The 72,089-nt window shown below is 41.8% G+C and overlaps 2 protein-coding genes and 2 long non-coding RNA genes across 18 annotated transcripts in view; 3 read left to right on the forward strand and 1 right to left on the reverse strand.

Annotated features, from left to right (window-relative positions):
- The window catches only part of RFX8 (regulatory factor X8), a 258,871-nt gene extending 254,682 nt beyond the window's left edge, over positions 1–4,189 (forward strand). For all 15 annotated transcript variants that reach the window (XM_042931959.1, XM_042931951.1, XM_042931952.1 and 12 more), the window contains one exon: positions 3,823–4,189. In XM_042931959.1, coding sequence (XP_042787893.1) covers positions 3,823–3,999 — 177 coding nt within the window. In that variant the 3' untranslated portion in view covers positions 4,000–4,189. The remainder of the gene's footprint in view (positions 1–3,822) is intronic.
- A 14,129-nt stretch (positions 4,190–18,318) lies between these two features.
- Positions 18,319–51,806, forward strand: CREG2 (cellular repressor of E1A stimulated genes 2). Its single transcript, XM_042930202.1, has 4 exons — positions 18,319–18,735; positions 21,139–21,308; positions 46,957–47,070; positions 50,198–51,806. The coding sequence occupies exons 1-4, from the start codon at positions 18,319–18,321 to the stop codon at positions 50,343–50,345; spliced, it is 849 nt and encodes a 282-aa protein (XP_042786136.1). The 3' UTR covers positions 50,346–51,806.
- On the reverse strand, positions 26,169–46,240 carry LOC122215011. The gene is made up of 3 exons (XR_006200191.1): positions 46,153–46,240; positions 34,444–34,652; positions 26,169–26,348 (listed from the first exon to the last, which is right to left on the reverse strand). It is a non-coding gene; the product is annotated as an uncharacterized LOC122215011 (long non-coding RNA).
- Positions 51,807–57,276: 5,470 nt separating the features above from the next.
- The window catches only part of LOC122215012, a 15,215-nt gene continuing 402 nt past the window's right edge, over positions 57,277–72,089 (forward strand). The window contains exons 1-3 of the long non-coding RNA XR_006200192.1: positions 57,277–57,439; positions 57,852–57,912; positions 58,783–58,878. This is a non-coding gene — a long non-coding RNA (uncharacterized LOC122215012). The remainder of the gene's footprint in view (positions 57,440–57,851; positions 57,913–58,782; positions 58,879–72,089) is intronic.

Raw genomic sequence — 72,089 nt, forward strand, 5'->3', positions numbered from 1 at the left:
TAAACATTAATGCGCTAAGGCAGCCATGACTTCCTTGAGGAAGGTCACACTCCGCATGTTTCAGGTGTCTGTCCGTGGGCTGAAAGCTGTAAGCTTTAGTTTAAGCTACATTTCTCTTGACTTTGTTTTCCTCAGTAGTTAGGCTAACTGAGCTAACTAAACTAAGAGGTAAGCCCTGAAAACACCTCTGCCACTTCGGATTTTGAAAAGATGGAATTGGGGTACATCTTGAAAGATACAAAAATAAGAATTGCTATTTCCACCTACTATACAACTTTTCTATACATTATCTCCAAGCCATACAGCCCAGCAGAGTATCTGCCCTTATCATTTCTATGCCATGGCTGAGGGAACTGAGGCTCAGAGAAGCTAAGTGACTTGCAGGAAGTCACACAGCAAGCAAATAGTGGAATGGAGATTGGAACCCTGGCCTGCCTGATCTCTAGTCCATTCTTCTCCCACAACACAAGATCAGAGGAGGGTGGTCCATGCCCGAAGGAGAATAGGACACAGATTGCAGAGTTCAGAGAGGGGACCTTGAGTGCCAGAAAGAGGAGCCAGGCTGCTGGAGCAAGCAATTGAAACTCCTCCGTTGCCTGGGGAAGTGGAGGGTGCCTCGTGTAAAAAATTGTCTTAGTACTAATTTCTAAACCTTCTATACACATGTTTGGAAGTTTAGCCACTTTACACAGTATTTCTTTTGCACCCGCAAGTTCCCTCCCCTTTTGAGAAGATGAGGAGTTGAGCTGAGTAGGAGATCCAGGCAAGGCCATTGCCCTTCACCTGAGTTAACAGTGGTCTTGACCATGGGAATGAGTCACAGCCTGAAACTGTTCAATGCCCTATAGTCCTCACAATAACCAGAACCTCACAGGGACCTTTCCTTCCTGAATAAACCCTCATTCCAAGTACCCCAGAGTGCAGAGAACCCTGTTATTAAGCACTACTTGGACAGAACACCGTACTAGACAAAAATAATATGAGCCAGAGTGAAAGAAATGCATGTCGGGTTTACACATTCTCTGGTTTTGGTCTTTGTTTTCTTGTCTTGCAATAGTTATGTTCATATATCCAGCTGCCTTTGATGCTGTTGGTGGAGTAGGTTCAGTAGGTGGATATAGGTTCTTATCTATAAATAAGAAACTCACCTCCTCTGTGAGTGTGTATGTGAAGCAGACATGACAGATAGGTGTGAAATAGTGACATACTGGCCTCAAATCAGGGACCCAATGGTGGGGGCAAGGAGAGCTGGGCCCTGTTAGGAGAGGAGCAGCTGGAGACAGTTAGGGCATCACTCACGAGCTGGTATTTCAGGGCTGCTGGCAGAGAGGAGGCCCAGTTAGATCTGAAGAAGGGACCAGTTGGCCAGGCTGTGCCCAGGAAAATGTGTCTCCCTGCACCCTGACCCTCTGGACGAAATGTCCTGTCCTGGCAACAGGGCCCTGCAAGGGCTGGCCAGTGGGAAACTCACCTGAGTACACTCTGGAACATTGTATGGAGTCCTAACAGGACAAGGAATTGTGCTGGACATTCAGCTCCAAGTGTGCACGTCTCCACTCACTGGCTGGGGAGAGAGCTAGGACTGTAGACAATTTGACATGCCCCTTAGTCACCAAGGTAGCCAGGAGTAAACTTCGTGGTGGGCATGTAAATGCATCGTTTCAACAACACAATGAGATGTACCATCATTGTTCCCGGTTCACAGATAGCATAACTGAGGCTCATGAAGGGTTGAGTAATGTTCCCAAGGTCACCTCACTAGTAACTGACAGAGCAGAGATTCAAACCTTCGTAGATCTCCTTGCAAAACTGTCCCTTCCTAGCACCCTCTCTCTTCCCAGAAGGTGCTGCCATGTGCTCTAATTCCAAAAGCAGTGATGGGAATAAATTAGAAATACCTTCGAGTCTGAATTTGGGAACATAAGTGGGCAGTCTAGTACATAACTTCCTAGATGAGATTCAGATTCCCTGTCTTCCACTTCTTAGCTGAGAATCTTGGGCAAATTTCTTAATTTATCTGTACCTCAGTCTCTTTATCTACAAAATAGGAATAATACTATCTAATTCCATAGGGCAGTTATGAAGCTTAAATAAGTCAATCATTGTAAGATTCTTGGAACATAAGTTAAGTACCCATAACCATTAGTCATCATTATTAATTCTCCAATGAAACCTCCTAACCTGAGCACCTTTCACCACACCCCACCCAATCCCCTAGCAACTCTGAAGTTCATTGCAGTGGGGTTTGACCTATATTTAATTGGTGGAAACAATAGAGAAAGATATTAACTACTTAATTGAACTACATAATAAAGCAATACAGGCAGATGAATGTCAGATAATCCAAGGTAATATGCATTAGAGATTAATTAAACCTGCCTCTGTTTGTGCATGCTTGCTGAATTAGCTATAATGACTTAAACACTCTAACACCAAAAAGTTACGCTCATCTAATTTTTATTGCATTCATTATTCGGCATTTGCACTCATCATCAACAAAAAAGCACACCCTCTGTGTCCCATCTGCATTCATCTGCCACGAGTTAACACCCCATTCAGCTGCACATCTGTGGCAGCCTCGTTCTTGGAACAATTTAGTGCCGCCCTGCACCTATGATAACAACCGAAGTCAGCATTCTGGACTGCCATATCCATCTGCCACTCTTCCACATTCTAGCAATGTTCAAAATAGGAAGGTGCCAAGGAATGTTTAAGAATAAAGTGAAAAAATCACACTGATATTAAATAAGAAATATTCTTTTTAAAAACAGACTACACAGTTTTCACTTTAGGGCATGTACTCAAGGATTAAAACATGGCAAAAATATTTAAAAACAAGCAACTCTTTAGATCTAGGACAGAGGTAAAGACAATTTTTTTGAGAGAGAAGAAACACATCTTCTGGTTGAGTGGTGATGGTTGTTGTCAAATTTAGGGAGGAAGAGTATGAAATACTTTCACTAACCTTGCATTTGAAGTTGTCGTGTACCCATCTTTGTCAAAATATGTTGACTTATGGGGGGTGGGGGGTTATCGATAAAACAGGGCCAAGAAAATACATCTCTGTCAGTCTGAAAGTCATCATGTCCAAGGATTTGCTCATCTCCCAAGTACCATTGGAGCTAAGGGAAGGAAGGCATATTATCCTGTTTCTCTGATAGGAAGACGTGCTAAGTGAAGTTAGATGTGTTAGCTGAGAGCAGGTGCTTAAGCTAACATCAGAATCTGTGAATCTCCCAAATCTCTTACTACCCAGCTGAGTGTTAAATTAACCAATGACTATTTTCATGGTCCTCCCACCCCTACCTTCCTTATCTACTGGCATGCTTGATGGATGGTGGAGGAAGGGTCTGTGTGGGAATTTGAGCCAAGAATACAGGGATTGGTCTCCAACTGGAAGGCAGCCAAAGTGATGAGCATTATAGCCACATGGAGCCCCGCGGACATTTCATGCGTTTCTTCATGATTTTCACACCAGATCCACACTCTCCCATGTCCTTAATGGAAGTGTGCTGGCTTTATCTCAAGTGGTCACAAACAACCGCAGGCCCATTCCTTTTCCTAAAGACAGCCCACCTGCCTCACCCTCCATGACCCCTCTCTCTTGTACCATCCGAGGGTTGAGATTCTCTCCCTGCAGTCCTCAGGCCTTGAGCATTCCTCAGAGAAATTGGGATCTCCAGTAGTAGGAGTAAATAAATGCAGAAGCTTCTGGTTAGGTCTGTGAGGGCATGGTGGAAGAATTCAAATGGTGGGTCCTGCAACAGGAAATCATATAATTTCTCTTTTTATCTTTTCCTTGTGACTGTTTCCCCCTTGCAGCTCATCCAGATATTGTTGGAGGACAAGGCCACTGAAAACACCTTCAAACTCAGCCTTCCTGTGGGACAAGAGGCCCTGGTAACTCTAAAAGATGGACAAAAATTTGTAATTCATGTATCAGATGTACCCCAAAGCTCTGAAAATATTTTTTTCAGGGAAAGCAACGCTAATATATAAGATCATTTCTTAGAATAGGACATGAGAAAACATAGATTTTCACTCTTAAAAATATATTAAGTGCTAAAGCTTTTGTATTGATGAGAAAGAAGATTTTATGTACATAATAGAGGTAGCATTGTCTATTTTGGGTTTATATGTATTTCAAGCAGTTAGTTTAGGTGAATCATATAAACTGATTTGGAGAATATTTTTTGCTTCTGTTGCTTTTCTTCAGGGCTTTTCAAGTGTTTTTACCAGGGACTTAATAGAAGAGAAGTTTGAGAAATCTTGTGAGTAGAGAAATGGATAGATCTCTAGCGAGAGATAAAATTTGAATACAAACGGGTACAACCAGTAAAAGGCCAATGGTAACATTTTTCTTCCCCTTGGCAGGGCCCCGATTGAAATAGAATTTGTGGAAAGATCTCCTCAGGCAGTAAGAAACAGACAAAATGCAATTTGATACCAACCGTTAGTCTTACTTATTGGTCCATTAAGAACATTCTTGAAGTGAGGTTGAATTTTGAACCCAACAATGTCTGCAACAAATGGTGATGCCCTGCTTTGAGTCACTTTTTATTGCTCTTTGTTGCAAAATCCTGAGAAATGTTGAAACTAAGAATAGATCATTCACTGCTAAGCCAGATCAATTTTTATGTAACTGATTATAACATTTAAAAGGAATTTAGCAATTCATGCTTAACACGACTTCTGGTATAAGAGGAAATAATAGAGAATATTTTATTGATCTCATGTTATATAAGAAATGAATTAAATTTCCCTAAATGCTTGGAAATTTTAAAGAAACACGAACTGTGTCACTAGATTTGTTAAGAATTATGCATCTTTATAGTTAAAGAAGCAATCATTATTTCAGGGACCTTTACTACTACATTTATTATGTTATCTCATTAGTTAAGCTCTCTGGGAGTAATAGTTTATCAAAGAATTACTCAGGGATATTCCTTTACTCACTGTTCAGTGACCTTGCATATCATTCATTTGCTCACATATAAGTGGACAGATGGGAGACAAGAAACAAAGGTAGCAACAAGATGTACCAGATTGGGAATAGTGAATTTTATTTGCATATTTTGAGGTAAACTGATTAGCCGAGAGCTAGCAGAGGATGTTCAGTCCTTGAAAAAGCTAACCAGGTTCATCAAAGGCAACAATCCGAATTGCTTATCTCTGGGGTCAGAAGTTAGGTTAGGGGATGAGGGTGGGTAGTAAGAAACAGGAGAGGAAGAGGCTTCTGGGACCCCTGATAGTGTTCCAATCTGCCGTTCAAGTGTGTCCACCTTGTGAAAATGTGTCACAGAGATTATGACTTGATTTGATTAATTTTCTGCTTTATGCTATGTATGAAAGTGTATTTTTTTAAGTTTATTTTATTTTGAGAAAGAGAGAGAGCACGAGTGCGGAAGGGGCAGAGAGAGAGGGAGAGAGAGAATCCCAAGGTGACAGACCCTGCGTTGATAGCACAGAACCTGATGGGACTCAGTGTCACCAACCGTGAGCTCACGACCTGAGCTGAAACCAAGAGTCAGACACTTAACCGACTGAGCCACCCAGGCACCGTGAACATGTGTTTTTAAAATAGAAGGTATTGCATATACACTGGTATTGCATTAGAGGCTCCTGGTGGGGGAATGGCTAAGAAGCTCATGGAAGGATTTCAGGAGAAAGTGAGCCAGCTTGGAAAGCCACCAGGGTCAATGAACACTGATGTGAAAATGGAACCACACCTGCCGTGTACGTCTTTGTTTTCCCCTCTCAATCCACCTCGCTGACAACCTGAGGCAGGAGGCCAAGCAAGAAGAGAGAATCTCCCCACATCCACCTCCCTCACCCCAGGCCTCAAGACCCAATACAGTTCTCAGCCAGGACAGAGGAGAAGCTTTCATCCTTAATAAAGTTTGACATTTTGATTATTACACTGGATTAGACATTTTAATTACTCATCAGAGATGGTTCTTGTTTCGTTCACGGCAAATTATGCTCAGAGACTGAAATTGTCTTTGCCAGTAATTTATTTAACAAAATTTCACTGGGGGAATTATAATTTATAATAATAATATGTCACAAGCCAGTAGCATACAGGATAATGTCTCTTCATGAGCCAATAAGGAAATAATATAGTCCAAACCAGTGATAGATTAATTACACTACTGTTCTAGGCAAAGGGGAGATGAAAGAAAAAAAAGACCAAATTTAATTGAGGTGTACCTTTCTGCAAGTTGGTTCTCAGAAGAGTTGGCTTAGCCAACCAAGAGCTGACATCCAGCTGCCAGCACAGATTGCTAGAGCACAATGCTAGCAGAGCGAAGAGGCCCGTGTTTACGGGCAAGAAGATCTCTTTCGTGGGTCCGCTGCACGGTTTATACCACTGCCAGCAAGGAGTGTAGCCTTCATCGTGGCAGGAGCTAATGTCTCAAGGTCTTCAAAGAGCTATTGAGATCAGCCAAGAGTAGCCTTGCTCAGACGGAACACTCTTGGTGAGTCTTCACAAATTCTTGGTATTAAGGGTTTCCTCTCTGTAGGCACTCAGTAGCACAGCTTGGGTGACATCATTCTGACATGGCCTCCCCAAATGTAAATTACCCTCAGATCAAGACAACTTCACTTAAACCGTAAAGAAGTGGACTTGAAATCATAACAATACACAACGGTTGCTATGACTGAAAGCAGCTGGTGGTCTGTTATCTGAACGCGAACACGATTGTAAATAGCCACTGCCTCTAGCCCCTTCCCCAAACCTGGGTTTTTATCCAAGAGCCAGAAATAATTCATAGATCAAGTGACAAAAGTTGTTCTCTGCTTGTGCCATCTATCGCTTCACAATTTCGGCATGACAAACTAATCCTTAATGGCTTAAAACAGCCACAATGGATTTATTATTCCTTACCAGTCACCAGGTTGCTTGGACGGTTACGCTGATCTGGGCTGGACTTCATGAACCTCAGCTGGGCTCACTCAGCCATCGTGTTTTCTGAAACAGTAATTTGAAGTAGAAATAATAATGAGACCCTGTACAAACCAATCTTCCCAGGGCACATCGCTGTTGTCAATATGGTACTTACAGAGAGACAAGCACATCAAATAGCACATGGATCTTGGAACGTTAAGTTTGCACTCACGATGATGTTAAATCGGAAACCCACGAACAATCTGGTAGCAGACAGATCTTGCAAACACAGAAGTTTGATCTAAAATGTATAGCAATGTGTTCTCAAATATTTGTCATGTATATTCTTTTACCAGGAACTCTTTAAGCATTGGGGATCATCAGTGAACTAAACAGGCAAATCCCTGCTCCTCAGGAGTTTGTAATCCTGGTAGAAGACCCACACCGAACTAAGTAACAAATAAAAGCCCGGTATCTTAGGCAGTGATTCCTAAGTATAATAGTAAAAATAACACCCAATAAAGAAAATCATGATGGGGAGGCAGGTGTTACTTCATGCAGTGTTCTCAAGCAAGGTCTCTTTCACAAGGTGTAATCTGAAAAGAGATCTGAAGAAAGTAGGAAAAAAGAAATTGTGAGAGCCTTCCAGAAAGGTGGAAAGTTGAGTAGCACTACCAGGCAGCCCCAGCAGCCTCTTGAAGTGGATGGCCATGAATTTTAAATTATTAAGGGATTTAAAATCACTATTGGTTTCCAGAAATTTGGCAAGCCAGTTTATTTGAACTAATTCATCAGGTGAAAACAACTATATGTGTTGGAAAAATATAAAATGTCTTCTTAAAAGCATCAAAAAGATAGAAACAAATCTCTAGGTCCTAATCTAAGAGAATGTGGAATTTAGTGTGGTGAACTAAGCACTAAGGCTGCATTTTCCAATCCCCACAACTTTGAGCTTCAGATTTGAAGAGAGCAGTAGTAGTCAAATACCAGAAGCCAGCCAGGGTAGGAAGTCTAATAGCGACCTTATAAACTGGAACATCCAAAGGGCTATACACTCCAGGTAAGGGTGAGTAGGAAGTAAACGTGCCCCTCCTTCCCACCCCATCCTCACTCCCCACCCAAGATGTGACAAGTAAATTCACTGAAATGTATCAGGGTCAGGGGAAAGCTGTCGCCCTCTCTTCTCTCTTTCTCCCAGGCCCTAGCAACCACTCCTTTTATTGACAAATGATCATCAATTGTATGGATATACCACATTTCATTTATCCATTCATCATCGTTTGATGGGACATTTAGGTTGTTTTCCCGTAATGGAAACATGAATAATTTCATTTCCACTTGAATAATGCTTCTGTGAACACTGATGTACAAGTTTTTGTGTGGACATACATTTCATTTATCTTGGGTACATGTACCTAGGAATGAAATTGCTGGTTCATATGGTAACTCTATGTTTAGCCTTTTCAAGAGCAGCCAAACTATTTTCCAAATGGCTGCACCATTTTATATTTCCATCAGAAATGTGTAAAGGTTCCACATTTTCACCAATATCTATCACTTGCCTTTTTGATTATAGGCATCCTAGTGGGCGTGAGATGGTATCTCATTGTGGTTTTGACTTGCATTTCCCCAATGACTAATGATGTTGAGCATTTTTCCATGTGCTTATAGGCCATTTGCATGTCTTCTTTGGAAAAATGTCTGTTCAAATCCTTTGCACATTTTAAATAGGCTTATTTGTTTTGTTTTGCTTTGCTTTTTGTAATTGACTTATACATGTTCTTTGGATATTCTGGATACAAGTCCCTTGTCAGATACAGGATTCGCAAATATAACAGTAAATACTGTAGTATGTCTCTGTAACAGAATTTTTTACCTAGCCGAAACTCCCTTATCACACCTGATAAATAAAACAACGTTCTTTCATATCATCTGATACTTAGCCCACATTCAGATTTCTCTACTGACCTCAATAATGGCTTTTAACAGTTGACCCATCTCTTGCATTTCATCTTATGTCTCCTAAATATTTTCATATCTATAACCACACACCTATAATTTTTCATCCCATTTATTTGTTGAAGAAACTGGGTTATTTGTACTACGGAGCGTTCCACATTCTGAATTATATGACTCGTTCCATTGACTCTGTATTTGTGTTATCTAGCAGTTAAAATAGAAGCTTCAGCAGATTCAGGCCAAATTTTTTTCAAACACTTCATAGATAGCACTGTGTACCTCCTACCTGTGCACACTACTACATCACATCAAGCAATACTTGATGTCACTATAAAGGGCTAAATATTTGTGTTCCTTCAAAACTCCATATGTTGAAGCCCTATACCCCAGTATTAGAAAGTGGAGGCCTTTGGAAGGTAACTAGGATTAGATGAGGTTATGAGGGAGAAGCCCTCATCATGGTATTAGTGCCCTTAAAAAAAGAGAAAAACAGGAAAGGTCATGTGAGAACACAGTGAGGTGGCTGTCTACAAGGCAGGAAAAGAGTCCTCACCAGACATCGAATCTACCAGCACCTTGATCTTGGACCTCTCAGCCTCCAGAACTGTGAAAAATAAACGTCTGTTGTTTAAACCACCTAGTCTGTGATATTTTGTTATAGCAGCCTAAACAGACAAAGGTAGTCCTTTGTCCCACATTTGGTGAAATTAAGAATTAAGATTCAGGACATCTGGGTGGCTCAGTCAGTTAACTGCCTGACTCTTGGTTTCAGCTCAGGTCATGATCCCGGGGTCATGGGATCAACCTCATCAGGGTCCACGCTGAGTGTGGAGCCTGCTTAAGACTCTCTCTCTCTCTCTCTCTCTCTCTTACTCTCTCTTTTTCTTTCAAGGGGTACCTGGGTGCCTCAGTTGGTTGAGCATCCAACTCTGCTCAGGTCATGATCTCACAGTTCTTGGGATCGAGCCCCATGTTGGACTCAGCACTGACAACAGAGCCTGCTTGGGATTCTCTCTCTCCCTCTCTCTCTTTGCACCTTCCTTTCTCTCTCTCTCTTTTTCAAAATAAAAAGAATTTAAAACTTTAAAAGTTTCTCACTCTCTCCCTCTGCCCATCTCCCCTGTTCACACACTCTCGGTCTCTCTCTCAAATGAAGAAAGAAAGAAAGAAAGAAAGAAAGAAAGAAAGAAAGAAAGAAAGAAAGAAAAACAAAGAAAAGACTTAAGATTGATCATGGGGTTCAGGTGTTGCCAGGATGATCTATCTACTATAAGATTCCACTCAATATTTCATTTAGTATTTCACATATTGATTATTGTTGCCTATATAGATTGCTTCATTAGGGGTTGCAAAATGATTTCTTTTTCTAATGTTCTAATTCCTTCTAGATGTATTAGCTGGAATTTGTCTAGAAAGAAAATCTTTCCCATATCAACAATTTGGTTACCTTGAAATAGAATTGAAACATAAAAGGAAAGGCAGGATAAATGCTTGAATTATTTTTGCTTTAGAAAAAATAAATTATCAGAATAAATTAGATGCCTTGATAACTTCCAGTGATGACTATTGAAGGCTTGTCTTTTGTTTTTGTTTTTAATCATTATTAACTCAGGAGACCCATTACCAATACTTGTGTCTTACACAGTTATAGTGTGATGTCAAAAGCAGACATTGTACAACCAAAAACAGACATTGATGCCTTCTGTGTACAGTTCTATGACATTTTGTCACATATAGATTGTGTAACCACCACTGCAGTCAAGGTGCAGCACCCTTCCATCACCACAAAGAGCTCCCTCATGCTGCCCCTTTACGGTTACACACACCCCACACACCGTCACTAACCCTTTAGCAACCACTAATCTGTTCTCCACTCCTATAATTTTGTAATTTTGAGAATGAATAAATGAAATCATATAATGAATATAAATAAATGAATAAATGATGATATAATAAATGAATAAATGAATAAATAAATGAATAAATGAATAAATGTCATAATGAATAAATGAAATCATATAATGAATATATTCATAAATTCATAAATAAATAAATTCATTTATTCATAAATGATTCATAAATGAAATCATATAATGTATTACCTTTTAAGACTGGCTTTTTTTTTCACTCAATATAAGATCCACCCAAGTTGTTTCACATATCAATTTAGATTTCTTTTTATTTTTTAATTTTTTAATGTTTACTTTTGAGAGAGACAGACAGAGTGTGAGTGGGGAGGGGCATAGAGAGAGAGGGAGGCACAGAATCCAAGGCAGGTTCCGGGCTCCGAGCTGTTAGCACAGGAGCCTGACATGGGGCTTGAACCCACGAATCATGAGATCATGACCTGAGCCAAAGTCAGACACAACCAACTAAGCCATCCAGACACCCCTCAATTTTTATTTCTGAGCAATATTCCATGGTACGGATGTGCCCGTATGTAACCATTCACATATTGAGGGACATTTGGGTTGCTTCCAGTTTGGGGCTGTTACAAAAAAGTTGCTATGAACAATGATGTATTTGGTTTCTGTGGGAGACACACGTTTTTAGTTCTCTGGGATAAATGCCCAGGAGAGCAATTGCTGGGAGGACAGTAAATATATGTATGCTTAGTTTTTTAAATAACTGCCACCATTATTCTTTTTGATGCTTAAATTATTCCACCTTTTCCCAGTGGAAGTCTCTTCAAGTTGACTCCTGTGTTCTTTTGACATGACCCATTAATCTTTTCTAGCTTTGGGTTTTTGTTGTTTTTTTTTTTCTGACCAAGAAGACATCCCAGGATCCTCTTTACATTCCTAGCCCTAAACTTTAAACTGTGCTTTGTTACCTGTGACTACATGCCTCTCATTGTTCTTGGCAAACGTTTGTGAGTAGGAAGTAATGGATGAGCAGAAGTTCTGCAATGTGCTCCCTCCCATCACTAGTCAAATCTTTTTGTAAACATACCAAAGGCTAGTGTCCTGCAGCCAAACCTGAGAATGTTTGCTGGTGGAAGAGTCCTTTGCTATGAACTGCTTAAACAAGCCTAAAATTTCTGCAAAATGTTACTAAGCCAAGTAACTGAGTTCCAATTCAAAATAGCTCCTTCTGTATAAGTGCTATGACCACCTGCATCATTGATGACTAGCCCATGTGGTACTCATATACTCCTAGTAAGACTATGAAATGGTAAAAATCATAATGGAACACAGTTTGACAATGTTTCAGCCTGCTTGAGCTGCTATCACAAAATATCATAAACTGGGTGGCTAAAACCACAGACATTTATTGTCTCACAGTTCTAGAGGCTGGGAAGTCCAAGACCAAGGTTCCAGCAGACTCAGTTTCTGGTGAGAGCTCTCTTCCTGGCTTGCAGATGGCCACCTTCTCACTATATCATCACACAAGGCTTTTCCTTGGTGCACATTGCGAGAAAGAGTTCTCTGGTGTAATTTTTTTTTATTTTTTAATGTTTATTTTTTATTTTTGAGGAAGAGTGTGAGCAGGGGAGGGGCAGAGAGAGAGGGAGACATAGAATCTGAAGCAGGCTCCAGGTTCTGAGCTGTTAGCACAGAACCCGATGGCGGGCTCGAACCCACGAACTGTGAGATCATGACCTGAGCTGAAGTCGGACGCTTAACCAACTGAGTCACCCAGGCACTCCTGGTGTCTTTTTTTTTTTTTTTAATGTTTATTTCTTTGTTCTGAGAGAGAGAGAGAGAATGAGAAAGAGTGTGTGAGCAGGGAAGGGGCAGAGAGAAAGCAAGACAGAGAATCCCAAACAGGTTCCTGGCTGGCAGTGCAGAACCTGACACAGGGTTCAATCTCATGAACTGTGAGATTATGACCTGAGCCGAAACCAAGAGTCAGATGCTTAACCTGCACCCAGGTGCCCCTTTCTGGTATCCTTATTTGGCCACCAACTCTATCAGACCAGTGCCCCATCCTTACAACTTCATTTAGCTTTAATTATTTCATTCTAGGCCCTATCCCCAAATATAGCCACCCCAAACACATGAATTGGGGGTGGGGTGGACACAAACCTTCCATCCACTGTAATTATCTGAATGCTGCACAAAGACAAAGAGACAACAGATATGAAAGACAGGTTAGAGACCAGAGGGAAGGTCCAAAATGTTTCTAAGGAAAGGAGGAAGGAAGAAACCCACACCTAGTTGTATACCAAAGACATAGAGAAGAGTTTTAAAGCCACAGGAGAAATAAAGAACAGTCATCTTCAGAGGTGTGGCCATGAGACTGGAATCTGACTTCTCAGCAGCAGCACAGGAACCGAAGTAGAATGAAAGCCTCCATGTGTTGAAAACAGGCCTACTGCTAGAATTCTGTACTCAGCAGAAATATTTTCTGCGAGTGAAACAGAAGTAAACTTCAGACAAACAAAAGAGAGTGTGCCACTAGTAGATCCTTGTTAAAGGAAATTCTAAAGGATATACTTCAGTAGGAAAGAAAATGATCACAAATGGGTGATCTGAGATACAAGAAAAGATAAAGAGGGAGGAGACTGGAGAGTACATAGCTAAATCTAAATAAACGTAGGCTGCATAAAATAACAATGTCTCATTGTATTCAGAAAAATACAGCATTAAGACAAAAATAACGTGTAAGTCAGGAAAAGGGATAGTCTTTTGAACAAAGAGTGATGGATCAATTTGATCTCTGTAGGGACAAAATGAACCTCATTCATATACAGAAAATGTTTTTAATGGATTACAGACCTAAATGTAACAGATAAAACTATTAAGCTTCTAGAATAAAACATCAAAGATATTTTTCATGGGCTTAGATCAGACAAAGATTTCTTAGAAATGGTACAGAAAGCACAAACCATGAAAGAAAAAAAAAGATAAATTAGACGTTACCAAAATTTTAAATGTTTGCTCTTCAAAAGCCACTGGTAAGAAAATGGAAATGCAAGCCACAAACTGGGAGAAAACACTGGCAAAACGCCTGCCTGAAAAAGGACTGGTATGGAGAACATATAAAATAACTCTCATAACTCAACACTAAGAAGACACAACCAGATTTTTAAATGAGCAAATATTTACACAGACAATTCACCAAAGAAGAGAGACAAAAAGTAAGCACATAAAAAGCTGCTCAATATTGTTAGCCATTAGAAAAATGTAAATTAAAACTGCCATGAAATGCCACGACACACCTAGTAGAATAGCTAAAATTAAAAAGCCACTCAATAGCAAGTGTTGCCAAAGATGCAGAAAAACTGGGACTGTCATGCAGCGTCTGTGGGAATGCAAAATGGTATAGCCACTTTGGAGGGAAAAGAAAGCTCGACAATTTATTATAAAGGTAAACCTATGGTTACCATACAACTCAGCAATCTTGCTCTTAAATATTTACTCAAGAGAAATGAAAACGTGTCCCCACATAGACTTGTACGTGAATGCTATTAATAGCTTTATTCCTAATAGCAAGATAAATAAATAAATAAATAAATAAATAAATAAATACAACCCAAGTAGCCATCAACTGTTGAATGAATAAACAAAAATATGGCATGTCCATACAAGGGAATACTACTCACTAGTAAAAAGGAAAACACTACTGATACATAGAACAACACGGATTAGCTCATGTGATTATGGAGATAGAGGTCCCATGATCTGCCATCTGCAGGCTGCAGGCCCAGGAAAGCCAGTGGGGTAGTCCCAGTCCAAACACAAAGTTCTGTGAACCAGGGGTGCCAATGGCATAAAGGCCCAGCCTGAATCTGAAAACTGGAGAACCAAGAGTGCTGATGTCCAAGGTCAGGAGAAGGTGGATGTCTCAGCTCCATTCAGACCCACAAGGACTGGGTGATGCCCATCCCTATTGATGAGATTAATCTTCTTTATTCATTTACTGATTCAAATGCTAATCTCTTCCTCAAACACCCCCACAGACACACCCAGAAATGATATTTTACCAGCCATCTGGACATCCCTTAGCCCAGTTAGGTTGATGGATAGAAACATTAACATTAACAACTACCCCAAAACAATCTGTGGCACTTTTCAATACCAAAGCACTGGAATAAAGAAAATAAAATTAATTCTTACAAATCAATACAAAAACCCACAGGCAACCCAATAAAAATGGGCAAAAGACATTAACAGGCATTTCACAAAAGAGGATATCCAACTGGCCAATGAAAGTATGAAAAGGTGATCAATCAACCACATCAGTCATTAAAATAGAAATGAGACACCATTACTCATCCACCAGACTGGGTTGGGGGGGGGGGGGGGGAGGGGGAGAGAGAAAAGACAGAAAAATCTAACCATAATCTGTGTTGATGAGAATGTGGAGCAACAGGAAAGCTCATACACTGATAGTAGCAATGTAAATTGGTACCATCATCTTGGAAATCAGTTTGACATTATATAATATAATGAAGCATACTTCTACCCCACAACCAGCAACCCTACTACGAGGTATATACCCTAGAAAAACTCTTGAATGTGCACCAGTGCCTTAGTTTGGATTCCTCCAAAGGGCCTGAGACAAGGACTTAGCACACGGGTAGTTTACTTTGGGATGTAGTCCTAAAGAACAGGAGTGGGGGACTAGAGTGATTGGACCAGGGAGGAAGGAAAGCCATTCTAAGGCTGTGTCCCTTAGCTGTTACCACTGTGAGCAACCGGGGCTCAATCCTGCTGGATACCCTCTGAGGAAGGGTGTAAAGTGAACTGCCCACCCATGACCTGGAAATCCTTTGACTCCTGTCCCCATTGGCCAAAGATCCCTTTTCTTGGGATCTATGAGTAGAATAAATTACCTTTTCAATGGCAGACATCTCTTGATTACCTGGCCTCACCATACCTGAATAACAAAACCTATTAAAACACCTACCAACGGGGGCATCTGGGTGGCTCAGTTGGTTAAGCATCTGACTTCAGCTCAGCTCATGATCTCACGGTTCCTGAGTTCAAACCCCGCATTAGGCTCTGTACTCACAGTGCAGAGCTTGCTTCGGGTCGTCTGCCTCCCCCCCTCTGCCCCTTCCCCACTTCTCTCTCAAAATAACCACCACCAACAAAATAAATACAAATAAAAATAAATAAAACACATACTGACAATAGTTGAATAAATGATCATATAGCTACACTATGCAATACTATACAGCCATATATATCTACAAACAACAAAGTAAGTATGATTCTCAAACATAATTTTGACAACATAGACACAAAAAATTAAAGTATGATTTCATTTATATAAAGTTCAAAATAGGTAAGATGAATCTATAACACTGAGGATTGAATGTGTAGGAAATCCAACTATAAAGGAAAGCAAAGAAATGTGTATCACAAATGTCAAGACAGTGATTACCTCTAGGAGAGGAGGCAAGGGATTGTGATTTGGGGAGAGAGGCATATGGAGAGCTTCTGGGGAACTGGCAATATTCCCTCACTTCACCTGAATGATTTTAACAGGTTTTTTGTACATATATTTTTATCCATTTGCTGCATGCATTCTCTCAAGAGAAATATTTGTAAATTACTATCATGTACCTTGATGAATGAACAGAGGGATTAAAAGTGAGGATGAAAATAGATCAAAATGCTAATTGTATTAATCTATCTGGTGGATGTGTGGGTGTTCACTGACTGTAGAACCATAAAGACGCCAGATCGCTGCCGTGGAGTCTGGGAGGGTGATGCAGTGGGACAGACAGGGATAGACAGACAGGCAGGGACAGGTTACAAGGGACCTATATACTAAGTTAAAGAGCTTGGACTTTATCCTGCTGGCAACGAACAGTAAGAACTGGGCATTTATTCTTCACATCATGTGCTGGGACTGGCAGAGGAAAATATCCACCTCCACCAGAGCCTCAAAGGAAGAAGTGGCCCCTAACAGCCAAGAACAAGAGCCTGGGTGGAAGGAGTCAGCTGCCAGGCTCGCCTGCCTCCCTCCCTCAACCCCCCCCCCCCCCCCCCCCCCGCAGAGCATATGGTAGAAAAGAGGCTGTGGTATGCATCTATCACGTGTCTGCTCTGTGCTTCTCCTAGGCCACTGGGATAGAAGTGACTGTCCTTATTTTACAGACACGGCTAGTAGGTGATAGAGCAGGATGTCAATTCATTTGAAGTCATTTGAAAGAGCTCACGTCTTTTAATGACTTGCTATACTGCCTCTCCAAGACTATGGGACACATCATTCAGGGGCAAGTGAGAGAGGCTGGCAAGTCAGCAGCATAAAAGGATGGCAGAGCCGTGGGAGGAGACGAGATCATGCGGAGAGAATACCAGAACTCCCCTTAGACTAGCAACAGAAAGAAGGCATCCTGGAAAGGGTGGCTGGGGTGGGATGGGAGGCCAGCTTGGAGTGCACTGAGGAGATTAAGAAGACTTTTTAAAGAAAAATGGCTTTGAATAGGAGGGAAAAGGAGGAGGTAGATGGAATGGAGGACAGGGTAGATAACGGATCCTCTGGCTACTGCACAGTGTAACACAGTGGCTACAAAAATTCTGATGCTGGTTCAAGTCACTTTCATCCGTAACAAACTGGAAGCAGGACTATTAGATTTTAGGTGGAAAATCTAGAGCAGAATATGTCTCTTAATGGGCAGATAAGGGAATACCATAAGCAGAAGTTAAAGTGTAAATGATTTAGAATTATGTTGCTATCTATAAAACTTAACTATTGGAAACAGCTCAAATTTCCACCAATAAAAGAATGTTTTGAAACTCTGATACATTCTTACAATTCTCTGCTACTGCATGCCAGCCACTTTGTGTCTGGGTGTTTGCTACCTTTTACTTTGGTTGATATGTAAAAATTTGACTTTGCTTTCAGAGGAACTCGCAGCAATGCACTCCTAAGTAAAGTGTAAGACAGTCATTATCCTTACAAAGCAAGGGAATGGCTTTGGCATCAGACTGACTCGGTGGTAATCTTACCTTCACCATTTACTTAGTTTCCTCCTCTATAAAATGATAACAGTCCCTACCTTTATCTATTACCAAAATATAAGCCTCTCCAGATGTTAACTTATTTAATTCTCCCATCCATCACCCAAATGAGTTCAAAACCGTGGTTTGCTTGTTTTTCTAATAACGGAACTGAGGCACAGAGAGGTTAAGTGACCCGGCAGGGTCCCACAGCTGGTAAGTAGGGGAGTGTGTTGGTTCGCGATTTGAACGCCCACCACCCCCTGGCTGCAGAATCCGTGCCATCCAGCAGGTAATGAGCCCATCCCCGGACCTCGCACACGGTGAGGACTCTGCGCACGGCGGCCGCAGGACGTGCAGTATTCGAGTGGAATCCGCTTTTCCAGGAGCTCGACTTCTCAACACGGCGGGAGGCTGCGAGGGCATCCAGGGGTGGGGACCCCGCCCGGGAATCCTGCGGCGGTCGCGAGCGGAGTCCAGTTCCGCGCGTCCGCCGCACGGGGGCGCTGCCGCCCTCGCCGCCGCCCGCGCGCTCCAGGCTGTCCCCGCGGCAGGGCGCGCCGCTGCAAGATGTCCGTGCGCCGCGGCCAGCGGCCCGCGCGGCCGGTCACCTGCCTCTCCTGGCTGCTGTGCTGCAGCGCCCTGCTGTCCCCGGCCGCGGGCTACGTGATCGTGAGCTCGGTGTCTTGGGCCGTCACCAACGAAGTGGACGAGGAGCTGGACAGCGCCTCCACCGAGGAGGCGCTGCCCGCGCTGCTGGAGGACTCGGGCAGCATCTGGCAGCGCAGCTTCCCGGCCTCGGCTCACAAGGAGGACGCGCACCTGCCGCCCCCGGCTGGCGCCGCCCGCTCCAGGCCGCCCCCCGCGCCGCCCGGGATGTTCTCCTACCGGCGGGAGAGCGGCCCGAGACTGCGCCCCAGCACCGCCCGCTTCCTGGCCCACGCCAGCGCCTGGGGCTGTCTGGCCACCGTGTCCGCCCACGAGAAGGTAAGCAGCCCCGCCCGGAGCCGGCTGCAGGTGCGTGCCTGGCGGTGGCCTGGGGACCGGGAGATGCTAGCGACCGCTGGCGCGCTCGGATCCAGGTCTCACAGAAGTGCCCCGCCGGCGGGGTTGCGCTGTGGCCGGCGCGTAAATAACGGAACCAGATTGTGCTTTGGTTAACCTGGCAAAATGGGGGGCTTGGGAGGTGCTGACAGGCATCCTGCCCGGCTCATGGGGATTGAAGTGCAGTCTTGAGATGGTCAAAGAGGCGTACACATAACCAGCGCCTGACCCGAGACCTGGACAAAAGAAGCCAGAGCCGCCTTAGGCATCATAGAGTAGGCGCGTGCAGCCTCCCAGCCCACAGCACCCAATGGACCCGAACTTCCCGGTCACCTACTGACACTGGGGACTGGGAGAAAGACACCACGGGGGGTTTGGTGGAAGTTCACATTTTGAAATATGGAACTTAAGAGGTTTTCTGGAAAGGAGGCTTAGGGTGCAAAGTGTATAAATGCTGGAATGAGTTGTTTTCAGCTGCAGTTTTATCATTCGGTTCGTAAATGTTTTTACTCACCTGTTAGGTATGATTCCACCTTAAGCCAAAATGACATGGATAAATGATGAGGAAGTGACATCCCTAAGTATACACGGCCCAGAAAGCTTTTAGGGCTGGTGAGATCGATGTAAGGGTTTTATTACAGAGAGGTACTTTGAACTGTTTAATTTATGCAAAATAAATATTTTTTTAGGGAATGGATAGGTCATTGGCCAGCGGCAGGTTCTTACCTCAGGTATGGTCTCATCTGTTTGGAGACTGGCCAAGTCACCGAGTTGTCCACTTTATTTTCCCCCTGTATGGAATTAAGTGGTTGACTATGTTAGTTTTGAAGGTCCTGTTTTACTTTTTAAAAAATATTTAAATGACTTTATTCTGATTATGGCAATGATCTTAATCACATTCACAGCATCCAAATGGTTCCTCACAGTTATAAATTATGCTCCTAAGACATACCTTAGGAAGATATGAAGCTTAAATAATGAGGCTGATCTTCGTCTAAAGCACGGATTGTTCTGGGGTGTGTGGCTGGCTCAGTGGAAAGAGCGTGTGTCTCTCGATCTCAGGCTTATGAGTTTGAGCCCTGCATTGGGTGTAGAGATTACTTATATAAATAAATAAACTTAAAAAAAAATCTCTAGTTGGCACTAGAGATCTAGTGGGATCTCTAGTTGGCACTAGACTTAGTCTAGTACTAAAGATATTTTGACTTTTGACATCTTTTTTCTTAGCGTTCTTAGGAATTCCCCTTTCCAATATTGACATTTAGTCCAAATTCAGTCCATTCAGAGAGCATTTACCCTATGCATGTCATGTGTGCAAAGCATGATTCCAGGCAATTTATGACAAGCTGAAAAACAGAATCTGTAAATGAACTTATGTTCCCATTTTGGAAGACACCTTAACATTGTGTCTTCTCAAAGATGAAAGCCATCTCCTATTCCAGGTCTATACACCATTGCCATGCAGTGCTTTAAAGACAAGACAGCTCCTGAGTTCTGAGCTCAGTCACAGTAAGGAATATTCTGTAAAGGGTAAATAAAGCTCATGAAGGTTGGAATGCAGGACCCAGCAGGGCCTGGGAAAACCTAAGAAATACTTGCATACATGTCTAAGAATTTCACCTACTCCACCGAAGATCGTGAATAAAAATGAGTGTGCAATGTTTCTGTGACTTCCTTTTCTCTAAAAGGGCAAGTTGCTGACTCATATAATGAAAAATTGATTACAATTAAAAAATGGAACTAGTAAGTGAGAAAGTGGTGTAGCTATAAAAGAAACAATAGTAGAAAGTTCTCAGAGTCCAAAGACCAGGTAAGATATTAAAGTTAAGACTTAAGATCTATCCCCAAAGTTGTCAGAACTTTAAAAGAGTCAGTGAAGGCAGTTGGGGTCGCAGGGGCAAGTTGTAGCTGACTTCCATAAATTTCAGTGCCACCCCCAAATAACTTTAAATGTAACAAAGTGAGGGTGTTTTCTATGCACATGCAGCAGCTTCAAGAATAATCCCCTAGCCATCCTTCCAAACAGAATGTCCCTGCTCAGCTCCTCAATAGAGATTCCAGAGCTATCACCAGGTGAGTTGGGTCAATTGGGAACCACTGTGCCTTAATTTACTACCTGTCAGAACTATGGTGATGCCATGCCATCAACATTGCTATATTTCCTGGCTAAGCTCTCAGCTCAGGTCAATCCAAAACCCTGCATTGAAAACAAAAAATGAAATGAAATGAAATGAAATGAAATGAAATGAAATGAAATGAAATGAAATGAAATGAAATGAAAAATAAAATAAAATAAAATAAAATAAAATACCCTGCATTGAAAAAGCCTTTTTTGGTGTTTGTTAGATCCCAGGACTGCCATTTGGGAACTGCCTGCCCATCAGCGACGGCCCCTTGAACAACAGCACTGGGATTCCTTTCTTCTATGTGACACCCAAGGACCCTGCAGTGGCCGATCTGATGAAGAACCCCATGGCCTCCCTCCTGCTGCCAGAATCTGAAGGAGAGTTCTGCAGGTAGACAAAGAGTTTGGCCTTACCCATACAGGTTCTTTGTTATAAAGCAGAGGGTCTATGGGGTGGGACCTTTCTGAGTTGCATGAATTTACTGGGGCCCTGAGATGCAAAATGATGTGTTCACCAACTTGAAGTGGAAAAAGTATATGTACCTTTGGACTCAGATAAACAGAATTCCACCACTCACCAAGCTATGTGATTTGGGGCAAGCTACCTAATTTTGTGGAGCCTCAGTTTCCTCATCTGTGAAATGGGAATAATAATTTCTGCCTCATACGGTTCCTGGGAGGGTTGAGGGTCTTGTACAGTATCAGTGAGCAAACAGGAGCTCTTGTTATGATGGGAAAGGGGAAGCCGGGAGGTTGATGAAGGAAGATCGAGTAGTTTGTCTGTGGGGCACATGGAGCATAGAATCTACTTACCACCCCAAGAGTCTCCTGCTTCGCTCTCTATTTACTGTTTTTCAAATGAATTTCTAACCCACTATCCCCCACCACCAGAGATGTGTACCCAAAGACCCCATATTCTTTAATACACCCTCTCTTAAAAGTCTGAAAGATAGGGGCGCCTGGGTGGCGCAGTCGGTTGAGCGTCCGACTTCAGCCAGGTCACGATCTCGCGGTCTGTGAGTTCGAGCCCCGCGTCAGGCTCTGGGCTGATGGCTCAGAGCCTGGAGCCTGTTTCCCATTCTGTGTCTCCCTCTCTCTCTGCCCCTCCCCCGTTCATGCTCTGTCTCTCTCTGTCCCAAAAATAAATTAAAAAAAAAAAAAAAAAAAAAAGAAGTTTTAAAAGTCTGAAAGAAAAGACATTTACGTGCAAATGGAGCATTGATCCAACACCTCTGTCTGAACTCAAAATGTAGAGCTTGAAATCAGATCCTGCCTGGAGATATCTGGACCAAGTTTGTGTGGGGGCATGCAGGGAACCCCCTGGGCAGCAGCAAATGCAACAGGTGGCCTCAGGCGAGTCCCTTAACCCCCAGGACACTAAGATGTAGTGACCCTTCAGGAACTAGGATAGGATTTATCCCAATTCCAAAGTTTGATTATTTTTTATGCAAAGCGTAAAAAAAAAACATAAAGCAAACAAATTGATTAGTTCTTTCCAGAGTAGGGGGGTAGGTGGTGGTAATAATCAAAGCCACAACATGCTGTAAAATGCCCAGATAAAAGACCTTGTCACTTCCCCTTGGGACACTGACAAGGAGAGTCGGCACCAAGCTGGAGACAGTTCAGCTGACCCAGTTCCCCAGCAGGTATGGCAAGAAGCCAGGAAAAGGGATGTTTCCTCTTTCATGGAATATTCAGTATGTTCTTGGCCAGTCAAGCTTGCTTGCTGGCACTAGAAGTATGTGCCCAGGATACCTTTCTAAATGCCTGAGGAGTGCCTAGGTCAGACATCCTAAAAGTAGTCATGAGGCTGGAGAGTGTTGATCCTGCACCTGCTCTTGAAGACAGACAGCAGAACACAGAGCGGTCCACACAGCGGCTGCAGCTCGCAGGTCGTGGAAGGAATTTATTGGAAGGTTCCAGGTGGACGTCAGCAGGAGCTGAGAGCTGGCAGCCATGAGAAACCCAGCTTAGAGAGGACCTTGCCAAGGGGGACTGAGGTTCTGCCAAAGCTGGACAGGCCATCTACATGGCCTGGAATCAATCATGTGTGCAAACCATCTTCATGGCAGGTCCACACACCAGAAGTGCAAACATCTGCACAACACCCCAGGGCAGCTCGGGGCCAGAGGTGGCCACCCAGGCCCCACTGAGCCACCCCAGGGCCGAGGGCATCAGTATCTCAGCACGCTTGTCACTCTGGCCTGGAAGAGGAGGGATAAGTGCCACCAGGCTCCCCACATGATCCTCACGCGAGATTCCTTCTCAGAACTCCTCCCTCCTCGCACTGTTTAAGCTTCTGAAGCGTTAAGACACAACTTGAAGAAATAGGTACAGATCAAGGTTAGCCCCAGTGAGCACCAAAGCTAAGGTTACCAGACAGTGAGGGTTGTTATCACCCCAAGGTCCACTACTTCCAGTGAACTGCTTATGACCAGGGGTGACTCCTCTGAGTGAGCTTCCCAGTCCAAGTTCAGCATTACATTTGAGGTTTTACATCCAGAATCTTGGTAACGTTGAGCTGAGAGACTTACCAAGAAAGACAAGCAAACGTTGAAGCCCTGGGGAAACAACCCAAGCAGGAGCTCCTTGGGCCCCAGGAGCATAACAAGGCATCAGGCAGAAGTGTCCGGGGCTGGGAACCACCCCGACAAGCAAGAAGTTCAAGGGACAGCCTGGCAAGACAAGCACAAGCGGCCCCTGCTGCCTGATCCCAGGGCCCGGACGGAGGGCCGGCGACACCACAGGTCTTTGTCAAGCGCTTCCAAGTGTTTCCCTCAGAACAGGGGGATACAAAAGCACCTGTTTCTCTTGATGATGATGGCGATCATGACAACGATGATGATGAAGTTGATGAGGATGATGATGATGAATCAAAGCCACCTGATCCTTTCATCTTCAGAAGGCAGCTCTTAGGAAAATAAAAATTTCCTTCATTCTATAAAGCTGGTGAGTTGAAATTGGGAATCAAAAACTTGCATTTTCACCATCACGTTTGGTGCCTTCCGTGGGCTCGTATTCTCTGTGGCTCCTATTCTCTGTGGCTCCCCTCTGGGGAGGGGCCGGGTCTTTCCCGTCTCATCCTAAATGGGAAGACAAAGCCAGAACTGGTTCCTTCTGTGTGATGCATCCCAGGGCTCTGTGGGCCCACAGGGCCACGTTGGGGCTGAGGAGCCCTCGGCAGCTGAACAAACCAAGGTCAGGCCAGAAGGAAGCAACGTGGCCGCTGAAGCTCTGAGAGAAGGAAAAGAGGTGCCTTCCCAGCCATTCCCTGGGCATTTCAGCTACAACCTGCCTCTGTGTGAATCAGGGTTAGCCCTGGTGCCTGTGGAGTCTGGATGGGGACAGGCTGGTGAGCTCCACTTCCACGGGCAAGACACAGCTCAAGAAGCAGGGCCAAACACAATTCCTGCCTGAGGGTAAGCTGAATGCATCTGATTCTACTACAAGGGCGGGCTGAGCCTGCCGCCTGCTTTTAGAGCTCCACACACAGGTAGGTAGCTGTGTGTGCGCGTGCATGGGCGTGCACCTGTGTGTACTGTCACACGTTCGTATTATCCATTCTCACAACGGAAACGTCAACTGCCCCCACTGGGTCCCCCAGGCCACTCTGTCACCTTGAATTCATCGTCAATCCAACAGCTGAAGTGATCTTTCACACCCCAAATCAGATCCTGGAATTTCCCTGCTTAAATGCTTTCATTGGGAAAAAATAACGAAATCCTTGGTAATGGCCTAACAGGCCATGGGTGGCCAGGATCCTGCCTCCCTCTCAGTATAGATAAGAGAGCCTGATCCTTTGCTAATTGACTTAATATTTGATGCCTATTCTAGTTTTATTAATTTGAGAGCTTTAACCTGAAAGCTCATTGTAATCCAAGCTGATATGTGTTTGGCAGGTAGCTAAGAAATGTACCTTTATATATATATATATATATATATATATATATATATATATATATATATATATATATATAATTGACATGTAACGTTATATAAGTTTAAGGTGTACAATATGTTGATTTGATACATTTATATATTGCAGTGTGATTAGCGCCAGAGTGTTAGCTAACACCTCTGCCACATGCCATGATTACCATTTCTTTTTTGCGGTGAGAACATTTAAGATCTGGTCTCTTAGCAACTTCAGAATCTATGCTACAGTGTCTTTGCCTGTGATCACTATGCTGTGCGTTAGCTGTCCAAAACTTACTCATCTTCCAGTTATATGTCTTGTACCCTTTGGCCAGCGTCTCTCTGATTTCCCCCAATCCTCAGGCCCTGGTAACCACCATCCTACTCTGTGTTCTGGTGAGTTTGGCTTTTTTTTTTTTTTTTTAGATTCCACATGTAAGTGAGATCGTACCATATATGTCTTTCTCTGTCTTTTCTCACTCAACATAATGTCCTCAGGGACCATCCATGTTGTCCCAAGTGGCAGGATTTTCTTTCTCACGGCTGAGTAATATCCCATTGTATATATAAGAAATGCTTTTCACTCAGTAAGCACTCATGTATGTTGACTCATATCTTGCCTCCCAAAATTGATACTTAGATCCATCAAAGCTGCTATGGGTGAAGGACATTGAGTATCCAAAACTCTCAGGAAGTTTAATGATGAAAATACACAGCAGATATCCGTTCCTTAACTGAAGCTGGGAGAGGCAAACATCTTGAGAATAAGGAAAGGGACAAATATTTCTCTGTATTTTACAGGTGTATGGGGACCTTAACGAGTTTCTTGGTGAATCTGAAAAATTCAACCTGGGATACTGCATCCCATGTAGTTAGGGGATTTTCCCCCAAACTTTTCACCACCCGATCCTCTGATCCCTGAACTTACCCTAAAATGTCACAGTAAAGTCACTAGATTTCATCACACCCAGCTGTCTTGACTCCCGCCAGGACATATTGAATTGGGTGCTATTACCCTGTCTTTCTTCCTGGAAGAGATCATTTGAAAGGGAATCTTACTGGATGATAAGCAGAAAGTGACTTTCAGTACTGATTAAGGACAGGATTGGCGGTTCCTAAGGGACAAAGCTCAGGTCTCCAAACTCAGGTGAACATGACAAATTGAGAATAAGATTCCAGTTTACAAGCTTCGCCAGCAATCCGCAGCCCCCTCCTCTCTCATTTTCCTCTCCCTTCAAATACATAAGCATATAGAGATGCTCCTGTGCCAAAGTGAATTTATGCTCAGACCAGAGACCCAGTTGTATGAAGATCCAGTAAATAACAAAGCCCCCCAGAGACATTTCTCATCCACTGAAACATCTTTTCTTATGGAGCATGCAGGCTTGAACACTGTGGATTTTAGGTTTTGCATCTTCTCAGAGAGCCAAGGCAAAGCAGGCCCTCTGGGTCAGGAAGGGTTCTTCTGTTGAGTGACATTCTGTTCTTGGCATCAGATGAATTTCCATTTTGAAGACTAGAAATAAATGGAAACAAAAGAGGTTTATCGGATGCTTTTCACAATGAAAAAATTTTGATAGTTTGGACAAATGCTATGTTTCTATCTGAAAACGCTTGTTTCCTTTTTCCCAAAAGGCTTATAATGAAATATTGCCATGGCCCGTTCCTTTCCCCCCAGCTGAGGGCATCTCTGCCCAAACAATGAGCTTGTCAAAGGTCTTTAATTGACCGGGACTCAGTGTGGTTTGGCATCAGAGGAGATGCTAAGATTCTGGTTTGCAAAGGAATCTAGTTTCTGAGAGGGAGGTGCCAGACCCTGAATGGATTACAGCCCAGTAGATGTGTAAAACATAGGATGGGAGGCTTTCAGAAATGATGATCCCTCAGAATTATTGGCTTGGGGGGTGGGGTGCCATGTTGCGGATGCAATTCAACACCGAAGAATCACACATCAAAAAGGCATCACTCACACTAGAGAGTTTGGGACAATGTGCTTGGACACAGATTCCTGCCCTATCCTCTGAGTAGCCCCTGCATTTGATAGGCACATTGACAGTGTGAGAAATTCTTTTGGTAAAACATGGGAGGGTGCTGATGGTAGGGCTGGTCTGCCTTTATGCCACAAGCACAGGATAAACGCTTGGTGGGCGCACACAACTCAAATAGTGTACTGAGTTTAATTATTCCTTCTCTGCAGCAAATGACAAGAAATTCCACATATATAAATGCCCCTTAGCCTGCATATTTTTAACTATTCTTGTAGGAAGAAGAAATACGTTGAGTGGTAGCTGAAAACCTCAGCCCAGCCCAATTCTAAATGCAGGCTCCGGGATTTGTGCCCCTAGAACTGCGTGTGGAAAGCACTCTCTTCCATCATTCTCTAGGAGAGTTTGCACACAGAGGAAACATGTGCTTGCAACAGCTTGCCTGCTAACGGCCAAGATACATCTCCGTCTGCACTCTGTCTACCTGAGACGCGACATGAGTTTCAAAGCACAGGGCCCAACCCTCATCAGATAAAGAAGCTGAATTCAATTTCTCTTCACTGAATTGTGTTCATTCCCCTTGAAGGCAACATATAAATCTTCTAAATAGATTGCTGTCTGTCCAGATTCATGTTGCCTCTTCTCCTTTGCCTACACATCCCTGAAATCCTAAAGCTAACACTAACCTGAGTTGCTTTTAAAAGAGCTGTCTGGGAAGACCAGGGAGCCATGTGGACAGAAGACTTACTGAGCAGGTGTTTGAGTATTCTCTCCCATCTTTCACTCATTTCCATGGTCAGTGCTCCCAATAACCTGCAGCCACTTCTTTCTCCCGAATTTCATTTCAGCTCCATGAAGTTCTGTCCCTGTGATTCCCAGGACACTCATTTCATGGGTCCACTGATGATTCTGGTTCCTCTGTCTTTATACACCTCTTTCCTGCATCTCTGACTACCTCTCCTGATCCAGTTCATAATGTTTTATTCACCTGGTAGACATGATTCCTCCTTGAGCTGAAATGATATGGATTCATAAGGATGCAACTTCTGTAAATATACACCTTCCAGAAAGCTTTTAGGGTTGCTGAGATAGATTTAAGAGTTTTATTACAAGGCCCTTAGCCTCTGGAAATCAATAATCTCTTTTGTATATCTATTGGATTTGCCTATTCTGGACATTCCCTATAAGTGTAATTATATAATGTATGGTTTTGTGACTGATTTCTTTCACTTAGCACAATGCTTTGCCGATGCAAAATGAACGAACCTTTTAGAATCTCTAAAAGCAAAAAAGAGCATTTTTTTCAAGTCCAAGTTAAGACAGCTGCCTGGGAAGCACACTCTTGACAGGGAAGAAAGTGCTCCAGAGAGTGAATCATTTTTACAGAGTTATATCCTTTTTACATCTTGTAAAAGCTCAAAAGATTATGGATTAGCATGTAGGCAGGAATCACAAGTTTTGTCATAAAGCAATGCAGGGAGCAGGAGCATTGATCGATATCTCAAGGACAAGATGGTGTTCCTTTAGGCCACTCACTCACAAAACAGGTGTTCGATGTGTGCTTGGCCAGCCGTAAATTGGGCTTGGGGTTGGAACAAAGTCTACGGACAGTCATGCAGACTTAGAAAGAAATATAATATGGCTTCCACTGGAGATCACACTGTTAGAGTTTTTCTCCCATCAGTTTTCAGGGTTCATTATGTTTTAGCATGGATCAACACTTCATTCATTTTTATGGCCAAATACAATTTTGTTGTATGAATATACTACGTTTTATTTATCTATTTTTATTTATCTGTTCATTAGTTGATGGACATTTGCTCCCATGTTTTGACTATTACGAATTATGCTACTATGAATATTTGTGTACAGGTTTTTGTATGGACATTTTTTTTTTCAGTTCTCTTTGGTATACACCTAAGAGTGAAATTTCTGGGTCATATGGTAACTCTGTGTTTAATTTTTTGAGGAACTGACTATTTTCTTCACTAGCTGCACCATTTTATCTTCCCATCGGCAACATATGAGGTTTCCAGTTTCTCTATATCCTCATCAACCCTTGTTATGCCTTTTTTATGATAGCCATCCTAATGGGTAAGGAGTGGTATCTCATGTAGATTTGATAAGTATTTCCCTAATGGCTACTGATGTTAAGCTTCTTTTCATGTTCTTATTAGCTACCTATATATCTTTTTTGGAGAACTACTTAATGCCTTTACCCATTTTTTCAAATTTATTTATTTATTGTCAAGTTAGCTAACATATAGTGTAGTCTTGGCTTCAGGAGTAGATTCTCATAATTCATCACTTACATACAACACCCAGTGCTCATCCCAACAAGTGCCCTCCTCAGTGTCCATCACCCATTTTCTCCACCCCCCCAACACCCTATCCCCATCAATCCTCAGTTTATTCTGTGTATTTAAGAGTCTCTTATGGTTTGCCTCCCTGTTTGTATCTTATTTTTCCTTCCCTTTCCCTATGGTCTTTTGTAAAGTTTCTCAAATTCCACATATTAGTGAAATCATATGATATTTGTCTTTCTCTGACTGACTTATTTCACTTAGCATAATACCCTTCAGTTCCATCCATGTTGTTGCGAATGGGAAGATTTCATTCTTTTTCATCACTGAGTAATATTCCGGTGTGTGTGTGTGTGTGTGTGTGTGTGTGTGTGTGTGTGTGTGTGTACATACATAAATACACTACATTTTCTTTATCCATTCATGAATTGATGGCCATTTGGGATCTTTCCATAATTTGGCTATTGTTGATGGTACTGCTGTAAACATTGGGGTACATATGCCCCTGTGAATCAGCACTCCTGTATCCCTTGGATAAATTCCTAGTAGTGCTATTGCTGGGTCATAGAGTAATTCTTTTTTTTTTTTTTTTAATTTTTTGAGGAACATCCACCCTGTTTGCCAGAAATGCTGCACCAGTTTGCATTCCTACCAACACTGCAAGAGGGGTTCCCTTTCTCCACCTTTCTCCACATCCTTGCCAACATCTCCTGTTTCCTGAGTTGTTAATTTTAGCCATTCTGACCCTTGTGAGGTGGTATCTCAATGTGGTTTTGATTTGTATTTCCCTGATGATGAGTGATGTTGAGCATTTTTTCATGTGCATGTTAGCCATCTGGACGTCTTCTTTGGTAAAGTGTCTATTCATGTCTTCTGCCCACTTCTTCATTGGATTCTTTGTTTTTCAGGTGTTGAGTTTGGTAAGTTTTTAATAGATTTTTGATACTTACTAACTCTTTATCTGATATGTCATTTGCAAATGTCTTCTCCCATTCCGTCCGTTGCCTTTTAGTTTTGTTGATTGTTTCCTTTGCTGTGCAGAAGCTTTTTATATTGATGAGGTCCCAATAGTTCATTTTTGCTTTTATTTCCCTTGCCTTTGGAGACATGTCAAGTAAGAAGTTACTGCAGCCGAGGTCAAAGAGGTTGCTTCCTGTGTTCTCCTGTAGGATTTTGATGGTTTCCTGTCTGATTTAGGTCTTTCATCCATTTTAAATTTATTTTTGTGTATGATATTAGAAAGTAGTCCAGTTTCATTCTTCTGAATGTTGCTGTCCAGTTCTCCAAACACCATTTGCTAAAGAGGCTGTCTTTTTTCCATTGGATACTCTTATGACTTTGTCAAAGATTAGTTGACCATATATTTGTGGGTCCATTTCTGCATTCTCTATTCTATTCCATTGATCTATGTGTCTGTTTTTGTGCCAGTATCATACTGTCTTGATGATTACACTTTGTAATATAGGCTGAAGTCCAGCATTGTGATGCCTCCAGCTTTGGTTTTCTTTTTCAACATTACTTTGGCTGTTCAGGGTCTTTCGTGGTTCCATACAAATTTTAGGATTTGTTTTTTCTAGCTCTGTGAAGAATGCGGTTGCTATTTTGATTGGGATTGCATTGAATGTGCAATGGCATCCCTTCCAAACTCCATGTCTCTTGCTTGTGCCTTTCTCTTCTTTTCTGTGTCTCACCAACCTCCCCAAGCAAAACCAAACCCTTCTGTGTCTACTGCCTCTACAGGAATCCAAAATGCAATAACATCAGGGAGGATGACATTTGCAGGATTGCACACACTTAATCTCTCCTTCTTTCCTCCCACACACCAGCCTGGGTGCACTAGGGAGGGGGCCTTCCCTTGCCCTGATCGTCCAGACTCATTAACGTACTTTCCTAAACATGAGAGCAGCCCTTCCTGAGACGCATTTGCTACTCTCTGCTCCCACCATGCGGTCTCTACCCTAGTCACATAGACACGCAGGAATTCATGGCCAGCTCCGGTCAGTTATTGTTTCTAGTAGTGATTTTATTTTCTTGCTCCTTCAGGAGCCAAAATATGCAGTTAAGCTAGACTTGGAGGTCAGGAAATAGCAGATGGGGTATCAGACTGGGGGGCTATGCAAAGTGATTACCAGGGAACAAGAGGTGAAGGGCAGACTTGGGGGAGGTTCAGTAGGAGAAGAGGCAGTTCCTTTCCTGCCAGTGCTGCATACATCCCAGGCTGGGGATGGACCAGCAAGGCCCTGAACTAATCCAGAAAGAACAAGGTCACCAATGGATTCCAAACTTTGCATCAGCAAGGTCTTTTTCATTATTTCACTCTATGCTCCATATACTATGAAATATTTTTGTCTAATAGGCAGACAGTGTTTTGAAATAATTTATCCCCCCCATTTTTATTACTCAAAGACATATGTACATATGCAAATCAGAGCTTGTGATCAGCATGACATTTTTACCTTACTAATTCCAGAGTGATTTAATTCCAACCAAAAGCAAAGAAAATGGTTTTACATGGTGTCAAGAACTGTGACGGGTCTAAGATTTTACCCTATTTGCAAGCAAGTTGGCTATGTTCCTTCTCACTAACAAGTGAGCCTGCCATGGTTCGTGGATGCTGGCAGAAGACACAAAACTCATGGGTCAGAGAAAAAGGGCTGTTACTCACAGCAATATTAGTAGCTAGAGCAGCAGCACTTTATGGCAGGGGTTCCCATGGGCCCTAATTCCCACAGGGATGTGAAGAGGACCACGGACACATGTACACACAGTGGGTTGCATTATGGGAAAGGAACCCTCAGCCCAGAGAAACAAAATCTTGTATAACAGAGCAAGCCTGCCTGCCATCCCCCCACCCCCAAGAAAGACAGCATCCTCACCCTACTGGACAGCAAATAAGCCTGCCCTTCACCCCCGAGGGAAACACTGTCTCTTCCAAGGCTGTTTGCTCTATAAAGATCTTCAGGGAAAAGATGGTCCCAAACACAGGGAGCTAGTCCTCTGCTCACAAGAGTTCAGAAACACGAAAGACCCATGGAGAACTTCTGCCAGAGAGATGGTATATAGAGTCTTATCTCAGAGAAATGCATAGATTTGTGAATATTTTTTAAATACAGGCCATTTTTGCTTCACATGATCCCGCGTTAGTACCAATGGTAGCATATGGGAACCACCCTTACTTTACACAGTTCCACCATGACTTTACTACCTGTATTGAGAATAGTTTGTGGATCACTATTTTTTTAAGTGTTTATTTATTTTTGAGAGAGAAGAGTGTGAGGGCATGAGCGGGGGAGGTGCAGAGAGTGAGGGGGACAGAGGATCCAATATGAGCTCCACGCTGACAGCAGAGAGCCCCATGTGGGGTTCAGACTCATGAACCAAGATATCATGACCAGAACCAACGTCAGACACTCAACCAACTGAGCCACTCAGGCTCCCCTGTGGATCACTATTAATACCACCCAGCATTAGGATCCATTCTAACAACAAGAAGAGTTCCAGAAACTGCAAACCCTCCTTTCAGTGAGGAACCACTCAGTTGCAAGAAATAGAAAAATAAGCTCAGATGTGCTTAGAGAATTAAAAAAATTGATTAGTTGACATATTTGAAAAGTCCAGAGGTAGGCTTTTCTTAGGGGCTCTGCAGTGTCGGCCAAAATGAGATTTTCACGTTTCTCCTGTCTGCCTCCTCCAGTGTCTGCTCCACCTTAAGGGTGGCCCCACTTGTGATCCAAATGCGGTGCTGGCAACTTCGAGGTCGCTCTCCATTTATGTCCAGCAAAAGCAGGCATCTCACCAGGTAGACTCCAAAGGAGAGTAAGGGGGTTGCCATTCCAGAAGTCCCCAGCAAGTAGGTCCTTGAGCTTTAGTGACCAAACTTCTTGTGCCAATCCCTGAAATGTCACTCTGGCCAGGGGATAGAGCATGCTGGTTGTTGTAGGCAATCCCAGCCCTCAGGATGTGGGGATGGAGTAGGGCTCCCTGAAGCTGTGTGAGGGAGAAGTGGATGCCTAAACAATATGCAAAGTTCAGAGGCAAGAGGCGGGAGTGCTTCCTGTAACCCCTGTTCACCAAGGTGAACTGGAAGGGTCCCCTGGGTACACTGCATCCCCCTTCCTGTCGCTGGTGCATTTACTGACCAGGTGTGTTGCACTCACGTGACTAAGGGTAGGGTTGCAGTCTGACCTCTTCCAGATGTTATATGGTTTCCTTTTGCTGCTGTAACAAAGCACCATAACCCAGTGGCTTCAAACAACACCAATGTGTTAAGGTTATGGAGCACAGGAGTCCCAAACAGGTGTTAGTAGGCTAAAATCCAGCTGTAGGCAGGACTGTGTCCTTCCAGGAGGCTCTAGGGGAATAACCATGTTCTTGCCTTTTCCAGCTTCTAGGAGCTGCCTGCACTCCTTAGCCCATAGCCCCTTCCACACTCAAAGCCAGCCATGGCTAATTGAGTCTTTCTCATACCACATCTCTGTGACACTCTCTTTGGCCTCCCTCTGTGACCTTAAGGACCCCTGTGACTGCATTGGGCACAGCCAGATAATCCCAGATAATCTCCCTATCCAATGCCAGCTGATTAACCACCTTAATTGCTCTTTGACACAGTCACGTGTCTCAGAGATTAGGCTGCAGACCTCTTTGGGTGGGGGCATTATCCTGCCTACCACAGGTGGGAAGAAACTTAATGCTGAATCTAGCTGGGTTGCCCACTATGTAAATCGAGTTTTCTATTTGCCTATTTAAATACATCATCTCCTTTGTATTTTACGTAATCACCACCAGTGGAGAAGCAAAACGCTTCCTATTTACATATGATGCTCCCTATTTAAATTCTGTAATGACTTACTTATGAGTACTAATTTGTTGCTTTCATCAAAGAGCAATTTGTGAAGAAATTAGCTTTAACAGTGAACAAATAATTGGGCACAACTGATGACAGTCTTGCCCAGTATATGTAAATTTTGTTCCTGTTTACTATTCTTACTTATTTTCTCCTATCTCGGGTTTTTTACAAAGTTCAATATAGATTCAGTTTTTGTAGTTATTATGTGGATTGCTTCCCATCATTCCTTCCCCTTAACCCACAAGAAAAATTCACAGTTCAGCAACTAATTTTTGCGGTTTCATAAACACAGCAGACCATAACGTTTCCAGTGGTATACAATGTTCTCACCTGAAGCAATTTACCTGAAAATGTGGGCATGTCCAGTGTTTCTCTTGCTATAACTCAACAGGATGTATAATAAAAGAAAACTTCCAGGCAAGTGAAAACAAGTTCCTTAAATATAAGCAAAACATATGCTTTGCTTAACAAACGTACCTTTCTCAAGATTTTAATGCAATGTAACGGATGAGAATGAGTTTCAATGAATCGTGCCTCAGGGCTTCCATTTTAGAAATGTGCGCCATCTGGGAGAAGAGGATCTGTGAGAGTCTGCTTGGCCAGCTGTGTCAGGAGCCCCCAAACCACCCCCGGGGCTCGATGATTCACCAAAAAACTCACAGGATTCAGGAGCTCGTGCTTTATGACTGTGAAAGAATACAGATCGAGGTCATCAGAGGAAAAAGCTGCACTGGGCAGAGTCCAAGCAAAAGCAGGCACAAGCTTCCGGGAGTCCCTCCCACATGGAGGCACACTTAATTCTCCCGGCCACCACGCATGACGACGTGTGCAAAATATTGCCAACCAGAGACGCTCACTTGAGCCTTGGTATCCGGGGTTTGCACTGTAATTCAGTCATATGGGCACTACAGTGTCTGCATGACTGATCTTAGCTACTCCGTCTCTGGGCCCCACGAGTTCAGATTGATCCAGTGTGGCCTAGGGCCTCAGAAGGAGGTGTCAAGAGCTCAGAGGTTAGCCTCCAGGAGCCAGTCAAGGGCCAGTCCTCCTGAAACAGGCCATTCTTTGAAACGTGCAGGCTTTGAGCAACCGTGGTCTGCCGAGTTAGCTCTTTGCCTGCGTATCAGATTACGTGACCTACGTCGTGTGGATACTGTGAGGCTTAGACAAATCAGTTGCCTTGAAAGATATGTGATATTATGTAAAGAAGATATGTAAATGTCATATAATCACACCTGATTTCAAAAAGGAAAACAGAAATTATATCATGTTCTCGGCAGTAATAAAATTATGAAGTGAAACAAATGAATAGGTAGCTAAGTGGGTAGATTTGAAATGATTTGCTTGGCCTACCCAGAAACTGGCAAGGTCCCCACAGTGGGGACAGCTTTTGCCATGATGCCGGGGCACATCACAGTATTAGGATGGTAAAAACACACAAACTTCCAGGAGCCAGAGAGTGTGTGCTGTTCCCACATCTCCCTGGGCTCCTTCAACACAGGCTCCCAATACAGGGAGAGGATGTGCCACAAACATAATAGGTCTCCATTTTAAGCTTAAAAAAAATACTTCCAAGATTTTATAAGTTAACTCCCTCCTTCATTATATGTTAGCTACTACTCTCCTAATTTAACGCCTTCCATCCCATAACACCCTACCTCTGCAACAAATGTAGCCAGAGAGGCAGAGGGGGACGCTTTCGATGCTCACCATTTCATAATGACCGTTTGGTCCTTACCATCTTTGTGTTAGCTCAGGCTGCCGTAGCAAAATACCACAGCCTGGGAGAATGAAACAGGAGAAATTTATGTTTTCACAGGTCCAGAGTCTAGAAGCCCAAGACTAAGGTGTCAGCTGGGTTGGTTTTAGTGTCAGCTGGGTTGGTTTCTCTTGAGGCCTCTCTCCTGGGTTTGAAGACGGCCACCTTTTTGCTCTGCCCTCACATGGGCTTTCCTCTGCCTGCCCCTCCCTGTTCTCTTCTTATAAGAACAGCAGTCCCATCGGATGAGGACACCCCCCCCTTATGACCTCATTAACCTTAATTAATTAATTAATTAACCTTAATTACCTCTCTGAAGACCCTATTTTCAAATACACTCATGGGGCACCTGGGTGGCTCAGTCAGTTGAGCATCCGACTCCTTTTTTTTTTTTTTTTTTTAATATTTTTTTAACGTTTATTTATTTTTGAGACAGAGAGAGGCAGAGCATGAACGGGGGAGGGTCAGAGAGAGAGGGAGACACAGAATCGGAAGCAGGCTCCAGGCTCTGGGCCATCATCAGCCCAGAGCCCGACGCGGGGCTCGAACTTATGGACCGTGAGATCGTGACCTGAGCTGAAGTCGGACACTTAACCGACTGAGCCACCCAGGCGCCCCGAGCATCCGACTCTTGATTTCAGCTCAAGTCATGATCTCGCAGTTCATGGAATTGAGCCCCAAGTCCAGAGCCTGCTTGGGACTCTCTCTCTTCCTCTCACTTCCCCAGCCCTTGCTCATGCTCTCTTACTCTCTCAAATACAGTCACGTTGGGAATTCGTGCTTCACTATTTGAATTTGCCAGGCACACAGTTCAGTGTACAGCAATCTTCTTGATATTTCATGATCGATACCCCCACCAATTGAGGCTATAAAATTCCTGAACTCTCCAGCCACCCCACCCCTTTCAGCCCCCGTGACATTTGAGCAGCAACAGCATCACTATATGAGGGCTTGCTACACACCAGGAACTATTCTAATTATATTATGTAAGGGTTTAATCCACATGTAAGGGTTCCAGAGAGCCTGACGAACAGCCTTCCTCTTCCAGTCCCACAGTCTAAACCAGGGGTCAGAAAATGATTTCTGTACTGAGGAGATGGCAAATTTTGTAGGTGAGGTGGGCCATGCAGTTTCTGTCACAACCACTCAACTCTGCCATTGTAGCCTGAAAGCTGCCACAGAATGGGACTGTACTCCAATACAACTTTTTGCAAGAAGAGTGCAATCCAAATTTCATATAGATTTCATGTGTCATAAAATCTTCTTCTTTTGATTTTTCTCAATCCTCTAAAAGCATAAAATCCATTCTTCTCTCTCGTGCCAAACAGAAACAGGCGACAGGCCACGCTTGGCCAGCCAGGCCATCATTTGCCTGATCTAAACCAGTGGAGGAATGAAAGAGTAAAGCAGACAGAATAGCAAAGTATTGCCTTCTCGTTGACCTAGCCAACAAGGTGTGGGCCAGGGAACTCCAGAATTCAATAGATGTACACAGTCTGCAGCACTGCACCCGGGGCCTCCCTGAGCTGTGGCAGGTCTTTCTCATTTATGGCAGATGGATAGCATAGTATGTGCACTTCCTGCAGGGAGATGTTCGGTGTCTTCTTTCAAAGTCACCAGTTAATGTAAATCTGAGTAGTGGAGACAGTCAAGAGAGTCATCCTGGGGAGCCTTGCTCATCGCAGGACCGAAGAGTCTCCCTGTCTCCCGCCACCAACACCTCGAAACACCACTATAAGGCAGGAACTTTTTGTGCCTGTTTCTTACAGGTGAGGAAACCGAGGCACAGAGAGGTTGAGTCACAGCCAGGATTCCAGTCTAGGAGGCTGAATAGGAGCCCCTACACTCTCTCTCTCTCTCTCTCTCTCTCTCTCTATCTCTATCTCTTTTTAGTTTATTTATTTATTTTGAAAGAGAGAGAAAGAGTATGAGCGGGGGAGGGGCAGAGAGAGAGGGACAGAGAGAATCCCAAGTAGGCTGGGCATTGTGAGTGCGGAACCCAATATGGGGCTTGAACTCACAAACTGTGAGATGGTGACCTGAGCCGAAACCAAGAGTAGGACACTTAACCGACTGAGCCACCTAGGCATCCCTGAGTAGGAACCCATACTCTTAACCACCTCACTGTATGCCTTTCATTTCCTTCTGCATTTACCATATATCAGAATGCTTGGCTATCCGGACTGTACAAGACAGACAAGGAAGGAGTACTCCACCTCCCTTTTTCCTGACTCTAACTGGCCTCAAGCAAAAGGAAAATGCAAGCTGTTCCCCGCTTCCTTCTCCTTTGATGTTGGAGAACAATCCATCATAAAGTTTTCTCATTTGGCCTACCATAATGAAATGCAGTGCCGGAAAAATCTTTCAAGGCTATAGACTAATGGAGAAGGGAAATAATTCAGTCTGCCTTGAAGACGATCTTCTCTATCTTTAACCTGCTCACATTCACTTACTGTAGTTTCACATTTATATATATGAGAAAACCATTCATTACTTCCTTATGATGTTCATCGTGCTTTTACATTCCTTTGAACTCTGTGAAGAAGTCGGGCAAAAATTAATGTCCTCATTTTTCAGAAGAGGAAATTGAGGCTATTTTCTTGGGGCTCCAGCTCACAAGGTCGATGGGGGCAATGAGACCAGACACTGTATTTGCTGTGACTCAGCTATGTCACACAGCTCTCACAATACAAGTAAAATCATTCAACGTCAGAGGTGGATCTTTCCAGTTCCTCCTGTATATTCAGTAGACAGAAATAGTAGATAAATGTTTGAGAATTTTGTGAGTAAATAGATTTCCCAGCATGTACTTCTCGATCTAAAATGTTCACAATTTAATTTTTGAGTGGAAACAAATAAGATAAAAGCTCTATGTAGGCTATAATTCCAAGTTTATTTAAAAACACTTATTTTTACTTTCTAACATATTTTTATAGTCTCTAAATCTTCTACATGGAAATTCTTTGTTTTTAATCTTAACATTTTTTTATTATTTAAAGTTTTAAAATACAACTACAGACTTCATCAATCTAAAAAAAAAGCTGTAGGAAGAAAAACATTCTTTTAAATGCATACTCATAAGAAACAAAAAGAAATCCCCTGGGGGTCAGAAATGAAGATGAAACAAACAAACAAAAGAAACAGAACCAGAACTTCACTAGTGGGGTTTGCCGGTCTGGGAAAAGTAGAGGCGTAGGTTTTGATACAATGAGAACAAAGAAACAATATCTTGGACTGGGTCAGGTGATGGGTTAGAAATAAGGGCCCATTATAAAATCTGACCCCCAAAGAGCTACACTTTCAATTAAAGATTGGGAGACCTTATGCATTTTAGATATCTTTATCTTATAATCAATTTAGTATATCTTGGGTATCTATTTCTGGTATTTACTGTTTCTGCTGGCTCTTGCTTCTTCCTGTGAATTATGGACTAAGGTCATCTTTAACAAGGTTTTGTCTGAGAATCCTTTGAGGATTTCCCCAGGGATACCAAACAGCCCAAGAGAAAACAAACAAACAAAAAAACCCAGATACTAAAAAGTTAAGAGTCCTTCAACAAAACCATCAAGACTGATCACCTTAGAGTAAAGTGCACTAGTCAGAAAGCCATACCTATGCAGTCACAATTTCCAACTGGCTCTGGGGTGCCACTTTTTAAAAAAAAATTGTTTAATGTTTATTTATTTTTAAGACAGAGAGAGACAGAGCATGAGCAGGGGAGGGGCAGAGAGAGAGAGAGACACAGAATCTGAAGCAGGCTCCAGGCTCTGAACTGTCAGCACAGAGCCCTACGCGGGGCTTGAACTCGTCAGCTGCAAGATCACGACTTGAGCGGAAGTCAGCTGCTCAACCGACTGAGCCACCCAGGGGCCCCTCCTGGGTGACACATTTTAAATATGAATAAACAGCCAAGGAAAACATTTGAGGAAAGTCTCTACCATGCAAAATGAACAGATAAAAAGAACTAGGAAAAATTAAAACAATACAAAGAGAAGGAAGCAATTTTTCAGGACAGAAGACAATATACTGCAGAAGAATAGGCTTTAAAATAAAAACACTCCATGAGAACAAACAGAAAGAACCCTTAAAAATTAAAAATATGAAGGGTGCCTGGGTGGCTCAGTCAGTTAAACATCTGACTTGATTTCAGCTCAGGGAATGATCTCATGGTTTGTGAGATCAAGCCCCACTCTGGTCATGTATCCTGCTTAAAATTAAGAAAAATTAAATTTAAATTAAAAATGTGGTAGCAAAAATTAAAAATTCAACTGAAGCATTTGAGGGTAGATTTGAAGTAATCTGCCAAAAAGTAGAATAAAAAGAAACAGATGAAACATATGAGAGGAATAATAAGAAAATTAAAAGGCCAATCCAAAAGGTCCAAAAGCCAAAATAAAAGAATTCCAGAAAAGGTGAATTGAGAAAATGAAAGGAAAAAAATTGCCAGATAGAACTGAAGAAAAATTCCCCCAAACCAAAAGACATGAGTCTCCAGGTTTAAAACAATCCACCAAGTACCCAGAACAATGGATTTTTTTTTTAAGCCTGTATCAAGGTACATCATTGTGCAGTTTCAGGGACTCATTGGTAAAGATTAGTTTCTGAAAGCTTTCAGAGGGGCAAGGGCACAAGGTCACATACAAAAGAGCAAGGAAGAAGATCACACTGGACTATTTAATCAACAACACTGGAATGGAGCAGTACCTTCAACATTATTTGGTGTAATCATTGCAAACATAGCATTTAATACTTAGCCAAACTATCCATCAAGAATGAAAGTAAACTAATCACATTCTCAAACATACAAAACCTCAGGTAATTTTACTTCCACTGAACTTTTTCTTAGAAAACATATATATTTTTGACAGAACCATTATACCAAAATGAGAAGAAAGAGGAAGATGGCAGCCCAGGGAAAGAAGTGATCCAACACAGGATGGGGAAATTCCCCATTGACAATAGAGGGAGTTCTCCAGATTACGGTCATGTAGCAAGCATAAAAGCAAACGGTACAGGTGGGACCCAGAGGATGACAGTCCCCAAGAAGGAAAAAGTGAACTCAGTGGAATGCTACTTTTTTCTTACTTGAGATATAGTTCACATACCATAAAATTCAACCTTTAAAGTGTGAAGTTCACTGACATTTAGAATATTGACAACGTTTTGCATCTATCTGTCACCACTATCTAATTTGAGAATATTTTTATTTCCCCCCAGATAAGCCCCATGCACATTAGCTTAGCTTTCTCTTCCTGTTTCCTCTTCTTCCCAGCCCTTACAGCCACTAATCTTTCTGCCTCTATGAATTTGCATATGCTGCATATATATACATATAAATTTTACACACACACACCTTGAAGTATCTTCAAAGTTTATCCATGCTATCCGTACTTCATTCATTTTTTTTCAGCAGTGAGAGAACATATACATTTTATAAATTTGTTTAAGTTTATTTTTTTAATTTATTTTGAGAGAGAGTGTGTGTGTGTGTGGAGGAGAAGCAGAGAGAGAGGGGGAGAGAGAGAATCCCGAGCAGTCTCCAGAGACCAACGCTAGGCTTGATCCCACAAACTGTGAGATCGTGACTCCAGCCGAAACCAAGAGTCAAGCACTCAACCAGCTGAGCCACCCAGATGCCCCAAAGTGTTTTTTTTTTTTAATTTTTTTTTTTTTAACGTTTATTTATTTTTGAGACAGAGAGAGACAGAGCATGAACGGGGGAGGGGCAGAGAGAGAGGGAGACACAGAATCGGAAGCAGGCTCCAGGCTCTGAGCCATCAGCCCAGAGCCCGACGCGGGGCTCGAACTCACGGACCGTGAGATCGTGACCTGAGCTGAAGTCGGACGCTTAACCGACTGAGCCACCCAGGCGCCCCCCAAAGTGTTTTTTAAACTAATCTCTACACCCAGTGTGGACCTCAAACTTACAACCCTGAGATCAAGAGTTGCACACTCCATCAACTGAGCCAGCCAGGCACCCCAGTAGTTCATTCCTTTTTATAGCTGAGCAATATGCCATTGAATAGCTATCCCACATTCTGTCTATTTTTGTGCCATTCAGGTTATTTCTACTTTGGAGTTGTTATAAATGCTGCTACTATCAACAATGATGTACGAGTTTTTATATGAACTTATGTTTTCAGTTCTTTTGAATATGATGGAATATGTCTTATATTTGATTATGCTAAAAAGAAAAGTTTGGGAATGAATAAATGGTAGGTTCATAGAAAACTACTAAGCAAAAGAAAAAAAAAGAAAAGAAAGATAAAGGGGAAGTTATTAACTAATTCCAAATGAAAACAAAAGGTTGTATAAAAAGGAAGTTTATTCATAGTGTACTACATGGCTTAGTAAACACTGTGTCACTGCAAACACAATATTTGTATGAATAGAGTAAAAATTATGATAGAACTACTTTGGGAGGAAGAAAAGTAAGTGTGTGTGTGTGTGTGTGTGTGTGTGTGTGTGTGTGTGTGTGAAGGATAGATATCCAGAAATTAAGTCCAGAAAATATTTAACACATCCTTTAATAATCAATAGAGTAAGAGAACAAAAACAAAAATAGCAATGAGGTAAGAGATTTGAAGACACTTAAGCTTGCTGTAATGGTAATTTGCAGAACCTTGCACCGAACAGTTAGAGAATGTCCATCCTATTCAGGCGCACAGCAATTGACCATGAGGCTTTAAGGCAGATTTTAACAAATATCAAACAATAGATACCTATATGGATAACTTTCTGACCAAAATGTAGGTTGGAAATCAGTAACTAACAATGTAACTGAAAAAAAAATTGTCAGTTAAAAATTATAGTTTCAGCACACACACTGTATTCATTTTCTGTGCTGTGTAACAAATTGACACAAACGTAGAGACTTGAAGTAGCACACACTTGTTATATAGTGTCTGTGGGCGAGGATTCTGGACTTGGCTGAACTGGGTCCTCTGCTCAGAATCTTCCGAAGCTGAAAGATGTCAGTGGGGCCACAACACTTTCTGGAGCTCTGGTCCTCTTTCTAGCACCTGTGAGTGTTCCTTGTGGAACAGTTCAGTTCCCTGTGGTTGTAGGACTGAGTCCACAGCTCCTAGAAGCCACCGCCCATTCTCTCCACAGCCAAGGCAGGTCACCTCACAACAGCTTACCTGTTAAAGGCCAATAGAAGGGTGTCTCCCATGGGTAAGACAGTCTCTCTCTCTCTCTCTCTCTCTCTCTCTCTCTCTCTCTCTCTCCCCCACAGTCTCTAAGTCTGTCTCACTGGCTGTGATATCTTATAAGCATGGGATTACCAGCACTTCACTTTTGCCATATTCTCTTGGCTAGAAGAGAGTCCCAGCTCCTGCCCACATTCAAGGACAAGGGATTGTACAGGGCAGAGTACTAGGGGTGGAGATGATGGAGGCCATCCCAGAATTCCACTTACCACACTCACTGATAGAATAAGAAATCATAGTGGTAATGAATAGACTTCACCCATAGCTAACTTATGAAATCTTTTATTGAAGAAAGATTTAATTTTAATAAGTCACATTCATCTACCTTTGTGGTTTGAGCATTTTGTGTCATCTTTAAGAAATTCTTTCCAACCCTGAAGTCATAAATATTTTATCCTGAAAGTATTAAGGCTTTGCTTTATACATTTAAATCATTAATTCAATTTAGAATTGACTTATACATGGTCTGATTTTTTAGATTTTTTTCCAGACAACTATTATTTTCAGCACCACTTATTGAATAATTAGAACTTTACCTGCTAATTTCTAATTCAGTCTTTGTTGTATGTGAAATAACATATAAGCATGGGTCTATTTCTGGGTCTTCCAGTCTGTTCCCTTGGTCTGTCCTTGTACCAATACCCACTGCCTTAATTAATATGGTTTTATGTTAGGGTTATCTGTAGAGGAAGCGCTCCCACCATGTTGTTCTTCCTTATAGTGGTTTTGACTATTCTCAGACTTTTGTTATTCCATGTGAAGTTTAGATTCAGCTTGTTTTGTTTTATTAAAAATATATATATCAGAATTGGAACTGAAATTATAGCGTCTCTAGAAATTAATCTCCTTTAAATTGGGTTTTCCCATTCATGTATTTGGTATAACCAACCCTCTCTTTACTTAGGCCATTTATGTATTTCAATAAAGTCATAATTTTTTCCACCAAGGTATTACACATTTTTGGGTTAAATTTATCCCCAGGTATTTTATAGGTTTAGTTACCATCTATATACCTTTTAGTATATAAAATGTACTTCAAAAATAGTTGTTTTCTTATAAGTAGCAATGCAGTTGTTTATTGTTCTTGAATTCAACAATCTTGCTGAGCTTTTTCTTAATACTAATATTCTGAGTGTGGATTCTTTTGCATTTTCCTCTCTATACAGTGATGTCATTTGCAAATAACTACAAGTATGCTTATTATTTCTCAATCTTTATACATATTTCTATTTCTTATATTACTACAAAAACCACAATATCTAATAATATGAATGCTGTCTTGTTCTATGAGATAAAACATAACATATGGGTAGGATTTTGATAAATATCCTTTGCCCTAGGTTGCTGGGAGCTTTAAAAAAATCATAAATGGAAACAGAAGAAAAAGAAGTTATTTGGATTTGATGAAAATTTAAAAAAAAAATTTTTTTGTGCATCAAAGAACACCATCAAGGGGCTCCTGGGTGGCTCAGTCAGTTGAGCATCCAACTCTTGATTTCGTCTTAGGTCATAACCCCAGAGTCATGGGATCGAGCCCCAATCAGGCTCCACACTGAGCATGGAGCCTGCTTAAGATTCTCTCTCTCTCCCTCTGCCCCTCTCCCCTCCTTCATACTCTCTCCTTCTTACTCTCTCCTTCTTTCTCTAAAACAAAAATAATCATAAAAATAATACAAAGAACAGTATCAAGAAAATGAAAAAAAAATACGTTTAAATCACATATTGGAAAGGGATTTGTATTCAGAATATACAAAGAACTCTCACAACTCAATAATAAAAAGGAAAAGAACCCAATTTTAAATGGACAAAGGATTTGAATAGACATTTCTGCAAAGATATACACACAGCCAGTAAGCACATGAAAAGATAGTCAATATTAGCCATCAGGGAAATGCAAATAAAAACCACAGTGAGATCACTTCACACTAAGACGGCTAGAATGAAAAGGACAGACTAAAACAAGTGCCCTCAAAAATATGAAGGAATTCACTTCATACAGTGCTGGTGGGAATGTAAATTAGTGCAGCTGCTTTGGAAAACAGTCTGGCTGTTCCTCAAAAGGTTAAACGTAGAGTTGCCGTAGGATCCGTCAATTCCCTTTCTGACAGTTCCACCTCTAAAAACCACATCCACGCAAAAGCATGTGCCTACATGTTCATAGCAGCATTATTTGTAATGGGGACAACCCAAATGCCCATCAACTGATGAACTGGTAAACACAGTGTGGTCTATCCATACAATAAAGTAATATTCAGCAATAAAAACAATGCAGTGCCAATACAGGTTAAAACGTGGATGAACCTTGAAGTCACTATGCTAAGTGAAAGAAGATAGTCACAAAAGCCCACATACGGTATGATTCCATCAGTGTGGGCAAAACAGGCAACTCTAGAGATGGAGCGTAGATCAGCGGTTGCTGAGGATGTGGTAAAGGGTCAGAAATGAGGAATCATTGCTAATGGGCAAAGGGTGTAGTGGGTAGGTGATGAAAATGTTCTAAAATTAGATAATGGTGATGGATGCCCAACTCTGAATATTCTGAAAACCCTCAACGGTGCACTTTAAAAGGGTGAATTAGGGGCGCCTGGGTGGCTCAGTTGGTTAAGCGTCTGACTTCAGCTCAGGTCACGATCTCGCGGTCCGTGAGTTCGAGCCCCGCGTCGGGCTCTGGGCTGATGGCTCAGAGCCTGGAGCCTGCTTCCGATTCTGTGTCTCCCTCTCTCTCTGGCCCTCCCCCGTTCATGCTCTGTCTCTCTCTGTCTCAAAAATAAATAAACATTAAAAAAAAATTTTTTTTAAAAAAGGATGAATTATATATATATCAATAAAGCTGTAAAAAATTAAATTTCAGGGGCGCCTGGGTGGTTCAGTTGGTTAAGCGACCGACTTCAGCTCAGGTCATGATCTCACGGCTCATGAATTCGAGCCCCACATTGGACTCTGTGCTGACAGCTCAGAGCCTGGAGCCTGCTTCAGATTTTGTGTCTCCCTCTCTCTCTGCCCCTCCCCCACTCATGCTCTATTTCTCTCTCCTTCAAAAATAAATAAACATTAAAATTTTTCTAAAAAATTAAATTTCAGGTAAACAACTATTCTCACATGACTATGTGTCATACAGTATTTTAGCTGGCAACCCTAGTTAGGAGGATTACTAATTAGGAGAATTATATTGTATCATATCATATCATATTATATTTATATTAGAATTATATTCACCTGGAAAAAGAGTGGTATCCAGAGTACAAAGTACATCCTCACTGCCAGGTGACTCTTTCAATGAAAGCCAAGTCTTAGAAGAATTCTGTCACCATGGAAACACTCATTAGCAGGCAGTTACAAATACAGTCACGCTAATGTTCTCATTATTTCCAACATCGCTTACACTGAAGGAGGACCCTCCACATTCTGATTGTGATGTCAGAAAACCTTCACCTCAGTCACCGCTGGATCCAGGCAGATGTATTGCCTTACTTCTGGAGCACAACTCCTATTGTCTTTGAGTGGTACCCCTAAGGTTGTGCAGAGTAGCAACAGGATTCCGGACAGTGGCTCCCAACTGGGGTCTTGCAGAATGTGCACCCTTGACTAGATGCACCCCCCAGGGTGCAGGCTAATGTCTCACTTACCCAAACACACCTCTCACACAGCCAGTGCCAAAGTATGTTTTTATTGTTCATTGATTATTTATTTTGAGAAAGTGGGTGGGAGAGGCAGGAAGAGAGGGAGAGAGAGAATCCCAAGCAGGATCTTCACAGTCAGCACAGAGCCTGACATGGGGATCGATCTTACGGAAGGTGAGATCATGACCTGAGCTGAAATCCAGAGTCAGACACTTAACCAACTGAGCCACACAGGCACCCCGTGTGCCAAAGTATTTTAAAGTAATTATAGATAGTGTAAAAACTTCAATGATAGACCCAGCCATGTGGCTGCTCTTTTTAATTTTTAATAAAATTCTTGGTATTTCAGGCTTATGTTCTATCATCATTTTAATAAGTGAAAAACATTCTTTGAATGCAGAAAAAATATCGTCGACCCGGAAGACCCCCGATGTGCCCGGTTGACGCTCACTGGCCAGATGACTGCAGTGTCTCCAGAAGAAATAGAATTTGCCAAGCAAGCCATGTTTTCAAGGTTTGTATATGCTTTGAAGTTGGTTTGTCCAGAAATACACTGTAATAAAAAGCAGAAGTCATGACTGTGCCATGTGATGCCTCTGAGGCAGTGATAGTGAAGGTCTGAGCTGTGATATCAGCAACATGCTGCAGGTGACAGCAGAGGCCAGGCAGACTGTCTTCCCGTGGCCTCACCCTGCCTTTAGACAGCACCCCACACTGAGGGATTCCAGGCGCTCTTCCCTGCGCACTTGCAACCCTCTACAACACCCTGCCTTGAAATGGAAATAACCAGGGGCCCCTGGGTGGCTCAGTCAGTTAACATCCAACTCTTGGTTTTGGCTCAGGTCATGATTTCATGGTTCATGAGTTCGATCCCTGTGTCTGTCTCTGTGCTGACAGTGTGGAGCCTGCTTGGGATTCTCTCTCTCCCTGTCTCTCCCTATCTCTCTCTGCCCCTCCCTGGCTTGTTCTCTTTCTCAAAAAATAAATAAACATTAAAAAATTTAAAAAATGGAAGTAAATAATTGAGGCTTTGTAGAGAAGTCCAGAAAACAGACATTTTCATACATCCAGAAGTGAAAGAACACTTCTCAGTGTGGTCCTCTCACACCTACATCTGACCCACTGAGGATTCTTGCATAGACAGGCTTTCTGCCCCCACCCTCCTGCCCTGACCTGCTTAACTGAATCCGATTCTCTGGATGTAAGACTCAATCTAAATTTTAAAAGCAGGTCCCAGGAAATTAGCATTTCTACTAAAGTTTAAAAATCACCGCTGTGGGGATCAAAATGTGCCAGAGGGCAGACCAGTTAGCAGGAGGCAGGAGGCCCAGAGCTCGTGAAAGGTAAGGAGGGTGCCTGCTTGGAGGGGTGGTCTCCCATGGGTCAGGAGGGTGTCTGTGCAGGGAGGGCAGCAGGGAGTGGAAGGGTGGAGCTGGGGCTAGGAGCTTTGTGTGTCTTCCCAGAGGCACAGGCAATGAAAACAGGCAGATTCACACTTCGTGTTAGTTAGTGGAAGAGTAAGACGAAAGCAAATTGTAAGCTGCAGGAGCTACCCACACCCCAAAGGAGGTGGAAGATTTTACATACAGGGGAACCATCAAATAAGTAAACACGGTAAGGACAGGGGAAGCCTGGTTTCTCACACCACAGGAAGGGGTTTTTTACACGTAAATGGAGAAAATGAGAGTGAACTCTGGAATTGGATTGCGATTGGATATATCAAGATGAACGTGTGGTTTTCAGTACATAGATTGAGAAAAGAGCATAGGGGTGTGTGTGTGTGTGTGTGTGTGTGATTTATTTTTTAACTTCACTGTCCTCTTTTTTTAATGTTTATTTATTTTCTAGAGAGGGGGAGGGGCAGGGAGAGAGGAGGACAGAGGATCTAAAGCTGGCCCTGTGCAGATAGCAGAGAGCCTGATGTGGGGCTTGAACTCATGAACCCCATGATCATGACCTGAGCTGGTCAGACGCTTTACTGACTGAGCCACCCAGGCGCCCCGGCCCAGCTGTCCTCTTTCCTTCTAAACCCTCCTCTTTCATGTTATGATAGGCAGTGAGACTAGGTCAAAACCCTAGGGAGACCATTGCGTTCATTAAATTCATTCCGTACTTTCTGTAGGCACAGTGTTGCTGAATTTTCCACCACCATGTTACGAGGGTGCCTTTACCTCCTGTTTCCACTAACTTTATCTTTACCTTCTTTTAAACCCCTGCTGTCAGTCTCCTCCAGGTCCCTCCCCCTGCCACTCACTGCCTGGATGCAAAACCAGTGCCCTCTGGGATTTGTTATAGTTGCAGGTGCCAAAATGTGTTCTGGCTGCAAGTACAAAACGTGTTTGCTTAAGATAACAACAACCTTTTATCATCTTGGCTGCACAAGTATTTGGAGTATTGGGGCATCACATCAGCTTATTTCCAACTTATTTCCAAATAGTTTAGGGGGGAAGAAATAGTTCATTGTACTGTACTTTTCAACTTCTCTGTGAGTTTACGGTTATTTCAAAATATATTTTTTTATAAAAGGTCATCAGCCTATTATTGCATATGCATTGTTGCAAATGCTCTTCCCAGTCTGCACTTGGTCTTCGAATTTTTATAACATTTTTAGATATGAGTAAAATTTTTATTTTTATGAAGTTTATTTTTTTTCATGTTTATTGATGTGTTTTGAGAGAGAGAACACACACATGACAGTGGGGGAGGGGCAGAGAGAGAGAGAATCCCAAGCAGGCTCCAGCGTGGAGCCAGACATGGGGCTTGATCTCACGACCATGAGATCATGACCTGAGCTGAAATCAGGAGTCGGACACTTAACCAGCTGAGCCACCCAGGTGCCCCAATTTTTATGAAGTTTAAAAGAAGTGGGCTGGGGCACGTGGGTGGGTCAGTCGGTTGAGCATCTGACTTCAGCTCAGGTCATGATCTCACGGTTCGTGGGTTCAAGCCCCACGTCAGGCTTTGCACTGACAGTGCCTGTGTTTAGGGTTACACGTGAGAGAGAAAGCAAGTCAGTAAGCAGAAGGTGGAACGTGATGTTCCCTGTCCACTCTGTCTGACTCTCAACTTGGTTCAACACTTGTAAGCCTGCTGCAGGAATGGAAATCTCCCCCTGAGCAGATTTGTTTCGGAGGCCCACAATTCTTTTGACGTCTCATAGAGACAGAGATACATAACGCCTTTCTTTATGTTTCCTGATAACAGCAACCGGCATTCACTGAGCACTTGCTCTGTGCAGGTGCTTTATGTGTGCAGAGTTGTTTGCTCCCCCCGCAGCCCCACAATCAGAGCACCGTCACTGTCGGCCCCCCTGACGGTGAGGAGGAGACCGGGGTTTGAGAGGGCAAATAGCCCATGAAGCACCACAGCTCATCAGCAGCCCACCTGGGATCCGAACCAAGGAGCCTGGTGCAAGACTGGGCTGCCCCTCTGTGCAGATGGCAGTTTCCTGCCTTCCTAAGGCTGCCCCAGTCCCCATCCTTGGCTCCCTGGCATCCGCCTCTGGCTTCAGCCCAAATGAGGCCTGGAGTCTGAAGGGCTGGATGACCTGCCCAGTGATACACCGACTCTGGAGCGGTGCCCTGGGAGGGACGCCCCCTGATAAGAGCAGCTGTGTCGTGACCTCTCCTTTATTTCTGCAGACACCCAGTTCTGAGGAAGTGGCCTCGTCAGTATGAATGGTTCTTTATGAAGATGAAGATAGAACATATCTGGCTTCAGAAATGGTATGGTGGAGTATCCGACATTTCAAGGGAGGAATACTTCAAGGCAGTTCCAAGAAAGGCCTGATGCAGTAAGAGGAAAGCGCTCGGTGTTTGCGTGAAATGAATATCTTTTAAGTGCTGCTGCCGACGGCGACTGACCGCTGACTCTTCGTTGCCAGGGTTCGCAGCAGCCCTGTCATCCTCACAGCAGAACGAGAGAGGGTGGCCAGGGAACCCTGTGCCAGACTGGATATTAAAGTGGTCATTTGCAAACTCCCAATCCACACAGGTACTCACATATATAGCCTTTGTTCATATCGTATTCACACCCGTCTCACCGACTTGAGAAACATTGTTGGTTGCCAAAGTGACACGTTGAGACAGTTGCCGTTCCATTCCTTAGGACAAAAAAAAAAAAAAAAAAAAGAGGTATGTGCAATGTGATTGCACTGTATCGTGAGAGTGTTTTTGTTGCTTGCTGTGCCCAAAGCAGTCTTGATTCGAAACTCACTGCAACCATGAAGGAACTAAGTGCATCACACGGTCAGTCTTGAGTTTGGGGTGAGCATGCAGGACTGTTTGTCTCCGGATTATCCATGGCCATGTACTGAACTGCAGGTGCACTATGAAGTCACATTTGCTAGAATGTATCAGTTACTTATGAAGCTTTGGTCACGCTGTAACATGAAAATGGCATAAGAACACAGAGTCTTGTGCGCAGCCCTATCTGTGTAAGCAGGCCATGGGAATACACTAATGAGGTGGGACAGCCTCAGCAACAAGCTCTCCAGACCCCCACTGCTAGTGCTTCTGACAGAGGGTTCCCTTCTCTCAGGCATGAGGTGTGGCATCCAAAATAAGAAGTGTCTCGTTCTGTGGTATGTGGAGAGGAGAGGGGAGAGGCTGAAGAGGGGAAGGAAACAGGACAAAGTGTAAGAAGAGGAAGCAAAGAAGTCAGTAATTGAAGGCACACTCCCTGCCCAGCTTTAGACCAGGCCCTTGGCAAGATCATCTCATTTAAGCCTTATAACCAGTGAGATTCACATCATCATTGCTACTTACAGATGAGAAAACTGAGGCTCAGAGAGGCTAGGTCCATGCCCCAAGACCTGACTCCAGAACTCACTGCGTACAATGGATAGAGTGGTACTTAGATCATTTCCAATCTTGAGAAAAAGACAAGAGAGTTACTGAAATGCACAGGTACTCATTGAATCGGCAAAATCAGTAAAGCGATGACTAGCCTGCCTATGATGATTTGTCACTGTTAACTACCAAAACAAACAAAAATTCATCTCTGAAATTTGGTTGTTACTACAGATTTAAAATGTTTCTACAAATTATGTGCAGGAGCTCCTGGTTTTTCAAGAAACTACATTGTACCTGAGTACACATCTAAGGCCTCTAAGGACCTATGTGTATATATCCAAGACCTCTTATATTGAAGTCTATAAAGCATCAAGCAGTACCCCATTTTCTGTCTTTTCATAATGGCCATAAACCCTCTCTGATGGGTTAGGTACATCGTATAACATAAAAACGCAACACTATATATAGGAAATATACATTTTTAAAATAAGTAAAAATGTTATTAATGATCATATTTTTGTTTAAAAAATTAAGACATGAACAGAGTTTGAGACGTCAAAATATTTTTAAGTGCCTTTTACTAAAAGCATAGTAAGATGCACAGAAGTCTTTATTTGTCAAAAGTCAATTCTCAGAAGAGTTCCTAACAATAGCAATTTCTAATATATAAGAATAAGGTAATTTTGATGGTATTTCATACTTCTGAGTTTAAAATTACTGCTATCACCAATTTAGAGGTAAGAGGGGACAACTGGAAGGACACACCACATACTCCATAAGTCAACCTCACACCTTAATTCTTTGAGCATCACTACCTCCTGGTTCTGTCTTATGAATAATATTCCTATGCTAAGTTTGCTTTTATAAGCAGTTTCCACTTAGCTCATTAAAGGCCTCTCTGTTGCTTCAAGGGACTTTGCAGTGTGGGTGCCATTTATAACCACTGATGAATGTTATCAGTTATTTATCCAAATTATAGGAAATGAACTCTAGACAGGTTGGATGATAAGAAAAGTGTTGAAAATGCACTTGTTTGAGAATGATGGGCCTCATTCAGGCCAGTGCATTTTAGCAAATCTCCAGACATTTACACTGATAAAAATGTTTAAGGCTGTACCAGAAGTTCTACACATGGCAATAAAGCAAGAAAAAGAAATTAAATGCATATGATCGGAAAGAAAGAAATAAAAATATCTCTGTTTACATATGACATGATAGGAAATTCCAAAGAATCTGTTAAAAAGAAAATAAAAGAAAGAACTCGTGGGTTCAGCAAGATTTCAGGATGTGAGATCAGCACACAAAATATAATCATATTTCTAAATATTAAAGATGAACAAAGTGGAAACAAAAATTAAAAGCATAATATCATTTATAATCACTCTGAAGAAAATAAATACTTAGGTATAAATTTATCAAAACATGTATAAGATCTAAATGCTGAAAATTAAAAGATACTAATGAAAGAAATCAAAGGTCTAAATAAATGAAGAGATATACCATGTTCATGGATTGGGAGACACAAAATAGCAAGGATGTCCGTTCTCCCCATATTTATCTATAGATTTAATCCAATTTCTATCAAAATCTCAGCAAAGTTTGTAGACATATTCAAGTTTATTCTAAGAGTTCCAAGACATAGGCCTTGGAATAACTAAAACAATCTTGTAAAAGAAAAATAAGTAGGAGAAATCACTCTATTCAATATAAAAACTTATTATGTAGCTATAGTAATCAAGATAGTATGGTATTTATTGATGGAGGAACAGACACATACATCAATAGAACAGTATAGAAAATCTAGAAATAGATCCACACAAATATACTCAGTTGGGTATACTCCCTCTTCAATGGAGGGAGAATAGTCTTTTCAATAAATGTGTTACAGCAATGGGATATCCACAGGCAAATAACCTCAACCTACCTGTCACACCTTGTATAAAAATTAACTCAAAATGGATCATAATTCTAAACATAAAATGTAAAACTATAACATTTTTTTAAAAAGTAGAAAATCATAGGGACCTAGGGTTAAGCAAAGAGTATTTTCACACCAAAAAGCATAATCCATAAAGGAAAGTTGGATAAATTGCACTACATCAAAATTTTAAACTTCTGCTCTGAAAAAGACCATGTTAAGGGAATGAAAAGATAGGCTACATACAGACTGAGAGAAAAATATTTGCAAGTCATTTCCAACAAAGGACTGGTATCTAGAATATATGGAGAACTCACAAAAACTCAACAGTGTTTTTTAAAAATCCAATTAAAAAATGGAGAGCATATACAGACTTTTCACTGAAGAAGATGTACAAATGGCAAATAAGCCCATGAAAAGATACTCAATATCACTAATCATTAGGGAACTGCAAATTAAAACTGCAATGAGATACCACTAAGCACCCATCAAAATTGCTAAAAATGTAACAACACCAAATAATAGTAAGGATGCAAAGAAACTGGATCAGTCTTATATAGCTGAGGGGAATGAAAATGGAACAGCCACTCTGAAAAACCATTTGGCAGTTTCTTATAAAACTAAACATGCAGCTGCCACACCACTCAGCAATTGCACTGTTGGGCATTTGTCCCAGAGAGGTGAAAACGTATGTTCACACAAAAACTTGTACGTGAATATACATAGCAGCTTTATTCATAATATTCAAAAACTGTAAACAACCAGATGTCCTTTAATGGGTGGCTGGTGAAACATATGATACATCCGTGCCATGGAATACTACTCGGCAATAAAAATAATTTCTCATACAAGCAACAGCTTGGATGAATCTCCAGAGTATTATGCTGAGTGAAAAAGTCAATCCCACAAGGTTACATACTGTAGAATTCCATGTATACAACATTTTGAAATGCAAAATTCTAGAAATTGAGAACAGATTAGAGTTTGCTAGGGAGGAGGGTGGAGAAGGAGAGAGGTGGGTAACACACAGGATCCTTGGGATGGAACATTCTATATCTTGACTATACCAGTATGAAAATCCTGGTTGTGATATGGTATAGTTTTGCAAGATATTACCATTGGGAGAAGCTGGGTAAAAGGTAGACAGGATCTCTTCGTATTATTTCTTACAACTGCATGTGAATCTACAATTTCTGCAATTATCTCAGAGTAAAAAGTCTAATACAAATAAAATTGATGGCTTAGCTTACTTAATAAGGCATTTATGCTACATCTTGTTAGTCCCCAATGAAATGAAGAACTGAGCCATGTGCCAAAATCTAACAGAACAGACAACATTAGTTTACTTTTGTCAACCATCAACCTATGCATTTGTGAAAGGGATAGAAGATTTAAGTTTTCTAAATGTATTCAATTTAACACTGAATACAAATTAATAAGAATTCAACAAATCTCTGTATTGGTTTTACATGGGACACTTAGAAGGGGACAATATCTTCAAGTTTCTGACATAAGCATGTTGAGTAAGCTATAGGTGCATATAGGAATCCAAGTCTCCACATACTGATTCTCCACTGATATTTATAACAAAGAACTATATTTCCATGAATCTTCCTGAAATATTCTTAAATATTCTGGGAAAGTATTCTTCTGTTTCTGTGAATAGCTATAGCCTGATCCCCATGTTTATTTACAGTGATTGTACAAATCTATGATGGCGACACAGAGAGTATAATTCTGATGTTACTTGCTTCAGTATACCTTGTATATGTTGACTCATTATGAAAGAGTTATTCTTTGGTTGAAATGTATTTCTACAATTTTTCCAGAAAATCTGTATTTCATTTTCAATAATTTAGCCATCAAATTCTGTTCTGAAAATAAAACTTCTCTGGAATAATTTATTGATGCATATTTGATTGCTATAACAGCAATTATAAAACTTGAATTATAACAAAGCTATGGTTTGTCTATGTTATGTGATGCATGTGGAGTGTGAAATCTATTTTCAACACTAGATATGTCTATTTAACCAAAGACTATTTCATTCTTGACATGATTCTCGTGCTCAATTAAATAAAATTATGATATTTATGTGTAGTCCTTTCATATAATATTGCAAATTGACATTACTGGATTTCTAAGAAAATAGATGCTATTAGAATAAATCAGCAGTTAAATTTCCTATAGAAAGGAAAGAATCTGCAGGGGAGCTTTGTTGATGTGATTTTTTAAGGCTCTAAGTACCATGTGCTTAATTGGCAGACTTGAAAATGCTGATGTAGCCACACTTTGGTGTTGCCACTCTTAGAAGTATTTGCCATTTTTAGCATACTTGTTGTTCCCAGACTTCAGGGCTATGAAAAAGCTCCCTTTCACTGCTGAGAAAACATGCCTAAGGAGTCCCACATAGAGTGTGGCAAAAAATGACAAGCGCACAAGAATGATCAATCCTGCAGCTTCCATAGACCACCCACCACTATTCTGGCTTCCCGGAGATATTTTTGTTCTCCATTTAGTAACCAGTTGGCCAATTTACCCACGATTGAAGGCTCTCCAGGACATAGGTCTTTCAGTGGTGGAGTCCAGAAAGTCTGGGCAAACTGAGATGGATTGGTCACCCATCTGCATTGGACCTCAGGCCCCCATACCCTGAGCAAGTCTCCTGCAGTGACCCGCCTCTGAAACTGTGCATTCAGACCTTCAACCACACCCTCTCTCCTTTAGCCTCCTGTCCTGCCAAAACCCTGAGGTTCTTTATTCTCAGCGTCTGACTCCCTTACTCAAGAAGGTGACCACAACATGTAGGATTACATGGAGAACAAGGCCCTGCCCTCAGGAAGTTTATGTTTTGTAAACAATAAGTAAACAAGCAGGTTTTTAAGCCAGGTAATCTGGTAATGTCTGTAGATTCTCTCCAGCACTTCGGCCAGTATCCCCAGTAGCCCCACTGTTTTCTGTTGGAACCACATGTCAAAACCCTGCCCTGGATAAATTCACTGTCCGTCTCTGCAGCCAAGTGTTAACAGGGAAAACCACAAGCACACAATTGGTCACACCTTAGATCCAGGGTCCACATCCTCACCTGGGCCCTCCACGCTGCCCAAATCCCCCTCGGGTGTTTCCCATTCTCTTAAGCAGCTGTCAGACATTTTCACAGTCCAGCCCTGGGAGCCCACACCCTTGTTCCCCTCCCAGAGAACTCTGAACCCTTGCGATGAGCACTCCCTCGCCTCCTTTCAAAATGTCCTATTCCCCTTCCCTTCTCCTCGCCCAACAGCCTCCCCTGCTGCAAGGTTTCCCAGCACTGCTGCGGGATGCAGTCCTGAGCAAGGACAGGCCTTAGCGGGGTAGAAGCCAGCACCACGGAACAGAGCGAGATGAGGGGGAGCTTCCGGTGTTCTTTAAACGTGGCTGGTATGCGGCGTCATGGGAACTAAACCAGGGAAAGAAGGAAGTGAAGTCAAGAGAGGCTGATGCAGGGAGAAGCTGGACTAGCTGTAAGGGGACCCAGTGAAGCAAAGAATAGCTGTCAACCTTAAAAATAAAACTGTCAGTTATTTTACTATCAAAAAATGGGTTTATTCAGAAATAGAGAATGGCAACTCGGAACAAGCAAGCCATGGCAAAATCATAGGCAAACCCACAACACAACACAAAGGACAGGACCGGTCTTTCATAGAGGAGTGGGAGAAATGGGGGGTGGGGGGGGAGGGGGTTTGTTTTAAATGAAATAGTCACAGGTGTAAACTAGGAGTTCAAAGTGCCGTGGCTTTTCATTGGCTGAGTTGTGACAGTCTCTCATCGGCTGGGCTGTTGGAGAGGTGAGGAGAGAACCCTTCCTCCCTCCTCCACCGTGAAGCCCCGGAAGCCGCCGTAGCTAACTCAAGTATCTACGTGCAAGGTAAGTGTTCCTGTTGGGTCTGCAGTTGACAACCAGTGGTAGGGCGTTAGAGCTCCCCCTGCTGGCCTCCTCACGCCATTTTAAATGAGGTTTCCTTTTACCCATTTTCACAGCTGCGGAGCCAACTGTACTTAAGCCAACCCGAGGGAAGACCGAGTCACTATGAATAGGGAGATGTGTGAGCTAGTGCTCTCTAGAGCTGAGCTGTCAGTGAGGACCAAGGCCAGGCTGTGGCTGTGGGAGAGGCAGCTGGGGTGACCAGAAGATGGTGGGTAGGGTGAGCCAGATGCCTTGGACAGTGAATGAACAGTGGGCAGGAGATGGGGAGGTGCCAGCAGAGGGGAGGGAAAGAGGGGCACCTGAGCCCACTGGGGAGTGCCCACCATCTTATTGTCAACGCTTGCCGAGACTAACTTCAAGTGGTGAGCTTTAAAGGAGCGGGGCTGTTTTGTCTTCTTTTAGTAGAGGAGTAATGATGGGTAAAGCACTCCTAACATAGCCTTTGAAACCATTGTTTCTCAGCTTTGTGAATTCGGGAAACGAGTGAATTTCTTGAATCTCAGTTTCTTCATATGCAACGTAGGGAAATTATAAAGTGCCTGGCTCATCATAAGGGTTAAAGAGATGGTGGCATCATGTCTTGTGATTTTCACATTATATATTAGTCATTTATGTGTCAGACTCCTCCTGTGACCTACTTGAGGGGGCTGATTTCACACCGTGCCCTGCTTATGGCTCACGGTAAGTGCTCAACAAATGTTTTGGCAAGAATGGATGAATTATCTGTGGGCTTTGGGCTAGAGCCCCTCCCCAGGTCCCACGGGTACCTTTTACTGACACATTTGCTTTATTCCTTCTCCTGCTGTGACTCACCTCCCTAGCCTTCTTGCCCCTCACTGAAGTCTTGCATCCTCCTGACCACTTCCAGATAAACTGCTGACCCTTTCTGAGCTTCCCACGCTACTTCTGGCTTCCAAACCTGGATTTTCACTACACCCTGGCAAGGAATCGCTGCGCCACCTGGTGGCTATATCTGGGAACTTCAACTTTCTCAGAACCTGGAATCCGGGGAGAAAATCCCAAATTCAGAATGCAGGATCTAGGCCAGAGAGAAACTGTGGCTCTGAGCCACCTATAATGACTGTGGTGTACATACATTCACACCAAACTCTCCCCTTTGAAAACATACACACAAACGTAAATGTTTTCGCCTTACATGATGACAGGTCACAATACTTTATGACATTTTGATAGTGATTTTTAACTAAATATTTAATTATTTCAATTATATTAAATTATTTCTAAAATAATTACTTAATTACAGAAATTCCTGGAATTGAACTCTTGCTACAAGCTAGGCATTTTCCATACTTAAAAAAAAAAAATCTCATTTAGTGTTTGTATCTGTCCTGCAAGGAAGAAAATGCTTCAGTGTTCCATGCGGAAACCTGTACCTCAGCAAGCTCTTCAGATGTGCACACTCCTGGGGACCTATGGGTACTAAAGCCAGGACTGTCTGACTCCAACCTCCTCTCCCTCTTCTCAGTGCTGTACCATTTTTCTGGAAGGACCCAGCCATCTCTATATAGTTTTCCTTCCATTCTCCATCAGGGTGAGTGGCTGTCCACGCTGCTTCCAGCGGATGCAAGGACCATGAATCAGTGGAGCATTTCCTGAGTGCCAGGCCTGCTACAAGCCAAGCCATCGGTAAGGCATACCCTGTTTAGTCATTGCAGCAACCCTGGGAGGTGGGCCCTCGTCTGAGGGCCAAGTGAGAAACCGTGCCCAGAGTCAGGCAGCCAGCAATTGCCGGCACCTCACGTCCATGCCCCGAACCACCACCAGTATCAAATTGTGATCAGTATCAAATTTTTATTTTGATTCAATAATACAAGAACAGCAATGCAAATGTGCCTACAGCCAGGCAGTAGGACCTTTTGCCATGATCCCCACCTCCCTCCCAGCCCTTCCAATGTCTTTGTAGCTAAGTCCCTGCTTTAATCCCTGTTTACTGCAATTATCTAGAGTGTTTGTTTGTCTGCTTGGACACTGATTAACACCTTCTAACAAGAAAGAAATGTGCATGGCACTGATCTCTTACGTTCTCCTGGCATAAAAAACATTTGTTGTCATGATTCACATTTCCCAAGTCATACAATATTTTAATTACTTTAAAGATTGTGCTCTAGATCTCTCCTACATGAATGCCACTTTTTTAATAGATAATTTTGAAAGAATTACGTAGCTGACCTGAGACTGTTTCGGAACTGGGAAACAGTATGACTGTTTGGGGTTTGTTTGTTTTTAAACATGGTAATTATTTTGTTATTGTGTTCATCTGTGGTGTACTACGTTTGGCAAAGTAGCTGGTGATTTTTTTTAAATGTTTGTGTATTTTAAAAGAGGGAGTGCGAGTGGGGTAGGGGCAGAGTGGGACAGAGAGAATCCCAAACAGGCTCTGTGCTGTTAGTGCAGAACCCTATGTGGGGCTCAGACCCACAAACTGTGAGACCATGACCTGAGCCAAAATTGAGAGTGGGATGCTTAACTGACTGAGCCATCCAGGTGCCCCAGCTTTTTAAATGAAGATTCAAACAATCCTCTCTCCAGACACTATGTTAAGAAAGGAAAAACTGCCCTTCCCTGAATCTGGCTGGCACAACAGACACAAAGCCAGTGGCAAAAGTTAACTGTAAACAAACAGTATGACTCCCAAGGTCATGCTACAGCTGTCAAATGTCATAACAAAGCCCTTTTGAATGACTTATGCCTTCTTGATGAGAAGCCTTACTCTAAAATCAGCGGCTGTCAGAAATTTTGCTGTTTAAAGTCAGATCAGTGAGAATGAAAAATCCCACTTTTGCCCAGATCTATGTCTTTAACGTAGAGAAACACCTTCCATTTTAACTCAAATTCAGTCTCTAGAAAAGCACTTTCTAGACAAGACATTATATAGCTATTTTAATTTGCTAATTTCCAAGAAACAAAGCCCTGAGTCTGATTTGCAGTTTAGACCCAAGACCAACCCCTTACACAGCCCTGTTTGCCCTGAGGCTATCCAAACATTGCTTCATTTAAGTTGTACCTAGATTCCCTTCCCCCATATTACGTAAAAACCTTATCTCTTTGTTTGGTGAAATGCCCCAGGGCTCTGCTGGTAGCAGTCTCTATTTCCTTGAGCCAATAAACCTGACTTTGTCAGACTTGAGGTTTGTGGGGATAGCTGTTGGCTGAGCAAGTGAACCAGCTAGGACCGCATCCACAGACCCTAATGCTCCTGCCTCACAATAGGGAGCAAACCCCCAACCCCCCGCCCCCCCATCCCCCCACCCCCTGCTTCCAAACCACCCCCCCCCCACTTCCAAACCATCAGGAAAGCTGAATTATCACTCAAGAGTTGTTTGAAGGGCATAAAACAGATCAAAAGGGTAGAATGGACTAGAAGGGGTTATTCATCTAGGTTGAGAGACAGGCAAACAAGATCATCTTTATTCCCCAACAGAGAATGCAGCCAAGTTATTCTTATAATCCAGATTTAGTGGCTCTCTCCCTAGAAGATGGTGATGAGTAAATGCTTAATATCACTGAGGAGGCTGTATTCCAAGGCATCGTTCTGTAAGCCATGAGACATTCTGTCTCCAACAATTTATTAAGTGTTGATTTTTTTAATCTTATTTTAAGTTTATTAATTTTGAGCTAGAGTGTGTGCAAGTTGAGGAGGGGCAGAGAGAGAAAGGGAGAAAGAATCCCAAGCAGGCTCCTCACCATCAGCACGGAGCCCAGTGGGGGGGGGGGGGGGGCGCTAGATACCACAAACTGTGAGATCATGATCTGAGCCAAAGTTGGACACTTAATCAACTGAGCCACCCAGGCACCCGATTAAGTATTGATTGAATTATAGCCACCCAGTAAGTTTTGAGATGCCCTAACATGACAACCAATAATTTCCATATCATCTGGTTAGTTGATTTAGATTGTATCACAATGTTTTGGTTATCTATTGTGGTGTAACAAATTACCCCCAAACTCAGCAGTTGAACACAACACATATTTATCATGTCACATAGTTTCTGAGGTCAGGAATTCTCATTATGCACTTTGCTAGAATTCTTAGGGAAGTTAAATCCAGTTGGTACTATTCCTGTTTGAATGAAGATACCTGTTTGAATGAAGATACCTATAGGACTGAAGATTCCTATTTGAATGAAGATACCTATTTAAATTAAGTTAGGGGCACCTGGGTGGCTCAGTCGGTTAAGCGTCCGACTTTGGCTCAGGTCATGATCTCACTGTTCGTGGGTTCGAGCCCTACATTGGGCTCTGTGCTGACAGCTGGGAGCCTGGAGCCTGCTTCGGATTCTGTGTCTCCCTCTCTCTCTGCCCCTCCCCTGTTCATGCTCTGTCTGTCTGTCTGTCTCTCTCTCTCAAAAAAAAAAATTAAATTAACATTTAAAAATAAATAAATAAAGTTAATATGAATGCAACCTGTGAAAGCCTTTGTTGTTGTGTTTGTATACTCATACACACAGTCAGCATACTCACTTTCCTCAGGTCTGGAATACAAATACTGTTTGAGTTAGGATGTATTACCCATGGATGTTGTACAGCTCAAAAGTTGAGCAAGTTAGGGCACCTGGCTGGCTCAGTCGGTGGAGCAGGTAAACTTTGATCTCAGGATTGTGAGTTGGAGTCCCACAGTGGGTGTGGAGATTACTTAAAAATAAAATCTTTAAAAAAGAAAGCAAAAAACTAGAGCACCTTTATGACAACATCAAAATATTTTAGGAAAACTTAATATGTATTCTTTTTGTAGCTGAGTTAGTATGCCCGTTCATATTTATGGATGCAACTGTTATGTTTAGTCTCTGTCATATTTTATAATATATATTTTATTTACTCTACTTCTTTTCCTAGAGATTGCACATTCTTTATTCTTATTTATTAAAACATTTTTGGTATTTAGGAAAGTTCATGTTTTTCTTCTTGTGGTTACCTTTGAACTTACACCTTTTGTTTTCTGCAGTATCTAATCGGCTGTTAATTCCAGTGTGTTGTTCATCTCTAGAGTTTCCATTTGTGTCCTTTTTATATCTTTCTTATCTCTACTTACCACAGTCAATCTTTTCCATCTTGAACATAATAAGCAGAGTTATATTAACTGTGTGCTTTGTCTACAGATTTAATCATCTTGTCATTTCTGGGCCTGATTCTGTTGATCTGCTTTTCTCCTCACCAGCCTCTTTTTTACTGAATATTGTACCTTGTTTGGGGTGCTAGATGTTTTTGTATTCCTATAAATATCATTGAACGTTGTTCTGAGATGAAGTTATTTAGAAACAGTTTGATCCTTTCAATTTTGTTTTTTAGGTTGGTTAGGTAGGATCAGAGCAACCTTTAGTCTGTGACTAATGTGACTCCATTACTGAAACAATAAGTTTCTGAGTACTCACTGTCCATGAGTTGGGAAGCTTGCCACTCCAGCCCATGAGCACAGGAACAATTCTTAGCCCTCTGTGAGCTTCCAGTATTGTTCCCTTTAATCTAAAAGGCTGATTCTTTCCACAGCCTTGAGTAGTTTCCTCATACACATGCACTGATCAATACTTAGATGAAGACTAGAAACAGACCCTTGGCAGATCTCTGGCACTGTGTGTGTGTGTGTGTGTGTGTGTGTGTGTGTGTGTGCACGCGCGTGTGCGCACGCGTGCGCGCACGCGTGCCGCTCTCTCCTGTCTGGCACTTTCCTCTGCACACTCCAGCCATCTTGGCCTCCCAGGACTCCTGATCCCATTTCCTCAATTCAGGAAACCACTGGGCTCTAGCTGGACTCACTCACAACACGGAGATTCTCTCCAGACAACAAGGTGGGCACTCACACGTCTCACATTGAGTGATTCCTCAGGAATCACTTTTCTCCAAAATCTGATGTGCCAGGTCTAAAAACCATGACTTCACACATTTTGTCTTTGTCTTAGTCATTTCAAGTGGGAGACTAAATCCAATCCCTGTTACTCCATCATGCTAGAAGCAGAAGTCCCTTGTAATTTTTTAATGCCTTTGCTCCCCTCTTTTCTCTTCTATTTTTTTTTTTTTATTTCATAACTGGATGTTTGGGCCTCTTAATGCCGGTCACCTATCTCCCCTATCTTCCCACCCATCTCCTCTCTGGTGACCACCAGTTTGTTCTCTGTATTTAAGAGTCTTTTACTGTTTGTTTGCTTGCTTTGTTTTATTTTTTAGGTTGTACATATAAGTGGAATCATGGTATTTTTCTTTCTCTGACTGACTTATTTCATTTAGCATAATGCCATCCAGGTTCATCCATGTTGTTGCAAATGGCAAGATCTCACTCTTTTTATGGGTGAGTAATATTCTACTGTGTGTGTGTATGACATATATATATTGCATACCACATCTTTTTTATCCATTTATCTATTGATGGATACTTGGTTGCTTCCGTAATCTGGCTATTGTAAATAATGCCACAGTGGACATAGGGATGCATGTACCTTTTTGAATTAGTGTTTTCATTTTCTTTGGGTAATACCCAATAGTGGAATAACTGGATTGTGTGGTATTTCTATTTTTAATGTTAAGGTACCTCCATACTGTTTTCCACAGTGGCTGCTGCACCAGTTTGCGTTCCCTCCAAAAGCACATAGGGTTCCTTTTCCTCCACATCCTCAGCAACACCTGTTATTTGTCTTTTTGATATTAGCCATTCCGACAGGTATAGGGTGATATCTTATTACGTTTTTGATCTGCATGTGCTTGATGATGAATGATGTCGAACATCTTTTCATGTGTGTCTTGGCCATCTGTATGTCTTCTTTGGAAAAATGTCAATTCAACCCCTCTGCCCATTTTTAATTGGATTGTTTGGTTTTTTGTTTGTTTGGTTTGGTTTGAGTTGTACAAATTCTTGATATATTTTGGATATTAACCTCTTATTGGTTACATCATTTACAAATATTTTCTCACATTCAGTAGGTTGTCTTTATGTTTTGTCCATAGTTTCCTTTGCTGTGCCAAAGTTTTTTATTTTGGTGAAGTCCCAATACTTTATTGTTGCTTTTGTTACCATTGCCTGAAGAGACACATCCATAAATATGTTGCTAAAGCCAATGTCCAAGATATTACTCCCTGTGTTTTGTTTTAGGAGTTTTATGGTTTCAGGCCTCACATGTAGGCATCTCCTTTATTTTCTTATTTAATTTTTATGATCTGGTTCATTTTTAAATTGGTATCCTTTAAAGCCCTCTTATTGTCTACAATAACCAATAAGCTTATTAAGTTTTCCACTTTCATACTCCCTTCTCCCATATTTTAGTTTTCTTCTTTCAATTTTATCATAATATATAACATCTGTACATTGGTCTTCTACATTTGTCCCCACTTCTAAAAAAATTTTTCAGTTTATTTATTTAGAGAGAGAGAGGAAGAGAGCAGGGGAGGGGCAGAGATACAGAAGGAGAGAAAATCCCAAGCAGGCTCTATACCATCAGCATGGAGCCTGACATGGGGTTCGAACTCACGAACCATGAGATCATGATCTGAGCCAAAACCAAGAGTTGAGCACTTAACCAACAGAGCCCCCCAGGTGCCTCTGTCCCCACTTTTGTTTTAATCTTAGAGGTATATTTATATATTTCAAAATACTCACCATCAGTCTGTTTGAAGTTTTCCAAGTCATCATTTGGTTATATAATACTCATCCTGTAGTAAATCCTCAAAGAAGTTGATAGATGCAGATTTCCCTATGTTATTATATGTCTAAAATTACTTTTCTTTAGCCTTGATATTTGAAGGACAACTTGGCTGGGTATAAAACCCTTGGATCACGCTTTCTTTCCTTGTTTTCTTTCTTTCTTTTTTTTTTTTTTTTTTTTTTTTTTTTTTTTTGATGGTGTGTGTTGTTGCTTTCTTGGTATGTAGACTGAAAAGTTTGATGCCAGACTAATTTTTTTGCTGCCAGACTAATTCTCTTTCTTTTGTAATTTATTTGATAAATTTGCCTGCAAGCCTTTAGGATTTTTTTTCTTTGAAATCTAATAGTTTTTTGTTTGTTTACTTGTTTATTTATTTATTTTGAGAGAGACAGAGACAGTGCAAGTGGGGAGGGGCAGAGAGAGAGAGAGAGAGCAAGCAGGCTCCCAAGCAGGCTCCCAAGCAGGCTCCACACTCTCAGTGCAGAGCCCAATGCAGGACTTGAACCTATGAAACTGTAAGATCATGACCTGAGCTGAAACCAAGAGTCTGATGCTTAACTGACTCAGCCACCCAGGTGTCCTGAAATCTAATAGTTTTAATAGGCAGTGTCTCAGAATTGGTATCTCTGGGGTAATTTCCCCAGTACCCAGTAAGACCCTTTACTGGATAGGTCTTTTCTCATTTCTTCCTGCCATTCTGGCCAGTCATCAAATAAATACTAAAATCCTACAACTAACCAGATAGTTACATTCTTGGTTCAGAAAAGATCAACACTTTGAATTAAAATATCAATTTGAATGCTATGCACTAAAATATATGTTTTTTTAATGTTTATTTTTTTGAGAGAGAGAGTGTATAAGCATGAGCAGGGGAGAGGTAGAGAGAGAGGGGGGGAGAGAGAGAATCCCAAATAGGCTCTGTGCTCTCAGTGCAGAGCCCAACACAGGGCTCCAACCTGCAATCCGTGAGATCATAACCTGAGCCTAAATCAAGACACTTAACCAACTGAGCCATCCAGGCATTCTTAAAACATAAGTTCTAACTAGAAACCTAAATATTGTGTGGAGAAACAGACTGTACAACAAATATCATAAAAGTAAAAAAAAAAAATTTGTTCACTTTCCAGTATGCTTTGTAAAAGTTATGGAAAACTGGTTTCTTTATGACAACAAAATCAAATTGAAGTTAGTTCAACTTATCTAACATCATTTGAGATGTTGCTGGACACTATGTTAATGTTTTTCAGTTGTTAATTATGAAGTAATGCAACATGTAAGCAAATATAACAGGCATTCATTTAGGTAACAGCCACCTAGACTTAAAGGATGTTGACATTTTGCTTCATATTTCTCTGTTTTTAAAATTTTTTTATGTTTATTTATTTAGTTTTTGAGGGAGAAAGAGAGAGAGAGCAAGCCAGGGAGGGGCAGAGAGACAGGGAGAGAGAGAATCCTAAGCAGACTCCACACTGTCAGTGCAGAGCCTGATGAAGGGTTCAGACTCACAAACTGTGAGATCATGACCTGAGCCGAAATCAAGAGTCAGACGCTTAACTGACTGAGCACCCCAGGTGCCCTAGATTTCTTAAAGAAATAAAGTCATACCCCCTAATCCTTCTTTCTTCCTTTCCCCGTAGTCACCGCTATCCAGCAGATGGCAAGTTTATCATCCCATGCTTATTTTCACACTTACACAGACTATGTGTTCCTCCCCACAATATATAGTATTGTTTTATGTGCTTTAAAAATTAATATACTTGGAATATTGTTGTCAGTGTCCTTCTGCAACATTATATATTTATGATTTATCCTTATTGGTGGTAGGTAGACTAATGGCCCTCCTATGGTTTCCACATCTTAATCCCCAGAATCTGTGAATGGATTGGCAAAAGGAACTTTGTCTTTGTGATTGAGTTAAAGATCTTGAGATAGGAGATTATTCTGGAATATCTGGGTGGGCCTGACATAATCACAAGAGTCTTTCTAAGTGAAAGAAGGAAGCAAGAGAGTCTGAGTCTGAGTAATGCAATGTGAGAAAGACTTAACTAGCTACTTCTGGCTTGGGAAATGGAAGGGGCCATGAGCCAAGAAATGCAAGAAGCTTCTAGAAGCTGGAAAAGGCAAAGAAAATGGATTCTCCCCTAAAGCCTCCTCAAAGGAATGTAGCTGTGCTGACACCATGATTTAAATTCATTGAGAACCATTTTAGACTTCTGACCGCCAAAACTTTAGGACAATAAATTTGTGTTGTTTTGTATTTTTTTAAGTTTATTTTTTTATTTGGAGAGAGAGAGAGAGCCAACCACGTGTGTGTGTGCACATGAGAGCTGGGGAGGGACAGAGAGAGAAGGAGAGAGAGAATCCCAAGCAGGCCCAGTGTTGTCAGTGCAGAGCCTAACATGGGATCCGATCCCACGAACGATAAGATCATGACCTGCACTGAAATCAAGAGTCTGACGCTTAACCTACTGAACCACCAAGGCACCCACAATTTATGTTGTTTTAAGGCACTAACTATGTGATAATTTGTTACAACAGCCATAAGAAACTAATGTAGTACATATTCATGACAAATTAGTTCCTATAAAAAAAATGAGTAAAATGTAAAGAAGACCCAATTAATAAGAACAAAAACTCAGTTCACAAAAATTAATTGGATCTTGATCATTCTATTAAATGAGGTGAACTTATCTTAGTTTTTTAAAAAATAATAATGCTAATTGATTTTTATTTGTTATGCCAGAATAATATCCCAGTTATAAAAATGGGGAGAAGAGAGAGAGTCTGATGTAGTCCCTACACACATAAAACAAAAAAGGTTTTCTTTTTTTTCTTTTCTTTTAATTTTAGTTTTTATTTTTTAAAATTTATATCCAAATTAGTTAGTATATAGTGAAACAATGATTTCAGGAGTAGATTCCTTAATGCCCCTTACCCATTTAGCCCATCCCCCCTCCCACAACTCCTCTAGTAACCCTCTGTTTCTTCTCCATATTTAAGAGTCTCATGTCTTGTCCCCCTCCCTGTTTTTATATTATTTTTGCTTCCCTTCCCTTGTGTTCATCTGTTCTGTGTCTTAAAGTCCTCATATGAGTGAAGTCATATATTTGTCTTTCTCCGACTAATTTCACTTAGCATAATACCTTCCAGTTCCATCCATGTAGTTGCAAATGGCAAGATTTCATTCTTTTTCATTGCCGAGTAATACTCCATTGTATATATATACACCACCTCTTCTTTATCCATTCATCCATCGATGGACATTTGGGCTCTTTCCAAACTTTGGCTATTGTTGATAGTGCTGCTATAAACATGGGAAGCATGTGTCCCTTCAAAACAGCACACCTATATCCCATGGATGAATGCCTAGTAGTGCAATTGCTGGGTTGTAGGGTAGTTCTACTTTTCGTTTTTTGAGGAACCTCCATACTGTTTTCCAGAGTGGCTGCACCAGCTTGCATTCCCACCAACAATGCAAAAGAGATCCTCTTTCTCCACATCCTCGCCAACATCTGTTGTTGCCTGAGTTGTTAATGTTAGCCATTCTGACCGGTGTGAGGGGGTATCTCATTGTGGTTTTGACTTGTATTTCCCTGATAATGAGTGATGTTGAGCACTTTTTCATGTGTCGGTTGACTATCTGGATGTCTTCCTTAAAGAAGTGTCTATTCATGTCTTTTGCCCATTTCTTCACTGAATTATTTGGTTTTTGGGTGTTGAGTTTGATAAGTTCTTTATAGATTTTGGATACGAACCCTTTATCTGATATGTCGTTTGCAAATATCTTCTCCCGTTCTATCAGTTGCCTTTTAAGTTTTGCTGATTGTTTCCTTTGCTGTGCAGAAGCTTTTTATTTTGATGAGGTCCCAATAGTTCATTTTTCCTTTTGTTGCCCTTGCCTCCAGAGACGTGTTGAGTAAGAAGTTGCTGTGACCAAGGTCAAAGAGGTTTTTGCCTGTTTTCTCCTCAGGAATTTTGATGGCTTCCTGTCTTACATTGAGGTCTTTCATCCATTTTGAGTTTATTTTTGTGTATAGTGTAAGAAAGTGGTCCAGGTTCATTGTTCTACATGTCGCTGTCCAGTTTTCCCAGCACCACTTGCTGAAGAGACTGTCTTTATTCCACTGGATATTCTTTCCTGCTTTCTCAAAGATTAGTTGGCCATACGTTTGTGGGTCCATTTCTGGGTTCTCTGTTGTGTTCCATTGATCTGAGTGTTCCTGTGCCAGTACCATACTGTCTTGATGATTACAGCTTTGTAATACAGCTTGAAGTCCAGGATTGTGATGCCTCCTGCTTCGGTTTTCTTTTTCAAGATTGCTTTGGCTATTCGGGGTCTTTTCTGGTTCCATACAAATTTTAGAACTATTTTTTCTAGCTCTGTGAAGAATGCTGGTGTTACTTTGATAGGGATTGCATTGAATATGTAGATTGCTTTGGGTAGTATCGACATTTTAACAATAGTTGTTCTTCCTATTCATGAGCATGGAATCTTTTTCCTTTTTTTTGTGTGTGTCTTCTTCAATTTCTTTCATAAGCTTTCTATAGTTTTCAGTGTATAGATTTTTCATCTCTTTGGTTAGATTTATTCCTAGGTATTTTATGGTTTTTTGTGCAACTGTAAATGGGATCGATTCCTTGATTTCTCTTTCTGTCACTTCATTGTTGGTGTATAGGAATGCTATCGATTTCTGTGCATTGGTTTTATATCCTGCAACTTTGTTGAATTCATGAATCAATTCTAGCAGTTTTTTGGTGGAATCTTTTGGGTTTTCCATATAAAGTATCATGTCATCTGCGAAGAACGAGGGGCAAAAAAAAGGTTTTTTTAAGGGGCACCTGTGTGACTCAGTCAGTTGAGCATCTGACTTCAGCTCAGGTTATGATCTCATGGTTCATGAGTTCAAGCCCCACATTCAGATCACTGCTGTCAGCACAGAGCCCACTTCAGATCTTCTTTCCTCCTCTCTCTGACCCTCCCCTGCTTGTACTCTCTCAAAAATAAATTTAAAAAAAAGAGGTTCTCTTAATATAAATTGGCATAACTATTAAGGAAATGGGATTCTGGAAAAAATAAATTTAAGTATAATAGATTTTGAAATTAGGGATCTAAATTAAAGATATAATAGGGGCACCTGGGTGGCTCAGCTGATTAAGGATCCAACTTCAACTCAGGTCATGATCTCACGGGTTCGTGAATTTGAGCCCCACATCAGGCTCTCTGCTGTTAGCACAGACCCACTTTGGATCCTCTGTCCCCCTCTCTCTCTGCCCCTCCCTCTGGTTATGCTCTTTCTCAAAAATAAAAAATAAATGTTAAAAAAAGATAAAATATAATAAACAAAGATAGATCTGTCTACACATGTAAGGTTAAAATTGCCAAACAAATTTAGAATGATGGTCCTCATGATGTGATATCAGAAAAATCCTCAGCAACATATGAAGAAGAGCAATGATAATTCTGTTAGACATTATTTTCCTGCAGAGCCTCTGTATAGCTTTAGTTTGGAAAAAGAAAGAATCTGCTATGTATAGAGGCAGGAACTGTGAAAACTAAAATTAATAAATAACAAGGTTCAGAACTATTTGAATTCACATCATAATGTTTCATTATAACTATCTTAACAAATTCCCACAGTTTTTTTTCCAGAATTCCTTTTTGATGATTTCATACAAATTCATACAAATTTAAAATTGTTGATTTTTCTGGGGTACCTGGGTGGCTCATTTGGTTAAGCATCCGACTCTTGGTTTCAGGTCAGGTCATGATCTTGGGGTTTCATGGGTTTGAGCCCTGTATCAGGCTCTGCTCTGGCAGCATGGAACCTGCTTGGGATTCTCACTCACTCTCTCTCTCCCCCTCCCCCACTTGTGCTGTCTCTGTCTTTCTCAAAGTAAATAAATAAATAAACTAAAAAAAATTGGTGATTTTTCTGAGTATGCATAAGAAAGTAACCTGAGAGTTCTGTATATTTTTCACTATTGATTATTTTGAGCCTTTTGGAATAGTTGGGTTAAATAGCCAGTACAATAAGTCCTCCACATCTTACTCTACTTACTAAGTGATCGAAAATCATGAGTTTTACTGAAAACAAAAAACTACCCAAGATCTAAGACCTATAAAATAGCTCTAAGCTTAGGGATTAGCTGAAGGAGGGAATGAGAAACTTTTAAAATGTCTTTGCATCTAGGTGAAATTATAGCCAAATAAGTTTTTCAATGTGAAAAAGATACATTAAAAGTTTTCCATTTAATCAGAATTCACATAATGTAGAATTAGCCATTGTAAAGTATACAATGCAGTAGTATTTAGTACATTCACATTATTGTACAACCAGAACACTATGTTTTAAATGTATTTGCACAAACCTTTAAGACACAGAATTTTTCACCAAGTGTTAATACATGATTTCTACAAAGACTGCAATCATTGTAGCTAAAAGAGCTCAAATATCAAATAGCTATCAAACAATGACAACACTTTGTCTTTTCTGATGCCAACAAATTTGTCCAAATCCCTTCAGCTAAAAAGTCAACAGAGATCAAAGGGGCTCCTAATGTTACTGCTGAGAAAAAAATGTGTGCTCTCTTCACACATTTTAATAAATCAGTAATGCCCAATGACTTACCTGGTGGATAATGTCTCACAGGCTTTTCAGGAGAGAACAGTCATAATTTCCAGAGTAAATTTGATAGGTATTCGTGACATTAGTGATAATAATCCCACACAGATGTTTGTCCTTTTTAGTCCTATGTGATTCGGTCTTGCAGTTTTTCGCTCAATTAGCAACTTCAAATAGAAGACCCAAGTATTTGGTTTCTTATTCGCCAGTTAATTTCAACATAGACACTCTTGAATACTCACAGGATTTCACCTCTTGAAGGAGCAGTTCCTCCCCTTCTCCCACCTTGGGATCTGCCATGAGTGCCTTCTGTTGGCAGAAGGTAATAGGAAGTCAGCTGGCAAGGGAGCGTGGGACTCCAAGAGAGTTTGTACACTCCCAGCCCTAACATTACAGAACCAGTTAGAAAAGAGACATTGCAGATGTAAGAGACAATTGGTCAATAACCAGCACAGTCTACCCCTGGATAGCTGATCCGTTTGGGAATGATGCCATGTTGGGGACTGAGCACTGACATCTGTTTGTGGCAGGGCCAGCACACAGTAGCCATAGTAGCAGCACCAGTCTTGTGAAAGGAAGCATAAGT

The sequence above is a fragment of the Panthera leo genome, chromosome A3 (assembly GCF_018350215.1).
Source record: "Panthera leo isolate Ple1 chromosome A3, P.leo_Ple1_pat1.1, whole genome shotgun sequence".
Lineage (NCBI taxonomy): Eukaryota > Metazoa > Chordata > Mammalia > Carnivora > Felidae > Panthera > Panthera leo.

What these genes read in the sequence shown, in the direction of transcription:
- CREG2 (XM_042930202.1), top strand. Translation starts at nt 18,319, where the DNA reads ATGTCCGTGCGCCGCGGCCAGCGGCCCGCGCGGCCGGTCACCTGCCTC. An exon ending in CCGTGTCCGCCCACGAGAAG is followed by an intron (nt 18,736 to 21,138) that starts GTAAGCAGCCCC and finishes GGTGTTTGTTAG; the next exon opens with ATCCCAGGACTGCCATTTGG. An exon ending in TCTGAAGGAGAGTTCTGCAG is followed by an intron (nt 21,309 to 46,956) that starts GTAGACAAAGAG and finishes CTTTGAATGCAG; the next exon opens with AAAAAATATCGTCGACCCGG.